The 72,089-nt window shown below is 37.0% G+C and overlaps 1 protein-coding gene across 1 annotated transcript; it reads left to right on the forward strand.

The window, feature by feature from the left end:
- The first annotated feature begins 3,165 nt into the window (after positions 1-3,165).
- LOC134844439 (GTP cyclohydrolase 1-like) lies at positions 3,166-19,259 on the forward strand. The gene is made up of 4 exons (XM_063861116.1): positions 3,166-3,497; positions 4,078-4,281; positions 5,585-5,806; positions 18,813-19,259. The coding sequence occupies exons 1-4, from the start codon at positions 3,458-3,460 to the stop codon at positions 19,100-19,102; spliced, it is 756 nt and encodes a 251-aa protein (XP_063717186.1). The 5' UTR covers positions 3,166-3,457; the 3' UTR covers positions 19,103-19,259.
- The last annotated feature ends 52,830 nt before the right edge of the window (positions 19,260-72,089 follow it).

Here is a 72,089-nt window from a genome sequence, read left to right on the forward strand (position 1 = left end):
GTAACCTGTATTTGGGCAGGATGCTCACTCGGTCCCTCAGTGACCGTCGGAGAGAGCAGCCGTAATTATAGTTTTTATGCTTCAATCTCAAATCACAGTTCAGTTATTGTCGGAGAAAATTCAAATTCGTTAACGTGTTCAGTTTTGAAACAATAGTATGTCTGCTATTAAAATGAACAGTTGTCTTTCACTGACATCCGAAAAAGTTTAATTATGTTCCAGGTAATAGCAAAAACCTGCTTTGTTTATCGTTCAAGAACTAGCGTTTGTTTTGTTTTTGTTCTAATGAATGCGTGGTAAATTTTGAATCTTTTTGCAGCAAAAATTATGTCCTAGAGTATTAGTATTCTTATTCTCTCGGTTTTTGTGAAATTAATTCGAGTGTTAGCATCCTAATTCTTGTTGGATTTGAACAGTTTCTCCGATACTTGATTCAAGGCGATATTAATTTGAATTGTTCGAAATCTGGCTAGTCTTTTTCAATCTTGCTTCGTCTGTCTTTGTCTACCAAGGCATGGGATTTAAGAGCGTGGTTGTTCGGTTCTAATTTTTATTCAAATTTTTAATTCAATCATTTATTATGATTTTTAAAGGATATTTTAAAAAATAAAATTGAATTCATAACTTTCTTGAGTTTTTATAGATTTTCTGCAAATTCTTTTCCTTGTAATAACTCTATGAATGTTTTTGATTCAATTTTTTTTTCTAAATTTGTTTCTGCATTTTTTCTAAGCTATACGGAAGTAATAAAAGCAGGTTTTGCTCAAATACTGCTGATGGGGTAGCAGTTAATTGGTTTGAAATTTTTTTTGTAGAGCTTAGTATATTTGAGATTTTTACCACGATTGTTGCATGATATTTTTTATTTTTGTCCCATTTTATCAGCGAGAATTTTTTTTGAATATTTGATTTTTGGTAAATGATTTTTCATAATAGTTCAGCAAAGTTTTCATTTGTCTCACATAAAAAGAAATGCATGGATTTTCTATTAATGAATCAAAATTTTGAGTTTTTGATTTTCAACGTTTCCAATTTATCAAACTGCATGTATCTGAAACCTTTTTTTTCTACTTTTTTCGGGTTAACAACTCGTTTAACAGAATCACTTGTACCTTGTTTCATAGTGAATTCAAATTTTAATGCGTCTCCAGCACTTAATCTGCAGGTGAAGAGTACGCCTGAGACTGCAAAATTTGTGGGTTCGAATCTGACCAGGAACTTTTTTTTTAAAACTGGACTGGAAAACATGTTCTCCAAACATGTCGGCCTATTGTTTGTCTGCTTTTGTTTTGTTGACTTAGTGTCCACAGCTTAGAATTGATTTATATACGTAAATATTAATGTAGTTATTTGTAAAGTTTTGAATTACTCCTGCAATTTGTAATTTAACTAGTCTTCACTTGGTATATTTTGCTGTTTTTGTTTTTTTTCGCTTAAACATTTAATCGACTAAAAAGATTTCGGCCTATATTTTATCGGCTCATGGACCTAATATGGAGTAGTTTCGAGGGAAGCATAAGTTTAAAACTTTTTTCAAGATCGAACAAAATGCTAAAATTTTTAGTAAACGTTTTTCATGACAACAATTATATTTTTGTTTCTACGAGAAATTATTCAACTTTTAGCGGTGCAGTTGCCGCTTGTTATTTTTTTTATTTACTTTTTTTGCTCGCCGTCGTTTGTGTTTCTGGACTTGTTTTCCACAAATATAACATGATTGCAGACAACATTTTGAATTTTGTAAGTTGTGGTTTTTTGAAGGTTTTTCAATTGTTTTGGATTTAGTGTGTGCTAGTTATAAATTCAAAATCAATCATGCATCCGTTGCATCTGGCTTTTAGGTAACACTCATGCTTGAGACAGCGAAGGCTTGCGGTTCAAATCCGGCCGGGGCCTGCAAACTTATAGTTTTGTATATTTTCGGACTATCGTCCGTCTGCTTATTTTTGACGGCTTTGTTACCAAACCCGATTTTCTGAAAATTCATCTTTCTTCTAAGTTGCTGTAACGCATGTGCTTGACTTCAAACCCCGGTATCTCGATTCCAGTCGGGACTTGTTTGTTTTGCAAACTGAAAATTTTCGGCTAATATAGATTTTGGTCTGTCTGCTTATTTTTGCCTGCTTAGTTCCCCCAGAAATTTTTTTTGAAAGTTCGACTTCTTTCTAGCATTCCGAAAGCTCCTTGTAAATTTTTTAAGGGTGCAGGTATTTTTGTTCCGGATCTTTTGGGCTTTTTTTGCGATTTTTATAAATTTTTATGACAAAAACGATTTTTGAAGGTTTGTTTTGATTTTTCTTTTGATTTTAATCACGGTCATTCGTTTTGTATCGCAAGTGGTGCGAAGCTGAGTTTTGCTTCTGTGTTTGATAACTCATTTGTTGTGTTTTTGATTTGTTATGTGATAACTATTCAAGAGTGTTTTTTTTAGCTGATGGAAAAAATGATGAGTCTTACACTAATGAAAAATCCCAAATAGAGAAACGAAGCAGATACACTGCGGCTTATGGACACCCGGCCACATTTTACGACAACTTCAGGCATTATTCGACCTATGAAGAGTTTCCTTCTGATGAAAAACAACTGTTTAATGAGAACGCGTGTCGCAGTTCTTCAGTTCAAGGCCCTGATGAGAATAGATCTACCCATCTTCCACGGTTGAATAAAGATACTGATAGTCAAGTTCTTGTCTATAGACAAGTGAGGTTCAAACAAACAATTGACAAGTTGGAGTCATTTTACAGCGATCCGCCTCCAGAAATTGACCCATTCGCTCATTTGTGCCTGCCTCCCAGGAGAAATAATTTAATGGTTACCAATTGAATTTGATGCATTTTAGAGACGTCTTCTCATATAGTTCGAAGCAAATTAATCTATCATTCATTTTCGTCGACTGTAACTTATATTGTCCAGAAGAAATTTCCCATTATGTAATTTAAAATTTTCATCTTGCAATTTTTGTGACGAGAACTTCTCAACTTCTCAGTATAAGAGATTACTTAGAAAGTTTGAAGGCCATTTAAATTGGTTATCACCTCTCCAGTTTACTACATCAGGCCATGCCACTAAGCATACCAGTCGCTTAATCGATAAGTGTCGGTTATTGAATTCAGCTCAGGTTAGGTTTGGTGATTAATCAGTCGGTTTCCTTATTCGGTTCGGTTCGGTTAACCGTCGATACATACTAACCGGGTGAAACAAGGAACAATTTCAATGGTCTTCGAAGTTTCTGGAGTGCTAGCCTCGGTAGCACATACTAAAATTGGAACGATATATAGATCAAATTATGCCTGCGTATTATACTGTTTTGTTAAGTTGAAAGTAATAAGCATGCGTTGTACTTAATCTCATCGTTGTTCTTTTAAATATTTTCTTATTCATAGGCGGTTGTTTTGTTCTTAATCAATCAGCAATCACCTGTTTCGACTTAATTCTCAGTGAACAGTTTCCGATCTCAATGGAGCATTCTGACCGGCAAGCATCATCTACGTCTAATGGTATGCTCATAATACAGCAAAACTTTCTGACGGACATAAACAATTAATCTAGCAAATTTCACGCATTGGTCAACTTCAGTTAATAATATGAACATATAACACTGGCAGGCGAAAACTGGGACGCATTTTCAAATGTAATTTCAATAAACAAGCAATCAATATAACTTTTTAAAATCCATTTTGCAGAAAGATTAAGGGTATTTATTTAACTTAATTTAACTTAAACTTTATATAACTTAAACTTTATATAACTAACTTTAGAATTTATTTCGGGTCTCGTCCGCAGTTATTGTGGATCTCGACAAAAGTGAATGTGAATTTAAGATGAAGTTATTGTTCCGACCGCAAAGTAATGGGAAGGATTTTCGTATTCGAGCATTTTAGTTTTAGAAACGTTCTCTACACAAAAGTAATGATACATTTTTTAGGGTTATTTAAAGATACAATTTTTGGGTTATTTTTTGCTTTGCTCTTTTTTTAATTTGAAAAGTTGAGCAAACTGGCATTGTTTGTATTTCGAGACGGTAAAAATTGTTGTTTTAAATGCTTGACAGTCGGAACTTATCGTTGTTTTCTTTAGACCAAAAACTGACAAACGGAGTCGCAAAGCTTAGCTTGACTGGCAGTTCAAAAAGCCATCAAAAGGGCAGTAGCCATCACCCGCCAACTAGAGTTCAGAGATCCCTGGAATTGGATCCAGAAACGGGGGATTTCGTGTTACCTCACGGAGAAAGATATGGCAATCTGGAAAAACTAACTGACACTTACCGTGATATTCTTACAGGTATGTGCAAATGTAAAAATTCTACCATCTGTTAATTGATGTCCGGCAATTTTGACGAAGCCACAGAAAAAATTTTCATGCCAAGACTTAATACTTCTATCAGTTGGGTTTATCTTCGTTATTTTCTCATGCGGAAAGAAAAATCTAAACAGATATGAAACGACGACTGAAATTGTTAAAAACTAATGAAAGACCAATGTGACATGATCAGATTTTGTCAAGGTATCTATGAGCATTAAGCTTTCAGTTCAAAAAATATTTGGTGGATGGTAGAGTTGGCTGAAAAATTAGCAAAAATTTATTTGCATTGCAAAGTTTTTTTTCTCCGTGAAATTAAATGACTTGGCTTGACGTAACCGTTGAAATTTGTGGTCGATGGTTTAATTTGAATTTACGTATCCAAATAAAAGGAAATAAATTATATGAAAGATATCGAAACTGCTCTGCAAACATGCATATATAATCAAAACGCTGAGCAGATCTAAAACTTTAAATTTTGCGGTTTTTTGGATTTTTATGGTCGTGATGATTTTTTTTCTTTTTTAATGAAAAGTTTTCTGATCCAGTATTCTCAAATTGACTTATTTTTATCAAAGAAGTTCAATCTTAAATGGTTCTAGAAACTCCTGTTTTAAGGCCATCTGTTTTTCTGTTCGAAATTCGAAAATTCAGATTGTTTAAAAAAGTTTTTTTCCTGTTTAATTGCGTAAATTGACTCCTTTTCAACTGCCTGTCTCTTCAGCGCTAGTATCTTCTTACTTCACCGGACGCTCGACGACTTTCGAAAATTGCGGTCGGTTTTTTTATCTATTTTTTTCTGGGATTATTTTAATTTCCCAAAAATTACCCAGTCAAATCTGATATTACCGGTTTTTTTGGGATCTCCTCTGCATGAGCTGCTATGCCTTAATTTTTGTAGAAAAAGAGTCATGGCTATTGAAAATTGTCCACATTTTGAAGTTTTGGCCGTTTTTTGGTATTAAGATATTAAGAGTTTAATCGAGAGAACTGTTTTGTGAATCATTGTTGCACAACTGCTATCATTCCAAATTTCTGATGAGAAAAAGTTATCGCCTTAGAAAATGTACATTTTTTGAAATTTAGACATTTTTTTACAGATTTCTGGCGAAAGTTACCATGCCAAATTTGTGACGAAGAGTTCAATCGATAGAACATGTGATGATCATTTTCTCTGCATAGCGGTTACGTCCATTTTTTATAGACCAGCATTGTTAAATTAAAAAAAGGTTCATATTTTGAAATGTTGACCTATTTTTGGAAATATTAGCAATCTATTTGGTAGGATTGGGCGAGAACCCAGATCGTGAGGGGCTGCTGGACACTCCGAAGAGGGCGGCAAAAGCATTGCTATACTTCACGAAGGGATACGAGGAGGATGCAGCTGACATCATGCGAAGTGCTCTCTTCAACGAGGACCACGACGACATGGTCATTGTCAAGGACATCAACATATTCTCCCTCTGTGAACATCACCTCGTCCCCTTCTTCGGAACATGCTCTATAGGTAAGTCATCTACAACAAAATCAAATGTAAGTGCTCCAAAACCCTTACATTTGACCTCAACTTTGTGGTGTATAAAACGTGGATAAAGTACTGTTAAATTTAACTTGTTAACCGATGTTTACTGAGGTTTATCGTAGCTGATAGCTTGTTACTGGTTTGCATACGAGAGTACATAACACTTAAGAAATCATTGATACAATTCTAGCTTCACCGATGGCCTTGACCACGCTTACATAATAATAATCTAATTATATAACATTAATAAATACGCTTACTGCAGTTGCAGTGACCGTTTATGTGTCACTCAAGGTTAGCTACTGCTAACGCAGTGCCACAAACTTAATGGATTTGAAAATTTCTTTCAAAACTGGCGGTTGTATCTCATACCACCCTAAAAGTTCTACGTGCATAAAATCATTACATTAGGTTCGCAGGCAGGGGTTAAAATGGGGATGTGTCAATTTGAAATAACACGTACATAAATTTGAATGGATCCTTTTGGTTTTCTTTAAAAGTTATTCTCCAATTTGCTCTCATAATTTTTGCTTGTTCGAACTTGCTCATATTTTTCATTATATCCCAATGCGATATCAGACATATATACAATTTTTCATGTGAAGGCATTACTTCAGACAGTCAAATTTTACCGCTTCTTATTGACAAACTGTTAAGTTACAATTCATTAGTTACTGCATTTTCGTAAGTTTTGCTTGTTCGAACTTGCTCATATTATTCTTTATATCTTAATTCGATACCAACCATATATACAATTTTTCATGTGAGGGCATTAGTTTAGATAATCAAATTTTAGCTCTTCTTTTTGATAAAAAAAACTGTCAAGTTCCAATTCATTAGTTGCTGCATGTTCGATGTCATCGAAATAATCAAATATCGATTGGTTTCTTGAGGGGGATTCATTATTAAACAAGACTGCTCGTACCAAGGCGAAGCCTTGAGTGTTCCGACTATCTTTTTAGGTTTATGGAGCAGTAATAACATAAAAAAATTAAATGTAAAAAATAAAAAAAAATTCTTCTAAAAATGGAAGTTTTTATGAAAATTATTCTCTCACACTCCATATAAAGTACAAAAAGATAGATTTGGCTCCTTGTAGCAAATCAATTATGGCAAATAAGCTTCTGTCAACCACCAACTTGGAACGATTTCTGATACGGATTAAATCTCCGCTTACGCGTTAATAGCGCGAAATATATCGCGCGTTTATTGTCCCAAATTGGCCAACATGGCAATCTTTAAACCCCAATAAGTTTACGAAAAATGATCACAGGTAAAATGTCTTATCAAATTTAAGCTCAGGACAACAATACCTTTTGTATGATAAAAAAAAGTTAGTCAGAAATGGCTAGTTAAAAAGTCGAAATTTGTCTGAAGAAAACCCCACCCGAGCACGAAACCCCGCCCCGTATCGAAAGTCGGACAATAAAGATGGGTAATTTTTATCTTAAGTTATACGTTTAATTCAACAGCATAATGAACTGTAAATCGATTCAAAACAGTCCCAAGTGGAAAATGTTCCAACTTTCGAGGAAAGGACAGAATATTTATTCTTGGGATGATTTGTTTAATTAGTTAAACATCGACTTTTTAACTGACAATTTACCTTCTGAAAGACTTTTTGTCTGGAGCTCAAATGTAAAAAAAAATTACCTTATCGTTTTTCGTTAAGCTTTAAAACGGGAATCGACTCAGTGGTCTTTGATTGGTTAAAAAATTAATTTGAAGTGTTTTTTTTATCGGACTTCTTGTTCGTTTTCATTTTTTTGACTGTTTTGTATTGGTCTGTTTTGTATGGGACTGCTTTGTGTATGTATTTCTTACCTGCATTTTATAAGCAAAAGATCATACTTTCACAAAACAAAAGACCATGTTTTCACTTGCAATTAGCAAGTGGAATCAAATCGGGCGCCAGATTTTAAAAAAAATAATGAACTAAAACACATGTTACTGGCGCTGATCACTTCTTTCTGAAGATCATTTTTTCTGTCATTATCTTGAACGTTTTTAAATACCAGCTAAAAAAGTCAAGTTTTAGTACTATGAAAAAAATTTGCAGTAAGTTTTGCAGTTTGATTGAAAATTAAAAACGAATTGTTTTTGTTTGTTAAAAAAATGGTTTTTATGTGGCGGCAAACTTGTGAAAAAGAAGATGAATTCTCTTTGTTTTTGCTTGGAGTGTTGGCGAAGGGGTGAGGTGTGAATATTTTTGTTTGTTTCTAAAGAAATCATTTTAGTCGTTGCGGACTTATATGATGGATCAGTAGCAACAAGAAGGTCAGGTCCTTCTTTATGACACAATTTGTAATTTCACTCCATTTTGAGTTGGGTTTAGGGTCCTAGCCCGGGCACTTTTTGGCTACGGGGTCCAAAGAAAGTGCATGAGCAGGGAAATTTATGAAGCCAAAAAGTGCCCGAAAAAGAAACAAGGTGTTATGTCATTATCTCAAAAGTGACACCAAAAAGTTTCATACAACTTGCCACTTTTTGGAACTTAAGGTTAACCCCAAAAATGACAAGGGTCTACTTTTTTGGAAAATAGCTGAAATTTGCCTGAAAACCCTTACTAAAATCCCGAAAATACCAAAAACCGCTAAAAAGGTTCTTACTTCATTGTGTAAACACAAAAAAAAATAGAATTTACCGAGAATTTTCAACAAGAAATTGACTAAAAGTTTAGTAATTGCGGACTTGTATGATGGATCAGTAGCAACAAGAAGGTCAGGTCCTTCTTTATGACACCATTTGTAATTTCACTCCACTTTGAGTTGGGTTTAGGGTCCTAGCCCTGTCACTTTTTGGCTACGGGGTCTGAAGAAAGTGCATCAATGGATGACATCTCCCCCTCCCCCACGGTTAGTCCTGCACTGAGCAGGCCGGGGGCTAATAAAAAAAAAAAAAAAAAAAAAAAAGAGTGCATGAGCAGGGAAATTTATGAAGCCAAAAAGTGACCGAAAAAGAAACCAGGTATTATGTCATTATCTCAAAAAGTGACACCAAAAAGTTTCATACCCCTTGTCACTTTTTGGAACTTAAGGTTAACACCAAAAGTGACAAGGGTCTACTTTTTTGGAAAATAGCTGAAATTTGTCTGAAAACACTTACTAAAATCCCGAAAAAACCAAAAACCACTAAAAAGGTTCTTACTTCAGTGAGTAAACACAAAAAAAAATAGAATTTACCGAGAGTTTTCAACAAGGAAATTGACTAAAAGTTAGAAAATAAAAGGAAAACAACTCAAAAACTGCCCAACCCCAAAAAAAGACCCCTGGCCCCAAAAATAACAAAATAACCAAAAAATCGATAATTAAATGAATTAAAACATAATGTTACGAGTTTAACCTTTCTCAAGATGGGAATTGACTAAAAGTTATAGTGAAAAACAAGAAATTGAGTATTTGACGCCCAACCCTAAAATTGGGGTGTAGAAAAAAGCCTGTTTTCTCAACTTTTTTTTTCGGAAATAAGCTGAAACTCGTCTGAAAACACATAGTAAGTTCAAAAAACACCAAAATTTGTCAAAATTACTTACATCCTTGAATAAACATAAAAACTACGGTTAATATCAATATCAACGATCAAAGTGACTAAAAATAAAAAAAGAGGGAAAATGAGCCCAACCCAAAAAAGCACCCCTAGCCACAAAGTCATCCAAAAAACAAAAAATTCGATAAGAAACCGAACTAAAACATAATGTTACGGTTAAACCTTCTTTCAAGAGGTGAACCGACTAAAAGTTTCAGTGAAAAACAAAAAAATGATATTTGAACCCCCAAACCTGAAATTGAAAAGAAAAAGACTGCTACCAAATTGTCACCACCACCAACAAAACAAAACAACCCCAAAATCAACCATAGCATCTCAAAACAACTGTGAGAGATACACCTAAGAGAATTTCACTTACTAGCAATGAAAGTTTTTTCAGCAGGGGTTTAATTTGTAAAGCGAAAAATTTAATTTTAAAAATTGATTTTTCAAACGTTTGAGAAATGTTTTCAAACTTCACATCACTTGATTGAGCCACGAACGGTTTTCAGCTGAAAAGTTGTCTAAAAGATTTCCAACTTTTATCAGGCACAAATTGTGTTTAGATTAAGTGGTTTAATAACCAGATCGATGCTGTCAGTGAAGTTTCATCTCCTTGATCAACATATTCGAAACTATCAGTGTTCTTTAGAAAAATAAAACTGGTAAGACCCAAATTTTTTAATCGAAGAATTTACATTCAGGGTTTGTTTTAGGCACTATAGAGAGTACATACACAATTTCATCAATTTGTTTCCAATGGTTGATGAGAAAAACAACCTTGATGCAAAAAAGCCATTAAACCAAAAACAATCCTCCGGCTCATTTTTGTATTTCTCACTTATAACAATCACATAATAGCAAAAATGCGTCGTTGAAAACCTCTTTGAAATTAGAAATCAGTGATCATCAGAACAACTTAGAGAAATGCATGTTTTCAGCATACCAAGTCCAAATTTCTAGCCAAAATTGATTTGACGAAATAATTTTTTTCTAAATGTAATCTCTCTTGACTTAGCCACTAACAGTTCTCCGGCCAAAAGACTTTGTGAGAGTTTTACAAAAAGGTATCAGACACATTAAATGTTCATTTATTGTGGTTTCATCGCTAGAAAAATGCTGTCAGAGAAGTTTCTTCTCATTGAACGATGTGTTCGAGAGTGTTAGTATTCACTCCAAAATTGAAGATCGTGAAATGAGCCAAAAAAAAGTTTGCACATTTTTAACCATTGAAGTTGTTTTATACAGTCTACGAGGAGTTCACACGCACAATTTTAGCTTCATAAGCCTAATGGATGATGAAAAATTCAAAATGGAGTAAAAAAATTCCTAACCTCGAAACAAAAAAAGTCAGCGCAACTACGATTTACCCATTTTTTAAAAGTTGCATTTCGATGAATCAGGAGTCGTTCGAAAGTACTTTATATTGATTAAACGTGGAAAATAACATGTAGTTTAAATGTCAAGCAGCTAACCAAAGGCTATACCCTCGTCAAAATTATTTTTTTTTGAAAATTTTCAATTTTCTTGTCAAGCTTCATCATAATTGCTTTAGCCACATTTAGTTTCCAGCCAAAGATGTTTCTGAGACTTTTCTAAAGTGCATTAGATTTATATGGGGATCGCTTTTAATATTTTAATAGGGTTGATTGTCAGAATAAATCTGTCAGTGAAGTTCACGCGGAAATTGAAGTTCACGCCAAGATTGTAAAAGGACTGAAAAATTTTTTAATTTTTTTTTACTCCTTGATGTTGTTTTATACAGTCTATGAGGAGTTCACATACACAATTTTAGCTTCATAATTCCAATAAATGATGAAAAAATCAAAATTGAATTAAAAAGCTCCAAAATTGAAAAAAAAAAGGGCTCATCTTCAATTTACTATTTTTAGAAGTTGCAATTTGATGAACAAGGAATCTTTGGAAAACTAATTTTATTAGTTAGACGTAGAAAATTAAAGAAAAAAATCCAGTTAAAACGATTTTTTACCTAATCAAAGGCTATATTTTTGCCAAATTTTTTTTTTTTTTTGAAAAATTTCAATTTTTTTTGACGAACTTCATCATACTTGCTTTAGCCACCCATAGTTTAAAGATAAAAGTTTATCTGGGACTTTTCTAATGTGTATTAGACACCTATGGGGATCGTTTTTTTATAGGTTTGATGATCAGAATAAATCTGTCAGTGAACTTTAATTTCTTTGAACGAAATGTTTGAGGGTATCAGCCAAAATTGAAGATTGTAAAGGACTGTTTGTAAAGGACAAAGATTGTAAAGATTGTAAAATTTCTTTTTATTCATTGATTATGTTTTATACAGTCCGGTAGGAGTTCACATACACATTTTTAGCTTCAAAATTCCAATAGATGATGAAAAAATCAAAATTGAATTAAAAAGCTCCAAAATTGAAAAGAAAATGGGCTCATCTTCAATTTACTATTTTTAAAAGTTGCATTCTGATGAACAAGGAATCTTCGGAAAACTAATTTTATTAGTTAGACGTGGAAAGTAAAAAAACATGCAGTTAAAACGTTTTTTAGCTAATCAAAGGCTATATCGCCAAAGTTCGTTTTTTTTTCGAAAAATTTCAATTTTCTTGTCAAACTTCATCATACTTGCTTTTAGCCAGCCATATTTTAAAGCTTAAAGTTTATCTGAGACTTTTCTAAATGTTTTTGACACCTATGGGGGTCGTTTTTATAGGTATGATGATCAGAATGAATCCGTCAGTGAAGTTTCATCTCATTGAACGGATGTTGGATTGTATCAGTTTTCACTACAAAATTGAAGCTCGTAAAATGAACCAAAAAATTTTTTTCATTGTTTCTTCAATAAGGTAGAATATACAACTCATGGAGAGTTCACATGAATATTTTCATCATTATATGTCAAATGGGTGATGAGAAAATCAAAAGTGAGCCGAAATGACCCCAGACCCAAAAATTTCACTTTGGCTCAATTTTGAATTTCTCAAGTTCTAGAAATCGCATTATAGCAAATAAGTGCTCGCTAGAAAGCTCTCTTTCCAATGAGTAGACGTGAGGCGTGTAAGATTAAAAAAACTCATCGTTGAAAACAATCTTAGCCTAAATACTAAACCTAAGTTTCATTTTCCCTGCCAATAAATTGACATCTCTAGGGCTAAAAACTAAAATTGTGAAAAGTAGGGCCTAGAGGTCTTTTTTATTTAGTAACTTATCTGTGAATTCTTTCGAAGCTGAATCACTTCGATCAAAGTCGGGTTGTCAGAGTAACCACACTTTATTGCAGATTTTTCATTTAGGGTTGGAAAGTTAGCCCTGAAATTTTTTTTTATAGTCCTGTCGCTTAATTGGGCTCGAGAAACCACCGGAACCACTGAGTTTTCAAAAACTGGCCTAGCAGAAAACTTACGATAGACTTAATTAGCCCTAAAGTTTTAAATACTTCTCAACTCAACAACTGATACTAATTCAGAAAGTACATGATCAGGGCTTTCGAAAAACATAAATAATGCCCAAAAACACCCTTTTTGATCCTTCTTTCCGCAAACCATAAAACGACTAAAAACTGACAGTTGCCTTGTCCCTAACTTTTATAGACAGTTTTTTTTTTTCAGTTTTTTTGTCCAATAGGGTATCTTAAAATGTGTCCTATTGCCAACAATCGAATCCCAAGTCTCTCAGACACCGGGAACCCTTTTGAGCTGATGCCTAAAAACCAGGGTCGGCACTTACCAGAAAGTGACACGGCTAAGTTTCTATCATGCATTCGTGTGCTTCTCGTTTTAGAGCTAGAGGTCTAGCCTTTTTCTTTGTCTTGCGTGTTTATTTCGCTCAGCTATTTGCTCGTCATTAGTATCACGAAATATCAATGCTTCCAGGCCATCTTTTGTTTATAGAAGATTTGATCCTCTGAAAGTATTTTTTTAATTAAATCGCCTTCTGGCGGACGGCATTTTAAACGTCAATTTTTTGTTTGACCATCAATGAATTGAGAAAGAAAAGTACTTATAAGTTGGGTCCAGGTAGTTGTATCAATGATTGTAGATCATGAAATCTTTCGAGAGCAGTTTTTATTCTTAATGATGTGATTAGGGATCTTTGTCTTTTGTCATAGCTAGTTTTAGGGTCTCAATTGGTGGGTTTTTGCCCTAGTTAAAAAATATTCTGACTGAACTCGAAATAATAAATTTAAAACGTTTATAACCAAATCATTTTTTAGAAACTTTGTAAAATTATAATTCTCTTTTTTGAGAGAAATGTTACTTGTTGGTCCGACTTTCGATACGAAAGTAACAGAATATTTGTGCTCGGGGTGGGTTTTTTTTCTTCAGACAAATTTCGACTTTTTAACTAGCCATTTTTGACGGATTTTTTTTCTTCATCATTCGAAAGGTATTGTTGTCCTGAGCTCAAATTTGAGAACATATTTCACCTGTGATCATTTTTCGTGAAGTTACGGGGGTTTAAAGATTGCCGTTTTGGCCAATTTGGGACAATTAACGCGCGATATATTTCGCGCTGTTAACGCGTAAGCGGAGAGTTAATCCGTCTTAGAAATCGTTCCAAATTGGTTAAAAGAAGCTACTGTGCCATAATTGGTTTGTTACAAGGAGCGAAATCTATCCTTTTGTACTTTGTATGGCGTGTGGGGGGAATGATTTTCATGAAAAAATTTCAATTCTTAGAAAAAAAAAATGATTTTGTTTTATTTCATTGAATTTTCTAATGTTTTTACTGCTTCATAAACTTTAAAAGGCAGTCGGAACATTCAGGGCTTCGCCCTGATACGAGCAGTCTTGTTGGATTTAAAAGTTTCTTCCAAAACTGGCGGTTGTATCTCATACCACCCAAAAAGTTCTACGTGCATAAAATCATTACATTAAGTTCGCAGGCAAGGGTTAAAATGGGGATGTGTCAATATGAAATTACACGTACATAAATTTGAATGGATCCTTTTGGTTTTCTTTAAAAGTTATTCTCTAATTTTCTCTCATAATTTTTTGCTTGTTCGAACTTGCTCATATTTTTCATTACATCTTTATTGTCCGACTTTCGATACGGGGTGGGGTTTCGTGCTCGGGTGGGATTTTTTCTTCAGACAAATTTCGACTTTTTAACCAGCCATTTTTGACGGAATTTTTTAATATCATTCAAAAAGTATTGTTGTCCCGAGCTTAAATTTGAAAAGATATTACACCTGTGATCTTTTTTCGTAAAGTTATTGGGGTTTAAAGATTGCCATTGGTCAATTTGGGACAATTAACGCGTAAGCGAGATTTAATCCGTCTTAGAAATCGTTCCAAATTGGTTGAAAGAAGCTTATTTGCCATAATTGATTTGTTACAATGAGGGAAATTTTTTTTTTTGTACTTTATTTGGCGTGTGGGGGGATAATTTCATAAAAAAAGTTTCTAATTTACGATTTTTTTTTCATTTTATCTTATTGCATTTAATTTTTTTATGTTACTACTGCTCCATAAACCTTAAAAGGCAGTCGGAACATTCAGGGCTTCGCCCTGATACGAGCAGTTTTGTTTGTTTTTATTTCTCTACTTCGAGGTTGTCAGTTGATATTTGTGTATTTTGGTAGAGTTTTTGCATTCTCTGTTTTAGGGACGTATGCTATTTTAGTTTGAGGCAATTTTTAGACAAGTGTTTTGCCTAACTGGTCGCACCAATTTATTCAACTAGCAAAAACGTAACTGTCAAAGCCAAACAAGATGTTTTTTAAAAAAAATTTATTTCAAATAGCAAAACAACAACTGAAGCATGAAACCAAGATAGCACCGGGAGTGAAAGAGTGCACCATATGGGAAATCTATCAGATAAAAAGGCCGGATGTTTGTTTTTTTCTACTCTCTGACTATGATCGTGAACTAAAGTTCCGCAAGTAGTTCCGCAAGAAGTTTGCATGTAGACTCGAGAAAGGGGGAAATTGAGAGTGTGTTTTAGTTAGTGTAGTGATATGCCTCAAAGTTCATCTTGGGTCAAAGTGAAAGCTGAGTTTGTTTGGTTTATATTGTCGATGTGCCATCAGACTCAATTTGAGAGTTGAATAGAAATGAATGAAAACTACTGATACTAATTTTTAAGAGTATTTGAAAAGATTTCCTCTCCCTATTTTGTTTTACAATATGTTGTAGCCACCATAGTATTAGCATCTGGCGAAACATCGTAACGCGGTGATATATTAAAATTATTCTGCTTTTTCAGCATGTTGGGAATGATAAGCATGTTTTGCTTTTCTGTTTGAATAACCATATTGTTTCGAAACCGTAATTAGTAGACCGTTTCGTTCGGATTGATGACTTTTTTCGGGTTAACAACTAATTTAACAAAATCATTTGTATTACTTGCTCAATCAGCTGACATGCTCGATTCCATGAAAATTCAAATTTAACTGTGTGGGTACTAGTTACTACAAGGTAGTTTCAGGGAGGACTTGAAGTTTTTAAAAATTCTTTTCTTACAAAATTAATTTTTTTTGGCTAAATTAGTGTCTGCTCAAAGATTCGTAAATTTTATCCAGTTGATAATTTGAAATTGAAATGTCTTGCTTGGCATGTTTGTCAAGAGTTTTGGTTTGAAGTTTTATGAAAATGTGTGGGATTGGTTTTTATTTTACTTTTTTGAGCTTTGCAAAATTTTCTCACTTTTTGCAAAAAATTTAGTTTTTTTTTCTTAAACTTTGTACCCGTGATTTTCAAAGAGGATACCCATAGAGAAATCGTTTACACCCTTGTGTGCCTGCAGACTCACCTGGTCTCTTTTTGCATTACAGCCTTCGAAAAAATCGGGGGGAATATTTAACCGTTACCTTTGATTTTTTTTCCTATTTCTCAAAAACCAACCTAACAAATCTGAGATTTTTATTTCACTGAATAGTGAGAATTTGAAAAGCGCCAATCCAGAAGCGGCTACGTCCAAAATTTTTTAACATGAAATTATGGCTCTCGGAATAATGAAGTTTTTGATTTTGTTGACTGTCTATTGAATCTTTTTGATTTTTTTGAAAACTAACTCACTAACCGAGGTTTTGGGTTCAATGGAAAGCTCTCCTGCATTAGCGGCCACTCACAATTTTTTAGATCAAAAGTTATCGTCCGCTGAAAAGTCGATTTTTTGATTTTTGAGCGTTTTTTTTCTCTCAATTTTATGAATTTTACCGTTATGAGATTTCGGTTTCAATATAAAGAACAAAAATTATGGCCGTCGGAAAAAATCAAAATTTTGATTTTTTGACCGTTTTTTGAATCTATTAGACTTTTCTCGAGAACAGCCCTGAAAAATTTTTTTTGTTCAATGCAACTTCAAGTTGGATGAATCTCTTCCGCATAAACGGCTAGGCCCAATTTTTTATAAGCTAAAAGCTATGGTTCTCAGAAATGTCATCTGATAAGCTGTCCGTTTTTTGTTTTTTTTTCTCGATAACTATCCTGCCAAACCTGATATAGGTTTAACCGACACCACAGATTGTTGAAAGCTTACCTTTACCTTTTTAATTTAATAAGCCCAGTTTCTTTTAGAAAAAAGTTATGGCCTTCAAACAAGTGAAAGTTATGAAATTTTGACAGTTTTTTTTATGTTTTTTTTTTTACTTTACTCGAAAATTACCTTGCCAATTCTCAGGTTTAGTGTTTATTCGAGAAACCTGATTCTGGGAATTTTCTCTATTTTACCGGTCACTACCTGTTTTTAGCAGAAAATTTTTGCAGATTCCGGAAAGTCAAGTTTTTGATTTTTGACCGTTTTTAGAAGCTTTTTGAAGTTTTTAAACTACCCTATCAATTCTGAGATGATAAGTTTAATCGAAATAAGCGGCTGCGCGAATTTTTCCTACAGAAGCGGCTGCTTCTGATTTTTTATAAGAGAAATGTTATATTTTTGGGAAAGTTCCAAAATCTAAGGAATTTTCACTCTTTTTTCTTATTTTAGGAGACAAACAACTAAGGTTTTAGGCAAAGTCCAATTTTTGAAATCACGCATTTCGCCCTGCACCGGTAGAACGATTTAAAAACATATCATACACGTACCTCGAGTTCTAGCTGGGCTCTAGATTTCCGTCATCGATACATAATGAAGTTTGGTTCTCCTTATTTTTTTTCATTACTTTTTTTCGATTTGTTTTTTTCTATGATTGTGTTGTATCGCAAAAGGTGCTAATCTCCGCTTCGCCTCTGTGTATTACACATTGTTTTGTGGCTACATCTTTTATAGCTGATGGCAGATGAAAATCAACTTGAAACAGTTAAAAAAACTGTTTCATTTTAATTTGTTTTTGTTCGAGAATTTTTGCGTGAAATCTTTGTTTTTATATTTTATCATATACTCTAGCTGTATTTGTGTCGCGGTGGCAATGGAATAATAGCAACAGGTTGTATTTGGTGAGGAAAAAAACTATCATCGAAGACGAGATTTTTTTTTCAATAATGTGCTAAATATGTTTGAAGCTTTTATCTAATCAGCTGCCTCTTATTGCGAATTTTTGAATGCTTCGATCTTAACTGGACTGTTTTATTTTTCAAGGTTGGAAAGTACTAGACGGAAAAACAAAATAATTGTTTTCGTGTTGTGTTTTGCGGCTAAAAATCTCTCTGCGAAAATGTTTTTCTGTTAGAATCTTCATTTTCAGCTTAATGTATCTGTCAGTAGTTAAGCATGTACTGACAAAGGTTTGCAAAGAGTGCCTTCAACTCGGCTTAAATGATTTAAGAGTAATGAACGTAGTGAAGACTTTTATATAGGTCTTGTTGGTTTTTTTTTCGGGAAAAAGTCTTAAAATATTATAATGCACTTTTGGAGCTCAATTGAATTTCATCTGCCGAAAGTGTCGTAAATAGCACTCTCCAAATGCGAACATGGAAATGTCGCGAAAAAATGTGAACGATTTCTATTTTCGAAAGTGGAATTTATTTTTAAGATTTCCCAGCGGAATAAAAACTTTACCTATTGATCCAGTTTTCTCAAGTTGGGTTAGTGTTATCAAAAAAGCGCCAGTCAGAAATCGTTCTACAAATTCAAAGAACTTAAAGGGCATCTGTTTTTTCTTTGAAATTCGAAAGTTGAGATAGTTTCAGCAAAGTCAGTGGTTTTTTTTATGTTTACCTACGTTCATTACTCTTTTCCAATCTTCGATTGGCTATGTTCAACTTCTTTTCTTTGAAATCAATTACTTTTCAAGTATTCAAAATAGTTTTTGGCTTTGTTGAACAACATATTAATTTTCGGCACTGTTGTGCTGCCCCAAATGATACTGCATATTTTTGAGATGGTATTCGTCTGGTGACTATTGGTTTCTTAGGTTAGGATGTTTCTTTACTGATATCAAATAAATAATAGGTTATGAGTTAGAGCGGTGGTCGGTACTTTTAATTGTCAAAATTGCAACTGTTTTCAAAAAATGCCTCTTTTTGAGCTCATAAGACTCATTAGTCTGTGTTCCAGATCTCCGAGCTCGTTAATTGTGTTATTTTTGTTCCAGGTTATCTTCCTAACAAGAAAGTGGTTGGCATTAGCAAGCTAGCGCGGGTAGTAGAGACCTACAGCAGGCGTCTTCAGGTACAGGAGAGACTGACCAAGCAAATAGCCCATGCAGTCACTGAGGCACTTGAACCGGCGGGGGTGGGGGTCATCATTAAGTGCAGTCACATGTGCATGGTGATGAGGGGGGTGGAGAAACCAGGCAGCTCTACAGTCACAAGTGTCATGCTGGGCGAATTCAGAGACAACCAAAAAACGAGGGAGGAGTTTTTAGCCCTCATAAAAAACTAGTCTGGGAGCTGCTGACGAATAGTTCCTGCTTTTATTTGACAGGACTGGCCAAATAACAAAATGCTTCTGATATTTTTTCCAAACGTAATTCATGGCGTGTTAATTATCGAAAATATCCATTATCAATTATGTATGAATATGAATTTGATATAATTCTTTTGATTCAGTCTATGAAACTGAAGTTGATATTTTAGAAAAATCACAAAGCACTAGCTCCGGGAAAGTTTGTCGTATATTGAAATGCGGTCTTTGAAAGAAACCATTAATCAATATCGTACATAGCAATGCTTAAAGTTTTTTTGATTTTCCAATTTCTGAAGGGATTCATCCATCTAAAATTACTGAACGGGTTTTCCACTTGACGCATGTTTAAGAAGTCCCTACCTTGACCTGTTAAAAAGCCAATATATTGCTAAATTTAAATGTATACTGAATTCGACGTTTTTACACTAGCCAGCTTGAGAGCGTAGTGTAAGAGTATGAGCCTTATTTTTTTCTCAACGTAACTCGCAAATGAAAGTGTTCATGAAAAGTTTTAATTTATTTGGTTGCTCTTCTGCTATAATCACAATCTGTTGCGATGGAAATTTCATAGCATTTGTTCTCTGCTTCATTTGTGGCTAGTGTTTGTTGATTATCAAGCGTCCTTGACTGTGTTGTTAGTGCGTGAGATTCTTAATCTGAAGGTCGCAGATCGAATCACATTCTTAGCCAAATTTGTACTAATTCGAGGCTTTTTTCCACCTTTTTATTGCCTTTTTTAGAGCTTCTTTGTGATCTTGCTAGTTTTTGCGAAGCGCAGCTCCGCATCTGTAAAATCTGTTGGAGCGCGAATGCTTTAACTCCACATTTTTCTAACTTGACAACGCAAACTTTCATGTTTTTTGTTTCATTGGTTGAGGAGGTGCTGTCAGGGTTTCCCCGTAGAGTTACGATTTTTGCATCCAACTTTGAGTACCCAAATATTTTCAGATTACGAGATATGACAACTTTTTTTGACTACTGAAAAAAAATTTCAGAAACTTAGATTTGAAAACCTCCAAAAATTTGAACGTCTTTACCTTATAGTGGGGGTTGGCAGTGTACTTTTAGGGGTAGCAAACTTCACCTCTAACGGTGATTGTTCACTTGTTTAGGAAACATGACATTTTTTCTGATTTTATTTTCAAAAACTTCCGAAAAAAATCATAACGTTTGAAATTACCACTCCTATATTTGGGTGCTGTTTCAAAAATCGTGCCTCTAGTTGTGACTGGTCAAATCCTGCCAGTTTCCGAGATATGAGGATTCTTATAGGTTTTGACGGCTTTTGTTTGCTTGCTTGTTTTGACCCTACAGGCGTGCAGTATGTTTGGCTACTGTTTATAAGTCGAGTTTTTTTTTCGTTTCGAAGTTGATGAAAGTAGGGCAGTGTTGTATGAAGGTCGTGATGATCTTCTTGTTTTTTAAAGAAAAATTTTTAATTTTTTTTTCGCGTTGAAATGTGATTTGATTTTTCACTGTTTCACTAATCATTGTTTTGAGTTCAGTTCATTTTCTTTGTAAAAGAATTGCAGACTCCGCCATGGAACAGCAAAAGTGTAAAGTTTGGGAAAACATGAATAATTTTTATTCTTTCGTAATTTTAAATGCGGGCTTCGCCATCGCTCTGTTTAAGATTTCAACATATTTTCTTGCATGTTTAACGAAAGAATTTGTCGCACGCTTAAACTATGTCAGGAATTGCAATTCTTTTTATTGTTCCAGTTTATGAATGCTTGACCAATTGTAAGGCCCAACTGTTGAGCTGTAACTATACCAGTGGGTATGGGGAATGAGGGCAAGGCAGAAGGTTAGTAGGGTAGTCCAAGGGGTCGTATTCAGTCATCCATCCTTCCATACATTCAGCCTGCGTTTCATTCATCCAGCCTGCCACCCATCCATTCGGCCTGCCACTCACTCATCCATCCATCTATTTTCTAACTATCTATACTTTTTATAACGGGTGTTTTAAATTATCCTTGTTTGAGAAATCACTATTTTGACATAATAATGCCAATATGTTGTGCAGCGTTCAAAAATTTTAAGTCGACATTTTAAAATGTGTTCAATTTGGTCTTTTTATCCCCACCAGCTATGGATTTCAATTTTCCACGAGCATCGTACATTTTCAACGTGCATAAAAATTTCACGATTTTCTCAGGGATTGTGAATTTGGCCCAAAAATTTGAATGATCAAATCCTTTTAGCTTACGAGATATGATAATTTCTTTGATTTTCCTTAGCTTCCAAATGGCTTACATATAAAATTGTAAAGAAAACTTGAATCTACGAGCCCCATGATGGGGCGCTGTCAAGGTTTATGCAGGGGTTGCGAGTTTTGCCTACAAATAGGACTGCTCAAATCGCTCCGGAATATGACGGTTTTTAGGTTTTCAAAAACTTTCAATTAACTTTTTATTTTGAAGAAATTTGGAAAAAATGGTTTTCTTTTACCGCTATTACGGGTTGCTTTCATATTACTGCTGCTGTGGCTTCCAAATATGACTTTCAAACAGTTTTGGCTTAAAAAATGTGACGTTTTTTCGTGATTTTTGAAAATTTAAGGCTCTATGGGGCGATGTTGAAGGACTTTCAAAGATACAAGTCAAATTTTTTTCTGTATGCGAGGTTTGACGTTTTTTCTCAGTTTTTTGAAAGACTCAAAAAAATCAAAACTTGAAATTTCAGTCCGCTGGTAAGATGATGTGACACTCACAGCTATTGCACAGCTTGCCTTTAATTGTGCGTGATCAATATTTTTTTCGATTTTTCTGAATATACAACGTTTTTCATGATTTAAATTTTTATTCGAATTTTTGGATATAACAAAATTTTAAACTATCAACCCTATCAACTCGCATGAATTAAAAATCTGGTCTCCTATAGTTCTTACCCATGCTATAAGCAAGGGTTTTGCAATCGGGTACTAGACTCGCTCGTGGACTCCTTCATCTCCTTGTCCTGGTTGTAAATCAAATCCTCTTCTTCTCTGTTGCAAAAAATAGGCATGTTATAAGTTTCTTAGTGTTTTAAATATTTCAGCTTTTCGAATGTTTATAAAGGCTTAGTGACCTCCTACTGAGCCGTTCAATTAAATAAATGGTTTTTATGTGCGTGTGTGTGTTTTGAGGTAGAGGTTAACCTGAAATTTTTTGTTTGTTTCAAACTTTGTTGGAAACTTTTTTTTCAGATTTTTAATCATTTTTTGGCTTAATATGTTTCGACATGTTTTACACCACCTCTGCGGTTTTTCGTTCCGCCATTTGCTAAGCAAAAAGTTTTCTGTGTGTGTGTGTTTTGAAGGAGCGGGAAAATTTAAAATTTTCTATTAGTTTCAACTTTTTTTGAAGCTTTTTTCAGCTTGAAAATTTTCTGCGCAGATATTTTTGGGCATTGTTACTGCTTGGTAAATTTTATTTCGATGCTAATTTTGTATTTTTTTGTCTCGGTATGTTTTTTCTCAAATGCATCTCTATACTTTTTGATAGATCCTTTTGCATGCATAATTATAAAATTTCGATATTTTTGTTTTTTGGTTGATGGTTTTTCGGCTTTATTTTTGTCGATTAAGCTCTCGCTTTAGTCTCCTAAATGTGTACACCTCCTTGCCTTCAGTACACAGTGCATATTTGAACTTGGTGGATAGTATATGGGCAGTACATGATTTTTATCAATTTAATTTAGTTGAATTATTTAGGTTTAATATCAGCTTATTGGCTGCCGGCTTTTGTTCCGTCGGCTTACATACATTTATCTTGTTTCCTACAATTTTCCAATTTTGTTTCTGAAATATACAGGACCCGTGCGCCTCATTTTTAAATTCGTAAATTCAACACCATTGGAACCTCTTAAAAATATTTCGTTTTTCTAGATCTTTTTTTTTCAAATGTAACATCTTTGGAAATCCTTTTTACTAGTTCTTGTGCACGGGCTGTTTTAACCCTGTGTTTGTTGTATTGCAAGTAGTACGAAGCTCAGTTTCGTCTCTGTGTTGAGATATGATTTTTGTACGTTTTTCAAAACATTTAGGAAATCTTATTTCAAGAAAGTTTCTCAAATTTCAAGTTCTCCACCCTAAGCTTGGTGATATCACGGTACTCCCAAAAGTTTTTTTCGTGACCTCCAAATCTAACTGGTGAAATCTATTTAGTTTCCCAGATGTGAAGTTTTTTCAGAAAACTGTCTGCTTGCATCAGGGCGAAGGCTTGATTATTCCGACTGCCACTTAATTGGATGCAGCCGGTTTTGATTGAAAAAGATTGTTTTCAATTTTCTGACATCGTTCTCATCGAAATTCTAAGTACAAAGTAACTGATTCTGCCGCTTCTATCAATTGTCCCAAATTGGCAATTTTCAAACCTTTTTAAAATTTTGCTGTAAGAAAAATGTCGGTTTCGTTTGAAGGCGTCATTTCAGTCAAAGAATGTTACTTTAAAAATAAAAAAAGCACACGAGCACAAATATTCGAGAATTTTCTTCGACTGACGCACCGAACAAGTTTCAAGGTAGACTTTTTGAGGGCGGGCAGTGGAAGTTTTTTGAAACTATGATGGGCCGACCTAAACTTTCTCAAAGCGGGAATTTGAAAGAATGACCTAACTGATTTTCCGAGATCTCGTAAATATTTTTCGCTTGTACTATCTTACAAAAATTTTCTGTGCCAAAGTCTTTATAGAACCTTTTTGCCAGGTTTTTGCTACGAGCATTCCTCGTAGAACTAGTGTACTTTCGCACATCAGAGATGTCGCTTGGAAAAATTTAGCCTTGCCCGACCACAAGTGAATGTAAATTGATTGCAAAAAGGGAGGGGACATCACTTTGAGTGGTCAGGAATTTGGAATCTGTAAGGATTCGTTACTAGATACTAATTTTACATATGCTTAACCAGTAGCGGATTTAGCGGGACAGGGGTTCAACCCTTACTCAGGGATTCGACCCCTGCCGACCCAATGTGCTTCTTCTTGTTCGTTTATGTAGAAACGTTACACTGTGATGTGCGAAATGGGGCTTAGGAAATGAGACGACAAGCAAATTAGACGACCAGAAAATAACAGAATTTAGAAGATAACTTGCGTGCAAATTGCGTGAAATTTGTTAACAGGCTTAAATTAACTTTTGGCTGAGTATACACTGGTTGTCCAGCCACAAATCAGGTTATTATAACCACAGTTGTACAATTTATGCCTTTCGAAAATGTAAAATCGTTTTTCGATTTAATGTTTCAAAATTAACTAACAATCAACATTTTGACCAGATCTGTGATCATGTACCTTTTTTGTTTTTGGGTAAATTCATTCTAAAGAAAAAGTTTTGTTGGCCCAGTTTTCATCCTCAAATTTGACAAAGAGTTATTATCGAAGGTCCGTTTTTTATAGTCATCTAAATTGCTTGTCGTCTCAATTCCTGGGCCCCGTGCAAAACATTAATTAGATCAACCTGTGGTTTCTTTGGTTTTGCGGTCCTAAAGGAAACAGATGCTCTCAGAAAAGAGACACGTAGATTTTCTGCCAAAAACATTATTTGAACGTATTTTTTTTATATTTCCGTGATACAGCCTGTATTAAAAAACAACTAGCTAAATTATAAAACAACATTTTTCAGGAAAGTGGCAGCTCACAAACTGGAAAGAAATATCAAGTTTTTCTTCTAAAAAATCGGAAACTTTTTTTTCATCTGAAAGACTAAAAAACTAATTAATCTTTAATTTTTCTGATAGTAAAATTGAATAAAGATAGCTAGTTGCTGTGCAGAAAGCACAGAATGTTTCGACCATTTTCATAAAAATTTACCAAAAAAGTATAGTTTTTTCATATTAGATATTAGTGTCGTTTTTAGGCTTGGTGTGAGAAAATGATCGGAACAAAAGCTTGAAATTTAACAAAATTTGACAAGCATAGTAAAATAGACAAATTTGTCAACAGTTTTTGTCGGTGCAAGACAAAAAAAACGAAAAAAATATGAAAAATTCTAAAAAATTAAAACTTTTTGACCGATTTCTTTCACAAATGGAGCTTTGCAAACTCTGCTTACGGCTTGAATGGAATTTTCACGCTTTTTTTTACCAAAAATTAGACCAAAAATTGAAAAAACGCACCCGCTTTTTCTCAACACTTGAGCAAATTGTTTTGAAATTTTTGGTGTTATTACAAATACTACTAAAAAAAGTTTTCAAATGACCTACCACTCGACGCAGACCACTGATCATTTTTGGTACCTGCTTTTGGGTGAAAAAAAAGAAAATAAATAGAGCCTACCCAAATATAAAGCTCCTCAACATTTCCAATTGCTGGAACGATTACTACTGATGACTAAACTCTTGTCTACAACTTTTCCTTGTAGTTTCACTATTGGTTACCTCAAATCTTATCAATGGATACGTGTATCTTTCTTTGTGAATTAAGTGTTTGTATTTTTGGAAATACGTTTATTTAAAGAATCACTGTCCACACTTGGAGTCAAGACTTTTCAAGTTTTGCCGCGTCCGAATCAGACTTTAAATCTCCAATAGCTTAACAAAATTTATTGACATGTGTTGCAAAAATTTGACCGGGTCCGAACGCAGAACAAAAATGCATAGCCGCAACCAGACCTTAAAGCTCCAAACAGTAAATATGAAATCGTGAGCTGTTCGCAAAAGTCGGGTCATACTAATGTTTGCTTTGGTAAGTCTGGGCTTAAAATATCATTCACAAATTTTTTTCAAACAAGAGTGTCTGCTGTTTCGAGGAAGTTTTTTTGACAATTCAAACATAATTTCCTGGAGTAATTTTTGAATTGATTGATAAAACACATTCCTTTCAATTGAAATTTAAAAAATTGTTAACAATTTTGGAGCGTTTGTAAACAAAATTTTGTTTGTTCTTTGAAGCATTTTCTTTCAGCTTCTGCTCTCTAGTTTTTGTCAAAACAAAAACGTCAATTTAGTTGCAGATTTTGAAATATGTTATTAAAATTTTTTTTTCGGTCTGTTCATCAAAAACAATGCTGTATAGTTTTTTTGCAACGGAGTTTTGAAAACTTTCCTAATAGCCCTTTTGGTCTCAATTTTATTTCGAGAATGCTCTTCAAGTTACGGGTGCGATTATGCTAGTACTGATGTAGATGAGACAGTGCACAGCAATTTTTATGAAAACAGCGTTTGTTTGTTTTCGTTTTTAGGCAGAAATGTGGTTAGTTTTTAGGCAGAAATTTCGTCTTTCCCTTGAAAAACGTGGATTCATAAATTAAATTTGCTCATTTTGCTATCGGCGTTTAATGAGAGTTTTGCGTGACTAATCACGACTGTGTCCTTCTTATCACTTCTGAGAGAGTTTCATTGTGACCTACCACTCGACCAAGTCCAATGATGGTTTTTGGTACCTGTTTTTGCTTGGAAAACAAAAGAAAAATAACTAAAGCTCTTCCGAATATAAAGCTCCTGCGAAATTTAATTTTCCTAACAATTACTTCTGATGACTAAACTCTTGGGTCATAACTTGTGCTCGTAGTTTCATCATATTTTACCTCTAAATCATATCAATTATACGTGGATCTTTCTATGTATAATAGGCTGTTGTACCTTCGGAATTACATTCTTGTTGATAAATCAGTGTCTAAATTTTAGGTGTAGACTTTTCAAGCTTTGCGGCGTCCGAAGCAGACTTTAATTTATAAATAAAATTAAGATGAAAATTTGAACTGGCTTGCATAAGTTTGGTCATTCAAAGTTCCCTTGGAAAAACTGGGCATAAAATGTCTTACACGCGTGCAAAAATGTAGGTATTGGTGTTAATTAGACTAAGTGGACAACAAGTTGAAGCAAACACCGTTTTGTTTTCTTTTCTAAGCAGAAATGTGGTTATTTATTAGGAAGAAAATTCGGACTTGCTTTTAGAAAACTGGATTCATAAAATAAAGTTGCTTATTTTGCTGGCGGCATTTAATGAGAGTTTAAGCGTGACTAACCATTACGTGTCCTCCTAATCACTACTGAAAGAGCTTTAATATGACGTACCACTCGAATTAGTCCAATGATGGTTTTTGGTACCTGTTTTTGCTTGGAAAACAAAAAATAATAACTAGAGCCCACCCGAAGATAAAGATCCTCCGAGTTTAAAATAGTCGGAGCAATTACTACTGATGACTAAACTCTTGGGTTACAATTTGTGCTCAAACTTTCGTTATAATTTTCCTCAAAACCATATCAATAGTTACGTGGATCTTTCTATGTATATTAGGAAGTTTGTGTCTTTGGAATTATATTCTTTTTAGATAATTAGTGCCCGCATTTTGAGTGTGGACTTTTCAGTTTTAGACGCGTCCAAACCAGACTTTAAATCTCCAAAGACTTAACAAAATGTGTCGACAAGTGTTGCAAACGTTTGGTCAAACCTAAGTTTGCTTGGGAAAACCTGGGCATAAATTATCATACATGGGTGCAAATATGTAGGTAATGGTGGTTAGTGAGACTTAGTGGACAGCAAGTTGAAGAAAACACCGTTTTGTTTTCTTTGTTAAGCGGAAACATGGTTTTTTATTAGGGAGAAAAATTCGACAACTTAAATTTTAATTTAATTTATGAAGAACCTGGATTCATAAATTAAATTTGCTCATTTTGCTAGCGGTGTTTAATGAGAGTTTTAGCGTGACTAATCACTACTGTGTCCTTCTAATCACTACTGAAAGAGCTTTACTATGACGTACCACTCGAAACAGTCCAATGATGATTTTTAGTACCTGTTTTTGCTTGGAAAACAAAAGAAAAATAACTAACGCCCACCCGAAGAAAAAATTTCTTCTAGTTTCCAGTTGTCGGAATAATTACTACTGATGATTAAACTCTTGGTTTTATCAAAAAAATCGATTGAAGATTTTCAGTTTTGGTATTCAAAAATTATGCTGCTTTCGAGTTCTTAAAAAACAATTAAATGTAATTTTTTCCAACAGATTTTGAAAATTTTGTTTCTATTCAATTTTGGATTCAAATGACACTTTTTTGCGAATGCTCTTCAATTTACGAGTGCGAACATGTAAATAATGGTGCTAGTGAGACTTAGTGGACAACAAGTTGATGAAAATTTCGTTTTACTTTCCTTTTTAAGCAGAAATGTGGTTATTTTATAGGGAGAAAATTCGTCTTTCCCTTGAAAAACCTGAGTTCAAAAATAAATCTGCTAATTTTGCTAGCGCCGATTAATGAGAGTTTTAACGTGACTAATCACTACTTATCCTTCTAATCACCAATGAAAGAGCTTTAATATGACGTGACTTACCACTCGAGCCAGTCCAATGATGATTTTTGGTACCTGTTTTTGCTTGGAAAACAAAAAACATAACTAAAGCCCACCCCAAGGTAAGGTTCCTCCAAGTTTTAATTTGTCGGAACAATTACTACTGATGACTAAACTCTTGGATTACAACTTGTGCTCGAAGTTTCACTATAATTTACCTCAAAACCATATCAATGGTTACGTGGATCTTTTTATGTTTATTAGGAAGTTCGTGACTTTGGAATTATATTCTTTTAAGATAATCAGTGCCCGCATTTTGATTCTAGACTTTTCAATTTTGCAGCGTCCTAACCAGACTTTCAAGCTCCAAAAACTTAATAAGTTTTGTCGACATGTGTTGCAAACATTTGGTCAAACCGAAGTTTGCTTGGGAAAACCTGGGCATAAAATATCATACATGGGTGCGAAAATGTAGGTAATGGTGGTTAGTGAGACTTAGTGGACAACAAGTTGAAGAAAACACCGTTTTGTTTTCTTTGTTAAGCGGAAACATGGTTTTTTATTAGGGAGAAAAATTCGACAACTTTAATTTTAATTTAATTTATGAAAAACCTGGATTCATAAATTAAATTTGCTCATTTTGCTAGCGGTGTATAATGAGAGTTTTAGCGTGACTAATCACTACTGTGTCCTTCTAATCACTACTGAAAGAGTTTTAATATGACGTACCACTCGAAATAGTCCAATGATGATTTTTAGTACCTGTTTTTGCTTGGAAAACAAAAGAAAAATAACTAACGCCCACCCGAAGAAAAAATTTCTCCTAGTTTCCAGTTGTCGGAACAATTACTACTGATGATTAAACTCTCGGTTTTATCAAAAAGATCATTTGAAAATTTTCAGTTTTGGTATTCAAAAATTATACTGATTGAAAATTTTGTTTCTATTCAATTTTGGACTCAAAGGACACTTTTTGCGAATGCCCTTCAATTTACGAGTGCGAACATGTAGATAATGGTGCTAGTGAGACTTAGTGGACAACAAGTTGATGAAAATTTTGTTTTATTTTCCTTTTTAAGCAGAAATGTGGTTATTTTATAGGGAGAAAATTCGTCTTTCCCTCGAAAAACCTAGATTCAAAAATAAATCTGATAATTTTGCTAGCGGCGATTAATGAGAGTCTTAACGTGACTAATCACTTTTTTATCCTTCTAATCACTAATGAAAGAGCCCTAATATGACATGACTTACCACTCGAGCCAGTCCAATGATGATTTTTGGTACCTGTTTTTGCATGGAAAACAAAAAAAAATAACTAAAGCCCACCCCAAGGTAAGGTTCCTCCAAATTTTAATTTGTCGGAACAATTACTACTGTTGACTAAACTCTTGGATTACAACTTGTGCTCGAAGTTTCACTATAATTTACCTCAAAACCATATCAATGGTTATGTGGATCTTTTTATGTTTATTAGGAAGTTCGTGACTTTGGAATTATATTCTTTTAAGATAATCAGTGCCCGCAATTTGATTCTAGACTTTTCAATTTTGCAGCGTCCTAACCAGACTTTCAATCTCCAAAAAATTAATAAGTTTTGTCTACATGTGTTGCAAACATTTGGTCAAACCGAAGTTTGCTTGGGAAAACCTGGGCATAAAATATCATACATAGGTGCGAAAATGTAGGTAATGATGAAAGTGAGACTTAGTGGACAACAAGTTGAGGAAAACAACGTTTTGTTTTTCTTTTTAAGTAGAAATGTGGTTATTTAATTAGGGGAAGCTTCGACTTTTCCTATAGAAAACTGGATTCACAAAAAAATTGCTTTTTTTGCTAGCAGCGATTAATGACAGTTTTACTAGGACTAATCTCTACTCTATCCTTCTAGTCACTACTGAAAGAGCTTTAAAATGACGTCCCACTCGAGGCAGTTCAATTATGATTTTACTTGGAAAACAAAAGACAAATAACTAAAGCCCACCCCAAGGTAAAGTTCTTCCAAATTTTAATTTGTCGGAACAATTACTACTGATGATTAGACTCTTGTGTTACAACTTGTGCTCGTAGCTTCACAATATTTTACCTCTAAATCATTTCAATGGATACATGTGTTTTTCTATGTATAATAGACTGTTGTACCTTCGGAATTACTTTCTTATCAAATTCTTATTTTTTTGGTCTGTAGTTCATCCTTGAAAAACCTGGATTCATAAATTAAATTTGCTTATTTTGCTGGCGACATTTAATGAGAGTCTTAGCATGACTAATCACTACGTATCCTCCTAATTACTACTGAAAGAGCTTCAATATGACGTACCACTCGAAACAGTCCAATGATGGTTCTTGGTACCTGTTTTTGCTTGGAAAACAAAAGAAAAATAACCAAAGCCCACCCGAAGATAAAAATCCTCCAAGTTTAAACTTGTCGGAACAATTTTTACTGATGACTAAACTCTTGGATTACAACTTGTGCTCGAAGTTTCACTATGATTTATCTCAAAACCATATCAATAGTTACGTGGATCTTTCTATGTATATTAGGAAGTTTGTGTCTTTGAAATTCTATTCTTTTTAGATAATCAGTGCCCGCATTTTGAGTTTGGACTTTTCAGTTTTAGACGCGTCCAAACTAGAATTTAAATCTCCAAAGACTTAACAATTTGGCCGGGTCCGAACGCAGAACAAAAATGCATAGCCGCAACTAGACCTTAAAGCTCCAAACAGTAAAGATAAAATCGTGAGCTGTTCGCAAAAGTCGGGTCATACTAATGTTTGCTTTGGTAAGTCTGGGCTTAAAATATAATTCACAATTTTTTTCAAACAAGAGTGTCTGCTGTTTTGAGGAAGTTTTTTTTGACAATTCAAACATAGTTTGCTGGAGTAATTTTTGAATTGATTGATAAAACACATTTCTTTCAATTGAAATTTAAAAAATTGTTAACAATTTTGGAGCGTTTGTAAACAAATTTTTGTTTGTTCTTTGAAGCATTTTCTTTCAGTTTCTGTTCTCTAGTTTTTGTCAAAACAAAAAAGTCAATTTAGTTGCAGATTTTGAAATTTGTTATTGAAAAAAATTTTCGGTCTGTAGTTCATCAAAAACAATGCTGTATAGTTTTTTTGCAACAGAGTTTTGAAAACTTTCTTACTAGCCTTTTTGGTCTCATAGGAAACTTATTTCGAGAAAGCTCTTCAAGTTACGGGTGCGATTATGCTAGTACTGATGTAGATGAGACAGTGCACAGCAATTTTTATGAAAACAGCGTTTGTTTGTTTTCGTCTTTAGGCAAAAATGTGGTTGGTTTTTAGGCAGAAGTCTTTCCCTTGAAAAACCTGGATTCATAAATTAAATTTGCTCATTTTGCTATCGGCGTTTAATGAAAGTTTTTGCGTGACTAATCACGACTGTGTCCTTCTTATTACTTCTGAGAGAGTTTCATTGTGACCTACCACTCGACCCAGTCCAATGATTGTTTTTGGTACCTGTTTTTGCTTGGAAAACAAAAGAAAAATAACTAAAGCTCTTCCGAATATAAAGCTCCTGCGAATTTAATTTTCCTAAGAAGTACTACTGATGTTTAAACTCTTGGGTCACAACTTGTGCTCGTAGTTTCATTATAATTTACCTCTAAATCATATCAACTTTGAATGACCAAACTTATGCAAGCCAGTTCAAATGTTTAAGTTCCCTTGGGAAAACCTGGGCATAAAATCCGTTTTGTTTTCTTTTCTAAGCAGAAATGTGGTTATTTATTAGGAAGAAAAATCGGCCTTGCTGTTAGAAAACTGGAATCATAAAATAAAGTTGCTTATTTTGCTGGCGGCATTTAATGAGAGTTTTAGCGTGACTAACCATTACGTGTCCTCCTAATCACTACTGAAAGAGCTTTAATATGACGTACCACTCGAAACAGTCCAATGATTGTTTTTTTTACCTGTTTTTGCTTGGAAAACAAAAAAAATAACTAGAGCCCACCCGAAGATAAATATCCTCCGAGTTTAAAATGGTCGGAACAATTACCACTGATGACTAAACTCTTGCATTACAACTTGTGCTCGAAATTTCACTATAATTTACCTCAAAACCATATCAATGCTTACGTGGATCTTTTTATTTTTATTAGGAAGTTCGTGACTTTGGAATTATTTTTTTTAGATAATCAGTGCCCGCATTTTGATTCTAGACTTTTCAATTTTTGCAACGTCCTAACCAGACTTTCAATCTCCAAAAACTTAACAAGTTTTGTCGACATGTGTTGTAAAAATTTGGTCAAACCGAAGTTTGCTTGGGAAAACCTTGGCATAAAATATCATACATGGGTGCGAAAATGTAGGTAATGATGTAAGTGAGACTTAGTGGACAAAAATTTGAAAAATAAAACACCTTTTGTTTTTCTTTTTAAGTAGAAATGTGGTTATTTATTTAGGGGGAAACTTCGCATTTTCCTTTAGACAACTGGATTCACAAAATAAAGTTGCTTTTTTTGCTAGCAGCGATTAATGGTAGTTTTAGTAGGACTAATCACTACTGTATCCTTCTAGTCACTACTGAAAGAGCTTTAATATGACGTCCCACTCGAGCCAGTCCAATGATGTTTTTTGTTACCTGTTTTTGCTTGGTAATCGTCTTTATCTTTAGAAAACTGGATTCACAAAATTAAATTGCTTTTTTTTGCTTTGCATTGATTAATGAGAGTATTAGCGTGACTAATCACTACTGTAACCTTCTAATCACTACTGAAAGAACTTGAATATGCCGGCCGTACCACTCGAGCCAGTCCAATGATGATTTTTGGTACCTTCTTTTTGGCTTGGAAAACAAAAGAAAAATAACTAAAGCCCACCCCAAGGTAAAGTTACTCCAAGTTTTAATTTGTCAGAACAATTACTACTGATGACTAGACTCTTGTGTTACAACATGTGCTCGTAGTTTCATAATATTTTACTTCTAAACCATATCAATGGTTACGTGGATCTTTCTATGTATATTAGGAACTTTGTGTCTTCGGAATTATCTTCTTTTTAGATAATCATTTTGAGTCTAGCCTTTTCAGTTTTTGACGCGTCCAAACGTGGACAAAAACTTAACAAATTTTGTCGACATGTGTTGCAAACATTTGGTCAAACCGAAGTTTGCTTGGGAAAACCTGGGCATAAAATAACATACATGGGTGCGAAAATGTAGATAATGATGTAAGTGAGACTTAGTGGACAACAATTTGAAGAAAACAGCGTTTTGTTTTTCTTTTTAAGTAGAAATGTGGTTATTTATTTAGGGGAAACTTCGCCTCTTCCTTTAGAAAAATGGATTCTCAAAATAAAATTGCTTTTTTTGCTAGCAGCGGTTAATGAGAATTTTAGTAGGACTAATCACTACTGTATCCGTCTAGTCACTACTGAAAGAGCTTTAATATGACATCCCTTTCGAGCCAGTCCAATGGTGATTTTTGGTACCTGTTTTTGCTTGGAAAACAAAAGAAAAATAACTAAAGCCCACCCCAAGGTAAAGTTGTACCAAATTTTAATTTGTCGGAACAATTACTACTGATGACTAGACTCTTGTGTTACAACTTGTGCTCGTAGCTTCACAATATTGTACCTCTAAATCGTATCAATGGATACATGGATCTTTCTATGTATAATAGGCTGTTGTACCTTGGGAATTACTTTCGTAATAAATAATCAGTGTCTAAATTTCAGGTGTTGACTTTTCAAGTTTTGCGGCGTCCGAACCAAACTTTAATTTTCAAATGAAAGAAGATAAATTTTTGAACTGACTTGCATAAGTTTGGTCATTCAAAGATCCCTTGGGAAAATCTAGTCATAAATCATCTCATACAGATGCGAAAATGTAGGTAATGGTGTTATTGAGACTTAGTGGACAACAAGTTAAAGAAAACACCATTTTATTTTCTTTTCTCAGCAGAAACGCGGTGATTTGTTATGGAGAAAATTTGTCTTTTCCTATAGAAATTTTGTTTAACAAAATAAAATTGTTTTTTTTGCTAGCAGCGATTAATGGGAGTTTTAGCGTGACTAATCACTACTGTATCCTTCTATTCACTACTGAAAGAACTTGAATATGACGTACCACTCGAGCCAATCCAATGATGATTTTTGGTACCTTTTTTACTTGGAAAACAAAAGAAAAATAACTAAAGCCCACCCATGGTAAAGTTCTTCCAAATTTTAATTTGTCGGAACAATTACTACTGATGACTAGACTCTTGTGTTACAACTTGTGCTCGTAGCTTCACAATATTTTACCTCTTAATCAAATCAATGGATACATGGATCTTTTTATGTATAATAGGCTGTTGTACCTTCGGAATTACTTTCTTATTAAATAATCAGTGTCTAAATTTTAGGTGTAGACCTTTCGATTTTTGCGGCATCCGAACGAGATTTTAATTTTCAAATGAAAGAAGATAAAATTTTGAACTGGCTTGCATAAGTTTGATCATTCAAAGATCCCTTGGGAAAACCTAGGCATAAAACATCTCACACGGTGCGAAAATGTAGGTAATGGTATTATTGAGACTTGGTTGACAACAAGTTAAAGAAAACACCATTTCGTTTTTTTCTAAGCAGAAACGTTGTTATTTATTAGCAGCAATTAATGAGAGTTTTAGCATGACTAATCACTACTGTAACCTTCTAATCACTACTGAAAGAGCTTCAATATGACGTACCACTCGAAACAGTCCAATGATGGTTCTTGGTACCTGTTTTTGCATGGAAAACAAAAGAAAAATAACTAAAGCCCACCCGAAGATAAAAATCCTCCAAGTTTGAAATTGTCGGAACAATTTTTACTGATGACTAAACTCTTGGATTACAACTTGTGCTCGAAGTTTCACTATAATTTACCTCTAAACCATATCAATAGTTACGTGGATCTTTGTATGTATATTAGGAACTTTGTGTCTTCGGAATTATCTTAATTATCTTCTTTTTAGGTAATAATTTTGAGTCTAGCCTTTTCAGGTTTTGACGCGTCCATACCAGACTTTAGATCTCCAAAACTTAACAAATTTTGTCGACATGTGTTGCAAAAGTTTGGTCAAACCGAAAAATTGCTTGAGAAAACCTGGGCATAAAACATCGTACACCGGTGCAAAAATGTAGGTAATGGTGTAAGTGAGACTTAGTGGACAACAAACTGAAGAAAACACCGTTTTGTTTTCTTTTTAGGCAGAAACGTGGTTTTTAGTAGCGAGAAAATTCGTATTTTACTTGAAAAAACTGGATTCATAAATTAAAATTGCTTATTTTGCTAGCGGCGTTTAATGAGAGTCTTAGCGTGACTAATCACTACTGTTTCCTTCTAATCACTACTGAAAGAGCTTTAAAATGACGTACCATTCGAAACAGTCCAGTGATGATTTTTGGTACCTGTTTTTGACTGAAAAACAAAAGAAAAATAACTAAAGCCCACCCGAAGATAAAAATCCTCCAAGTTTGAAATTGTCGGAACAATTTTTACTGATGACTAAACTCTTGGATTACAACTTGTGCTCGAAGTTTCACTATAATTTACCTCTAAACCATATCAATAGTTACGTGGATCTTTCTATGTATATTAGGAACTTTGTGTCTTCGGAATTATCTTAATTATCTTCTTTTTAGGTAATAATTTTGAGTCTAGCCTTTTCAGGTTTTGACGCGTCCATACCAGACTTTAAATCTCCAAAAACTTAACAAATTTTGTCGACATGTGTTGCAAAAGTTTGGTCAAACCGAAAAATTGCTTGAGAAAACCTGGGCATAAAACATCGTACACCGGTGCAAAAATGTAGGTAATGGTGTAAGTGAGACTTAGTGGACATTAAACTGAAGAAAACACCGTTTTGTTTTCTTTTTAGGCAGAAACGTGGTTTTTAGTAGCGAGAAAATTCGTATTTTACTTGAAAAAACTGGATTCATAAATTAAAATTGCTTATTTTGCTAGCGGCGTTTAATGAGAGTCTTAGCGTGACTAATCACTACTGTTTCCTTCTAATCACTACTGAAAGAGCTTTAAAATGACGTACCATTCGAAACAGTCCAGTGATGATTTTTGGTACCTGTTTTTGACTGAAAAACAAAAGAAAAATAACTAAAGCCCACCCGAAGATAAAAATCCTCCAAGTTTGAAATTGTCGGAACAATTTTTACTGATGACTAAACTCTTGGATTACAACTTGTGCTCGAAGTTTCACTATAATTTACCTCTAAACCATATCAATAGTTACGTGGATCTTTCTATGTATATTAGGAACTTTGTGTCTTCGGAATTATCTTAATTATCTTCTTTTTAGGTAATAATTTTGAGTCTAGCCTTTTCAGGTTTTGACGCGTCCATACCAGACTTTAAATCTCCAAAAACTTAACAAATTTTGTCGACATGTGTTGCAAAAGTTTGGTCAAACCGAAAAATTGCTTGAAAAAACCTGGGCATAAAACATCGTACACCGGTGCAAAAATGTAGGTAATGGTGTAAGTGAGACTTAGTGGACAACAAACTGAAGAAAACACCGTTTTGTTTTCTTTTTAGGCAGAAACGTGGTTTTTAGTAGCGAGAAAATTCGTATTTTACTTGAAAAAACTGGATTCATAAATTAAAATTGTTTATTTTGCTAGCGGCGTTTAATGAGAGTCTTAGCGTGACTAATCACTACTGTTTCCTTCTAATCACTACTGAAAGAGCTTTAAAATGACGTACCATTCGAAACAGTCCAGTGATGATTTTTGGTACCTGTTTTTGACTGAAAAACAAAAGAAAAATAACTAAAGCCCACCCGAAGATAAAAATCCTCCAAGTTTGAAATTGTCGGAACAATTTTTACTGATGACTAAACTCTTGGATTACAACTTGTGCTCGAAGTTTCACTATAATTTACCTCTAAACCATATCAATAGTTACGTGGATTTTTCTATGTATATTAGGAACTTTGTGTCTTCGGAATTATCTCAATTATCTTCTTTTTAGGTAATAATTTTGAGTCTAGCCTTTTCAGGTTTTGACGCGTCCATACCAGACTTTAGATCTCCAAAACTTAACAAATTTTGTCGACATGTGTTGCAAAAGTTTGGTCAAACCGAAAAATTGCTTGAGAAAACCTGGGCATAAAACATCGTACACCGGTGCAAAAATGTAGGTAATGGTGTAAGTGAGACTTAGTGGACAACAAACTGAAGAAAACACCGTTTTGTTTTCTTTTTAGGCAGAAACGTGGTTTTTAGTAGCGAGAAAATTCGTATTTTACTTGAAAAAACTGGATTCATAAATCAAAATTGCTTATTTTGCTAGCGGCGTTTAATGAGAGTCTTAGCGTGACTAATCACTACTGTTTCCTTCTAATCACTACTGAAAGAGCTTTAAAATGACGTACCATTCGAAACAGTCCAGTGATGATTTTTGGTACCTGTTTTTGACTGAAAAACAAAAGAAAAATAGATAAAGCCCACCCGAAGATAAAAATCCTCCAAGTTTGAAATTGTCGGAACAATTTTTACTGATGACTAAACTCTTGGATTACAACTTGTGCTCGAAGTTTCACTATAATTTACCTCTAAACCATATCAATAGTTACGTGGATCTTTCTATGTATATTAGGAACTTTGTGTCTTCGGAATTATCTTAATTATCCTCTTTTTAGGTAATAATTTTGAGTCTAGCCTTTTCAGGTTTTGACGCGTCCATACCAGACTTTAAATCTCCAAAAACGTAACAAATTTTGTCGACATGTGTTGCAAAAGTTTGGTCAAACCGAAAAATTGCTTGAGAAAACCTGGGCATAAAACATCGTACACCGGTGCAAAAATGTAGGTAATGGTGTAAGTGAGACTTAGTGGACAACAAACTGAAGAAAACACCGTTTTGTTTTCTTTTTAGGCAGAAACGTGGTTTTTAGTAGCGAGAAAATTCGTATTTTACTTGAAAAAACTGGATTCATAAATTAAAATTGCTTATTTTGCTAGCGGCGTTTGATGAGAGTCTTAGCGTGACTAATCACTACTGTTTCCTTCTAATCACTACTGAAAGAGCTTTAAAATGACGTACCATTCGAAACAGTCCAGTGATGATTTTTGGTACCTGTTTTTGACTGAAAAACAAAAGAAAAATAACTAAAGCCCACTCGAAGATAAAGTTCCTCCAAGTTTCATATTGTCGTAACAGTTATTACTGATGATTAAACTTTGGGTTACAACTTTTGCTCGTAGTTTCACTATATTTTACCTCAAAATCATTTAAATGGATATGTGGATATTTCTATGTATAACAGGCTGTTTGTGTTATTGGAAAAACATACTTATGAGATAATCAGTCCCCGCATTTTGAGTTTAGACTTTTCGATTTTTGGCGCGTCCAAACCAGATTTTAAACCTCCAAAAACTTAACAAAATTCGAAGACACGTGTTGCAAAATTTTAGTCTAACCGAAGTTTGCTTTGGAAAAACTGGGCATAAATTATTGTTCAGCTTTTAAATTATTGTTCAGCTTTTATAAAAAAAAAATCATGTGAAGATTTTCAGATTTGGCATTCAAAAACTATTTTGCTCTGGAGTTCATCAAAAACAATTCAAATAAATTTTTCGAACAGAGTTTTGAAAATTTTGTTTCTATGCAATTTTGGATTCAAGGAACACTCTTTTTGCGAATGCTCTTCAATTGAGGAGTGCGAACATGTAGATAATGTGCTAGTGAGACTTAGTGGACACCAAGTTGATAAAAAATTTGTTTTGTTTTCCTTTTTAAGCAGAAAAGTGGTTATTTATTTTGGAGAAAATTCGTCTTTACCTCAAAAAACCTGGATCAAAAATAAATCTGCTAATTTTGCTAGCGGCGATTAATGAGAGTTTTAGCGTGACTAGTCACTACTGTGTCCCTCTAATCACTACTGAAAGATTTTTAATATGACGTACCAATCGAGCCAGCCCAATGATGATTTTTGGTACCTGTTTTTGCTTGGAAAACAAAAGAAAAAATAATTAAAGCCCACCCCAAGGTAAAGTTCCTACAACTTTTAATTGTCGGAACAAAAACTACTGATGACTAGACTCTTGTATTACAACTTGTGCTCGTAGTTTCACAATATTTTACCTCTAAACCATATCAATGATTACGTGGATCTTTCTATGTATGTTAGGATTTTTGTGTCTTCGGAATTATCTTCTTTTTAGTTTGCTTCGGAAAGTCTTGGGATAAATTATCGTTCACAGTTTTTATCAAAAAAAAAATTTTTTGAAAATTTTGAATTTTTGTAATCAAACCACTTTTTCGCTCTGAAGTTCGTCAGAAACAATTCTGCATAATTTTTCCAACAGAGTTTTGAAAATTATATTCATATGCAATTTTGGACACAAGGAAAACTTTTTTCGCCTTTTTTCGCAAATGCTCATCAAGTTACGATTGCGAACATGTAGGTAATGGTGCTAGTCAGAATAAGGGGACAAAGAATTGGTGAAAACACCGTTTGGTTTTTTTAAAGTAGAAATGTGGTTATTTATTACCTAAGTTTTTGATGAGTCTTTAAGTCTATAAGTCTGCCTTAAGTCTGATGAGTCTTTACCTAAGTCTTTAAGTCTGCTTTGGTAAATCTAGGCATAAAATATCATTCACAATTTTGAATGTTTTTCGAGAGTTTGAAAACCAATTTTCGGTAATAAATTGTGTATGTTTTTAGAGCGATTGAAAACAAATTTTCGGTTGTTCTTTGAAGCAATTTTTTTCAGTTTTTGCTCTCTAGGTTTTGTCAACACAAAATAGTGCAATTTAAATGAAGATTTTCAGTTTTGGCATTCAAAAATTATTTTGCTCTGAAGTTCATCAAAATCAAATCTGTATACTTTTGAGTTTTGAAAATTTTCTTTCATACAATTTTGGACTCGTGATTGCTCTTCAAGTTACGGTTGGGATTAAGTATGTTTTGGTGTTTGTGAGACAGTGGGCAACAAGTTGATAAAACTAGCGTTTTGTTTTAGTTTTTAGGCAGAAATGTGGTTTTTTAGGGAGAACGTTTGTTTTTTTATTGAAAAACCTGGGTTCAGAAAAAAAAATTGATAATTTTGCTAGCGGTCTTTTATTAGAATTTTTGCGTGACTAATCACTACTTTGTCGTTCTAATCAAGACTGAAAGAGCTTTTTCATGACCTACCACTCGACCCAGTCCATTGATGGTTTTTGGTACCCGCTGCTGCTCGGAAAAAACCAAGTGTAGCCAACTATAAAGTTCCTCCAAGTTTTGAATTGTCGGAACAATTGCTACTGATGATCAAACACTTGGTTTAAAACTTGGGCTCGTAGTTTCACTATTATTAACCTCAAAATTTTATCAATGGATACATGGACCTTTCTATATATATTAGGTTGTTTGTGTCTTTGGAAATACATTCTTATTAGATAATCAGTGCCCGTATTTTGAGTTTAGACTTTTCGATTTTTGCCGCATCCAAACCAGACTTTTGATCTCCAAAAACCTAACAAAAATTGTTGACTTTTGTTGCAAACATTTGATCAAACCGAAGTTTGCTTCGGAAAGTCTTGGCATAAACTATCGTTCACAGTTTTTATCAAAAAAACTTATTTGAATGTTTTGAATTTTTGTAATCAAAACACTATTTCGCTCTGAAGTTAGTCAGAATCATTTCTGCATAATGTTTTCCAACAGAGTTTTGAAAATTATATTCATATGCAATTTTGGACACAAGGAAAACTTTTTTCGCCTTTTTTCGCGAATGCTCATCAAGTTACGATTGCAAAAATGTAGGTAATGGTGCTAGTCAGAATAAGGGGACAAAAGTTGGTGAAAACACCGTTTGGTTTTTTAAAGTAGAAATGTGGTTATTTATTAAGGGGAAACTTCGCCTTTTCCTTGAGAAAACTGGATTAAAAAAATGAATTTGCTTAATTTGCTAGCGGGGTTTAATGAGAATTGTAGCGTGACTAATCACTACTGTGTCCTTCTAATCACTACTGAAAGAGTTTTAATATGACGTACCACTCGAACCTGTCCGAACCCAAAACAAAATTGCATAGACGCAAATAGACTTTAAAGTTCCAAAAACTAAAGATAAAATCTATAAATTTCGTCCAAGTTTTGAATCGTCGGAACAATTGCTACTGATGACCAAACTCTTGGTTTACAACTTGTGCTCTTCGTTTCACTATTTTTAACCTCAAAATTTTATCAATGGATACGTGGATCTTTTTATGTACATTAGGTTGTTTGTATCTTTGGAAATACCTTCTTATTAGATAATCATTTTCCGCATTTATAAGTCTAGATTTTTCACGTCTTGCCGCGTCCGAACACTGATTAAAATTGCATAGCTGCAACCAGACTCTAAAGCTCCAAAAATTAAAGACAAAATTGTAAATTGTTCTGCAAAAGTCATGTCATACCAAATTTTCCTTTGGTAAATATGGGCACAAAATATCATTCACAAGTTTTATCTAACAAAAGTGTCTGTTGTTTTTGAAGATATTTTTTGAAAAACAAAAAACATGTTTTCGTGGAGTAATTTTTGACATGATTGATAAAACTTGTTCCTTTCAATTGAAATCAAAAAAATTGTTAACAATTTTGGAGCGTTTGTAAACAAATTTTTGGTTGTTCTTCGAACCATTTTCTTTCATATTTGCTCTTTAGTTTTTTGTCAAAACAAGACAGTTCAAATTAATTGCAGATTTTCAAAATTGCTATTCAAAAAATTGTTTCGCTCTGTAGTTCATCAAAAACATTTCTGTATAAGTTTAATTCAATAGAGTTTTGAAAGCTTTCTTTCTATGCATTTTTGGATTCAAGGAAAACTTATTTCGTGAATGCTCTTTAAGTTGCGGGTGCGGTTATGTAAGTACTGGTGCTAGTGAGACATTGTACAACAAATTTATGAAAAAAGCGTTGTGTTTTCGTTTTTAGGCAGAAATGTGGTTAGTTTTTAAGGAGAACTTTTGTCTTTCGCTTGAAAAACCCATATTCATAAAATAAGTTTGCTAATTTTGCTACCGGCGTTTAATGAGAGCTTTTCCGTGACTTAACACTACTGTGTCCTTCTTATCACTACTGAGAGAGCTTTATTATAACCTACCACTCGACCCAGTCCATTGATGATTTTTGGTACCTGTTTTTGCTGGGAAAACAAAAGAAAAAAATTTTGGACTCGAGAAAAAAGTTTTTCTTAAATGCTTTTTAAGGTACGGGTGCGAACTTGTAGATGTTGGTGTTAGTGAGATTTGAAGGACAACAAATTGAATAACACAGTAGTTTGTTTTCGGTTTCAGACAGAAATGGAGTTGATTTTTTTGAATAAAAAATCGTTTCCTTGAAAAACTTTAGTTCAAAAAAAAAATTGCCATATTTGCTAGCGGTGTTTAATGAGTGTTTTCACGTAACTAATCACTACTGTGTCGTTCTATTCACTGCTGAAAGAGTTTTATTATGACCTACTTCTCAACCCACTCCAATGTTGATTTCTGCTACCTGCTTTTGCTGGCAAAACCAAAAAATTGAAGCTCATCCAAAAAAAAGCTCCTGCAAATTTTAATTTGTCCGAACAATTACTACTGATGACTAAACCCTCGGGTTACAACTTGTGCTCGTAGTTTCACTATATATTGCCTCAAAACAAATCAATGGATACGTGGATTTTTCTATTTTTAATAAGCTGTTTGTACCACTGGAAATACATTCTTATCAAACAGTAATCAGTGTCCACATTTTAAGTCTAGACTTTTCAAGATTTGCCGCGTCCGAACCAGACTTCAAATTTCATAAATTTTGGTGTAAAATCTTGAACTGGCTTGCACAAGTTTGGTCGTACCAAAGTTTGCTTTGCAAAATCTGAGCATGGTATGAAAAACAAAAAGGTATTGGTGTTAGTGAGACTTAGTGGAAAACAAGTTGATGAAAACATCTTTTTTTTTTCGTTTTCAAGAAGAAAAAATCTGGTATAGAGTTATTATTTGAAAATTTGATTCCATGTAATTGTTTGGCTGATATAGCTGGAAATTGCTGTTTTTGCAAACGATTGATCTTTAGATAAATTGAATGGCCCAGTTTTCTGATTGTAAATTTTTTTGCTCGTTTTTGCTTGGATGTTGTAAAAGTTTTTAAAATAATTGATGTTAAATGTGTTTTGATAGATTTGGAAAATGTTTTATAAATTAAACTAATTATTTAGCATTCACTTTAGCACTAGAGCGTGGCTTTGGTGAAAGATTCAAGAATCAGTTTTTTTACTGTAAATTTTTTTTAATTTATGCGAAAAAAAACTTTGCAATTAATACTGTCGCTAAATCGGTTACAAATTGTTAATTTTTCAAATTAAGTTCTGGGTGTAAGTCAAACAAGATACGATTTTTTGGTGTGTACATAAAAGCTCAAACTTACTATATCTTTAAAGTTGTTATAAATGCGAAAAAAATTTTACTCAAGGTTTTTCATGTAGATTTTGCTATTATTTTTGACCAATGACATTTGAATTCGTTATTTGCTTTTTTAATTACATTTGCTAGATTTAACTGTTTCATGATTCAAAGCACCCAAAAAATTGATTTCAAAACAAATGCCAATGTAAACCGAAGTTAATAATGAAAACAAATCCCCTGCCGTCACGAAAAGTTCATTCGCCGCTGTCTCTATTTTTTGATAGATGGGCTTCCCTTTAAATTTAATGGCATCATCTCGCTTTAATAATTTCCCGAATGGTAGAACTTTATCAGTTTTTTTTCAATTGACAGCGGCGTGTGTCACACCGTTCCTTGGATTGGTATATCCAACGCTGAAGAATGAGTTTATCAGAAAAGAAAAAAAAATAGAAAAAACGTTGGTTTTTCAACCTCTTATCGAACAACAAATTTCTATTAAAAGCTGCGAAGCTTTGTCTTGAAAATTAATTTGATTTTTCAGAAGAATTTTTTTTTTCGATTTTTTCAATTTTAAGTGGTCATCAAATTTAAATGTTCAACTGTATAGATAATTCCTAATTCCGAACAGAAAACAAAATTATTTGGCACTTTTATGCTTATGAGGGAGAAAACATTCTTTTTTGTAGTTTTGCATTGAGACAGTCAAAATTCTAATAAAGCGCTATTCTATGTTAGTCCATTTTTGGCTAAATTTTTGTGAAAATCGAGTGCAAAGGATAAATATTACCTGGGGCTGAAACAACTATAATTGATAGCTGTAACGCACTGAGTGAACTGAAGGGGCTTCGTTTGTTGTCTATGCGCGCAAAAGTTGGTTATATAGTTATTGTGATGTAATAATCTGTTTTTTAGAAACTTTTATCTGATATATTTTATAGGTTACAGAAAGGTCTTGTCTCAATACATCTGAAAAAAATTGTTTTCAGCCAATTTTTGAATCTGAGTTTCCAAAATCAATCGCATCTCCACAATCATCAGGTTTACATAGAGAGTAAACTTAAATCAGTTAGTTTCAATCTATTATTTTATTGATAGTAAGCCCTGCTGTCGGTAAGAATCAAATCTCAAGGTTGAATCAGCACTTTCATTGGTAACTTCCTTGCTGCTTCTCGTGTTTTCTTTATCATCCCTTGAATTGACCGACATGTTCATGGCGTTCTTTTTATGAAATCCCGCGAACTGTAAAACTATCAAAGAAGTGTTATTAAAATATTTTTAGTATATCAATAAAGTAAAAATCTGTTCGAAAATGAACCTTTTGTTTCTAAAAACCGAAACAGTTTTTGCTCAGGCTATTTGATTCTAAGTAATTATTTTCTATGAAAATGTTCTTTGTTTAGTAGGAATTGTTAATGCTTTGTAATTGTTGACATCAGGTCTCATGGTGTAATGGTTAGCACTTTGGACTTTGAATACAAAAGTCCGAGTTCAAGTTTCGGTGAGACCTCAATCTGCAGCAGAGTAACGTGCAGTCTGAATGTAATTTGTCAGCGGCTCATGATAAATCTTGATTCCTTTTTTACATCTAAATGATTGTAGATTTTCTACGATTTTGGACTCTAGTGAAACTTTTGTTTTGCGAATGCTATTCAAGTTAAGGATGTGAACATAAAAGTATTGTTGTCAGTGAGACTTAGTGGACAACAAGTTGATGAAAACAGCGTTTTGTTTTTTTTGTTTTTAGGCAGAAATAGAAATGTGGTTATTTTTTTGGAAGAATAAACGTGTTTTCCTTGAAAAACCTGCATTCATAAGGAAAATTTGCTTTAACAGCGTTTTTTGACAGTTTTTGCGTGATGTAGATCAATAAATAATATTGTTTTGATGACAAGTGTTCAAATGTTGTGCTGAGGTTTGAGCTACTGACTTGATATTTTTCACAGGATTTGAGCAACTAAGTTGACGTACTCTACTGGATCAATTTTTTTCATGCGATGTAAGTTTTTGAAAAACAATATAGCATGTTTTTATACTTTTTTCTAGTTCTTCTTTTGGTAGTTTAACCCTTTCGTGTTTGCAAGTTATTTCAAGAAAAAATCTGGTAAAAAATTATTTGTTGAAGATTTGATTCCATGTAATTGTTTGGCTGACATAGCTGAAAATTGCTGTTTTTGCAAACGAGTTTTCTATGGATAAATTGAATGGCCCAGTTTTCGTTTTGTACATTTTTTTGCTCGTTTTTGCTTGGATGCTGTGAAAGTTTTTAATATAATTGATCTTAAACAGTGTTTTGATAGATTTGGAAAAAGTTTTCTAAATTAAACTAACTTTCTAGAATTCATTTTATCATTAGAGCGTGGTATTGATGAAAGATGCAAGACTCAGTTTTTTCTTTCTGTAAAAATTTTATTATTAAAAACTCTGCGAATAAAAAACTATGAAAAAGCTGTGCAATTAATTGGTTAAAGTTGTTATTGTAATTGGTTAAATTAAGTTCTAGGTGTAAGTCAAACAAGATACGATTTTTTGGTGTGTACTTAAAAGCTTAAATTTACTATCCTTCCAATGTTGTTAAAATGCGAAAAAAAAAATTACTCAAGGTTTTTCATGTAGGTTTTGCTTTTGTTTTTGAGGAGTTTTTTAGTTTGGCCGATGACATTTGAATTCATTATTTGATTTTTTATTTAGATTTGCTAGATTTAATTGTTTCATGGTTCAAAGTACCCAACAAAACTGACTTCAAAACTAATGTCAATTGTAAACTGAAGTAAAATAAAGAAAACAAATCCCCTACCGCCACGAAAAGTTCATTCGCCGCTGTCTCTATTTTTTGATAGATGGGCTTCCCTTTAAATTTAATGGCATCATCTCGCTTTAATAATTTCCCGAATGGTAGAACTTTATCAGTTTTTTTTTCAATTGACAGCGGCATGTGTCACACCGGTCCTTGGATTGGTATATCCACCGCAGAATCATGAGTCTATCTGAAAAGAACAAATTGGAAAAAATTGGCGAGGCTTTGTTTTGAAAATTAGTTTGATATTTCAGAAAAAGAAGTTGCTTTTTTGATTGTTCAATTTTAAATGTTCAATTGTATAGATAATTCCTAATTCCGAACAGTAACCAAAAATAATTGGAACTTTAATGCTTATGAGAGAGAAAACAGGTTTTTCTGTAGTTTTCTGTTAACAAAAACTTTGTTTGCATTGAGACAGTCAAAAATCTTATAAAGCGCCATTCTATGTTAGTCCAATTTCGGCTAAATTTTTGTGAAAATCGAGAGCAAAGGATAAATATTACCTAGGGTTAAAACAACTATAATTAATAGATGTAACGCACTGAATGAACTGGAGCGGCTTCGTTTGTTGTCTATGCGCGCAAAAGATGGTTATTTATTGTGATGTAGTAATCTGTTTTGTTGAGACTTTTATCTTATATATCTTAGAGGTTACAAGAAAGTTTTGCGCCATGGATGCGCTATGGACGCAACGTTTTATTTTTTAACGATTGATTGTTTAGAAAGGCTAGTATCAGAACACTTATGAATCATTCAGAGCAACCATCGAGTTGTGTTTAAGAAATGAAATTTTCCTAGAATTTTTGATCGTTTTAAAGTCTAGAATATTCTAGGATATTTTCTCAAAAAATTTCCGAAACTCTATAAACAAGATGGACCAGATTTAACTTCAATGCTAGACAGTACCTGATTATTTCAAAACTTTCACTCTGAAACTAAACACATCACCCTTTATACTTAGCAAAACTTTTAACAATCCAGTTCGCGCCATTAAGTTATCTGGAATAATTTTCTAAGAAAAACTGATTTTTTTGCGAACTGGACTAGTCCGAAATACAAATTTAGTTCAAAGTTTCCTAGCTTGAAATACTGCTTTAAGAAAATTTCGATGTTTCGCAAACCGATTTGCTCTATGAAATTGTTTGAATGGCTTCAAAGAAAAAAATCTTTTCGCTATCCAATTTGCTCGAATCAGTTAACTTGCTCTGTGATTTTCACTAATAATGAGCCCAACCGTTGGCCAGAATCAACTCATGACGATGAATCTGCTCTTAATCTCTTGGCTTCATTACCGCATCTCCCATATTCATTTTCCTTCGATTATACTGACGTGTTTAACTAATTGTTTAACTGAAAAATCATTTCTTAAACTATTAATTTCCTTGCCGCGTTTGACATATTTAAAATCCCTTGATTATACTGACGTGTTCAATAAAATGTTTCAAAGCTTAAAATCAGTTTTCCACAACGAGTTTTAGTTTTTTTCAAAAATTGAAATCTGTGCCATAATCTTGAGTTTTCTCGAAATGAACTCTGGGTTTTTTGGTTACAAAACAGGAAAAATTTTTCCTTGGGCTATTTTTGATATGAATTAATTCTCTTCTATGAAACGATCCCTTATACAGTAGGAATTCTTACTGCTTTGGTAGTTTTTAGTAACAGGTCTCATGGTTTAATGATTCGCACTATGGACTCAGAATCCGAAGATGCGAGTTCAAATCTCGGTGATAACTAAAAAGAGATTTCTGAGGTATCAACGTGTTTTTGTCGGCTCTTCTTGAAACATAGTTTTTCTTAATACAGCTGAAAAAAAAATGTTTCTAGACAACTTTTGAAGCTGAGGTTCCAAAATCAATTACATCTCCACGCTCATGCGGCTTATGATAAATCGTGATTCCTTTTGTACATCAAAATGATCATTGTCTAAGATATGTGGTTTTACATCAGTTTTTTTGCTCAGTGGGTTTTTGTGATAAAAGCCCTGCTGTAGTCCATAATCATTTCTTGACGATGAATCAGCTCTTAAACTATTGGTTTCCATGCCGCATCTCTCATATTCATTATCCTTCGATTATACTGACGTGTTTAACTAAATGTTCCAAACTATAGAATCAATTCTTAAACTATTGGCTACATTGCCGCGTCTGACATATTCAAAATCCCTCGATTTTACCGACGTGTTTAACTAAATGTTTTAAACTATAAAATCAGTTTTCCACGATGAGATTTAGTTTATCTCAAAAATTAAAATCTGTGCCATAATCTCGAGTTTTTTTCGAACTGAACTCTAGGCTTTTAGGTTCTACAAAAGGAACAGTTTTTGCGTAGGCTTTTTGATTTTATGTAAATGTCTGGAATTTAACTGTAGGAAGTGTTACTGCTGTGGTAACTATTACCACCAAATCTTATGGTGTATTGGTAAGCACATTGGACTCTGAATACAAAAATCAGCTTTCAAATTTCGGTGAGACGAGAAAAAATTGCAATATGATTTTGTCGGCAGTTCTAGAAACATCATAACTTTTTTCCAAGCATCTAAATAAAAAGATTTTATAGACGACTATTGAACCTGAGTCTTCTGAAATCGATTACATCTCCGCGCTCATTAGATTTTCAAAAATAATAATAAACTTAAATTTTTTTTGTTTTATGATTTTTTTCGTTAGTAAGCCCCACTGTCGATAAGAATCAACTCGTGGCAATGAATCAGCTGTTTGAATTTAGGCTTCCCTGCCGACTCTCCTATAATCATGTTCACTTGATCAAACTGACGTGTTCAATTAAACATTTTATCAGTACTTGTAAATTGTATAATGGAAACTAGATTTTTTATTGAGAGATTTAGTAATTCTAAGAAAAATTTTCGCAAAAATCTAGGTTTTTTCATTTTCAGTTTCGGACATTTGAGCGATTTTTTCTAATTAATTTGATTTTAAATAAAGCTTTGCTTCTGTAATACCTGAATCAGCACACGATTAAACTGTATTCGTAATAAAATTTGGCGACTCTTCATGACAATTGTGATTCTCTTTAGTGCATCTTCCTTGTTTAACTCAACTTAAATTATCTTATTTTATCTTCCTTTATTTTAAAATAAAAGAAAGTTCTAAAACGCTATGGACGCAACATGTCAATTTTTTTATCGACCACAACGTTGAAAAAGGCTTAGATCATATTATTTAATCATAATGCCGAGCTACGATCAAGCTCAATGAATAAGAGGGACGTAGGTGAACGTTTTGAACAAATTTTGAGTCTTTTTAAAGTCTTCAAACAAGTTCTCCCGAATCAAGAACTCAATTCAAGATCAATGTTAGACAGTACTTGCCCAAACTTTTTCTACATGTTACGTTGGCAGATTCATTTTATTCTGATTAAACTCAACTAAAATCAGCAACCTCTATGCTAAGAAAAATTATTTTTTAGCAAAGCAACTCGCACTATAACAAAAGTTGGAATTTTTCAAAGTTTCATAGCTATAGCTAGAATAGCTTGATTAGAAAAATTAATTTGTTCTTGAAACTAGTCAGTCTGCAAACTAAGTTAAAATGTTTCATAGTTTCATTGCTCGACTAGCTTGCTTAGAAAAACTTGATCTTTGCGACTAAATTCGCTCTATGAAAGAACTTTTCAAACTGTTTCAAAGGTTCAGTACTTGATTAGTTTTCTTAATAAGAAACTAGTCCGTATTATAAGAAACTAGATAACTTAAGAGCCCAAGAAACAGTCCGATTGGACTCTGAAACTCACGTTGTTCAGATCCAAATTAAATCATTCGCCGCACTGCGTAAAAACAAATCTTCAATTGGAATTGAAAACAGATCTGATTTAAAACGTGTAAGTTATCTATATCAATGTCTTACGGATCAGAAAAAGTTTAACCAATGCAAAAAAAATACCGATTAGTAATGGCATTAAACAAATAATTTTTTATAATCAATGGTCAACTGCTTTTCTACAAAAATCAGTTTTTCACGTCGCTTTAAATAATGGAACTCATTGCCAGTAAAATTAAGAAAATTCGACAACCTTTCATCAACGTTTAGGAAAAAAAGTAAAAAGTTCTACACTAAAATTTTTCAATCTAACTCAAAATGTACGCACACAAATACATGGCGTGAGTTGCGTTTTCATTCTAAGATTTTGTAACAGTCGTCCGCTAAAGTCACATGTGAGAAAGAGGCCCTCAAACTATTGGCTCCAGGGTCAGGGACACTAACTCTTGTGCTTTTGTACCTCATTCTGTCGGGGACAATTCGCTTATCTCAAGACATAGGACTACAAAATCGTGTTACAGCTTAAACGCCACTGCCAAACTACCCCCAGTAACAGTCGGCCGCTTATGTCACATATGAGGCTAGGAAGAATAGGCCCTATAACCCTTGGCTCAAGGGTTAGGGACACTAACTCTTCTGCTTTTGCACCTCATTCTGTCGGAGCCAATTCGGTTCGCTTAAGACATGGGACTACAAAATCGTGTTACATTTTAAGGGCCTTTACCAAAATCCTCCCTCCGCCCACTCTAAAAATAAGAACGTCCCCATGGCTAGGTCTCTAAATACCTAACACTCTCGCAATAACTCTCGGCGTTCTCTATCAGGACAGCTCTACTCGAATTGATTGTTTTTATTAGACAAATTGCGAACAGCAATTTGTCTCCAGAATTTTTTTCTGTCCACTTTCCCGCAATCATATTTTGAGTCTTCTGATTTCATTGACTTCTCATTTCTGTTGGTGCAATTTATTTGAGCATGACATGACCCAATAAAATTTTTCAAAAATAAACGTTTCCTCCAAAACTAAGAAAAACTTCAGAATATGACCGACTGGCACATTCGTGAATGTAACCAGTTTATATTACCGATGTTTTAAAGATTGAGTTTTATTTTTTTGTTTATTTTTATTCTTTTTATGTTAATAGGTCTTAATCTGATGTTTTGTTCCCGCAGTAATCTCATCACTGTTTAGTTATTTGTATAGTTAATTTTACTCTATACTATTTAAGCAACCTATCTGAAATTTAGACCTAATCTCTATCACATTTTACAGTTTTGATCCTAAGACTTTTATACAGTAATTGAAGTCTTCTTTCTTCTTCTTCTATATCAACTTGAAAGTGCTTGACTTTTTCAGGAGGGTAAACTCTGTTGTTTTTGCTATGAGATTCTTTTTGTTCAATAATTGACCTTTATTGGGAACTGCTGAGTTTTTTGGGATATTCTTCCGAGACCAAACAACCATTAAGTTACCTTGATTGCTTCAAGTTGACCGTAGGGGACAAAACCGACATAATTTTATCAGAAAAAATCGTGTTCAATTACTAAAGATCAATTTTTTTTTTACTAGTTTTTGATTTTTTAGAGTAATCAGAAGGTCAAAAGTATCATAGTATTCAAGGTTACAGTCAGGAAACCCTTCATTGCATTATCCATTCAAAAGCATCGGAAATTTCTAGATGAAGAAAAAATAATGATAAAAAGGAGATGATTAGTGTTTATCTGTGTAAACTTAAACCCGATACGGGTTACGTTTCTTGAATAAGAACACGCAACTCGACACGAGAAAGTACTTATTAAAATAAATTGTGTTACGAATGAAGAGTTTCGTCGAAAATAGTTTTGTCATCTTTCGTGCCAAGTAAGCAAATGGCATTAGCAATCTGTATTGCCAGAGAGATTCTCTGCTTCAGAAAATTACCTGCCCTGGGTTCCTCGGTACACGTGGACAAGTTCTTACAAAGCTTATTTATAAAAAATCTCAGTTCTGTGGCAAGCGGCACCCTGAACTTCAAAAGCAATTGGTTGAAAAAAAAATTCATCATGTTATGAAAGATACAAAATAGTGTCTGATGGTGGTTTCTGATAGTTTACTATATTTTTTTCGAAATGTAAAATAAATTTACTAAGTTTAGATTTGCATAATCAACATGTACATCAAATACATCATATTTATCGAAAACAACTCATTGAGTTAGTAACCTAATTGATGACTCAAAACACTAGTTGTAAATTCTTAAGAGCTCGTCTAGATAAATTCTGAACTGTGTTTGTACATTTTTTGTTCAACCGGATACGGGTTATCCTGATCGGCAAACAGTTTTTTGTTCTTTCTTCGACTTATGCTTTAAATATATTTTAGTATCGGATACAGATCATCCTGATACGCTTGAGATATCTACTTTCTACTTCTTGGCAATTTTTGTTCAATTAACATTACTTTTACCGGATACCGGGTATCCTGGTCTCTTGCTGAAGTCTGATACGTCTTCGGTAGTTTGTATCAAAAGAGCGATTTGTATTTCGTATCTTCCATACTTCCCATTAAACAAATCTTTGCAAATTGCTTTTCCATGACGGCGATGATTTTGAGTAAGCACCACATTTAACCGCAACAACATACTTAAGCTTTGCAAGGTTTGCTGATACAAAAATGTCATGCCAATTGTTAATCTGTAATATGTTTGTTGAATTTTGTAGCGAGGGACAACAGAAAATTAGATGTTAGAATGTTTCGCATTCTAAATTACAAAAGAATCATTTGGGTTCATTCCCAAGAATTAAAAACAACCAAGAATTTTTTTCGCGATCTTTAAAAACAGTGTACGCGAATTTATGAAGAAAGTTTTTCCCACACACCAAGCATTGAATTTTTCCAGACTTTGCCTGTAAATTTGATTAATTTTTCTTCTGAACAGCGATATCGATTTGCAGCAAAATTAAAGCGGGAAACCTCAGCTCGATAAAGTCTACAGTTTGGTAAGCAGAAATAAAAAACATTTTGCATTTTTGTCTGCAGTGTTATAATTAATCGGCTGTTTGCAACAATTAAAAGTGTTGCAAAATCACTCGAATTTATTTCAACTGCGATATTCGTATTTCTCAGCAATTGTTTTGATCTGACCCACGGAAGAAAAGAAATCGATAGTTTTAAGATTGAAAAGGATGGGTTGTAGGCATGGTAAGCCTACTCCACCATCTAAAATTGGGTGATTTAAAACTTCTTTCCTTGTATTGGCAGATTTATTGGCAGATTCATTTTAGTCTAAACAAACTCAATTAAACAACGTCTGTGCTTAGAAAAATCGTTTTTTAGCAAACCAGTTCGCGCTATGACGAAAGTTGGAATATTTCAAAGTTTCATAGATATAGCTAGAATAGCTTGATTAGAAAAAGTAATTTGTTCTTGAACTTATTCAGTCTGCAAACTAAGTTGAAATGTTTCATAGTTTCATTGCTTGATCAGCTTGCTTAGAAGAACTTGAGCTTTGCTACTACTAAAGTTGCTCTATGAAAGAACTTTTCAAACTGTTTCAAAGGTTCAGTACTTGATTAGTTTTCTTAATATGAAACTAGTCCGTACTATAAGAAACTAGATAACTTAAGAGCCCAAGAAACAGTCCGATTGGACTCTGAAACTCACGTTGTTCAGATCCAAATTAAATCATTCGCCGCACTGCGTAAAAACAAATCTTCAATTGGAATTGAAAACAGATCTGATTTAAAACGTGTAAGTTATCTATATCAATGTCTTACGGATCAGAAAAAATTTTACAAATGTAACAGTCGCCTACTTAAGTCACATATGAGGTTAAAGAAAAATAGGCCCTATAACCATTGGTTCATGAGTTAGGGACACTATCTCTTGTGCTTTTCTACCTCGAACGGTCGGAGCTATTTGGTTCACTTGCGACTTGAGACTAAAACCCTCGTTACAGCGTAAAGGCCACTACTAAAATACCCCCACTCTAGAAAATAAGAACGTCCCCATACTTAGGTCTCAAGATACCCAAAATACGCGAACGCCGTTAAAATTAGCGTCGGAACAGTCCGTACAGTTACTTTTTATTAGAGTTGGATTAACTACATTAACTAGCGACTCAAGCATAAATGGAATTAAATATAACTTGAGAAGTTTTGAATTAATGAGTTTTAGCTTGAAAATCAAGTTTTTGAGGCTGGACCATTGGGACACCCCGGTTGTCCAACTTTCCACCGAAGGTTCACTCTGGTCCAATTCTAATTAATATCTTCTTCTTTCGCAATCGTTCTGGTTCCTAATTCAGGGTAAGACAGCTCTACTCTAGTGTGATACTATAGCTGGAAATTGCGAATAGCAATTTCCCGCTGCTTTTTGACTACTTTCCCGCGATGTAGTTCGATTGTTCTGATCTTATTTTTCTGAGATTTTTAGTTGTCACAAGAAAGTTGAGCATGACATGCCCAATTCGAAATTTTGAAAAATTCCATTTCATCCCAAAATCATGTTTCTCGCGTTTTTCAAGATCAAACTTTCAAATATGACAGACTGGCACTTACTCTCCGAACTCAAGATTGATGTCCTCATCGCGTGTTGTCGTCTGCCAGTGAATACCCAGAATGTTGAGTGTTGCTCAAGATACAGTGCCAGTGGTCATTCACAGAAGTTTGCAGCAGATTTAATTTTATCGACGCCGCAGAATTCACAACCATGCAAAATTGTCACACTATCGCTAAACAGAAATCAAAATCTGCATACACCTGCACCTTAAATTTCCGCTTTGCAAGCTAATGATTAAAAATTCTTTTGTCTTATCCAATCAGAAAATTGTCATGCAGCATTTTGATTTATATAATAGATATAGCAAATTAATAACAATATTTCATTTCGTTGAAAATTTTTTTTCGTGACCTCAGATTTCATCCGAGTTCGCACTCGAGCCCCTTTGCTTCCCTCTCAAGACTCAAAAATCCCTCACTGAGCTCCCTGCTCATTTCGTGTTCCTTGCCTTTGAGGTGCTAGGCCCTGATGCGTTTGACACCGTAATCTGCCTTAGCAGCGCTTCCTCATCATCGGAGCTGATTGCGATCTCTTCCCACGCTTTTAGTTGTTCGTAGGATCGCAACCACTCCTCCTGCTCTTGCAACCTCTTTGCCTGGTTTGGCAAACCCTTCACTTTCAATTCCCTGTTCAGGCAAAAGGAGTTGTGAAGACTCAGGCTCACATTATTCGCTAAGTCCTCTTCCAATATTGATTCTCTCGCCTTGGTATTATCTCGAGACACCCTACCAACTCTCTTCCAACCCGTCTTAATCGCATCTCGGTGGGTCAGCAAAGGTCTGATGAAGGCTTCCGGTCCTATCTCCGCCAGGAAGTGCCGATATTTTTTCTGATGTTTCTTCATATGATCCTTTGTCACCGCATATAACCAAGATGTCAATGTCGCTCGAAACCACGGGAAAAATCTTATGCGGCTCCATACGTTCCTGACCTCCATCGGTATAGCGAACACTTTGCTTGCAGTCTCAAACAAATCAAGTCTCCTGCTACAGTCAATAGCGTGTATCGACTGCGCTGTCGGTGTCTTCGAATCCGGATATTTCGTCACGTTGTCTTCGATCCATCGCAACGCTAACAATGTACTCACCACCAGGAGGGTCACCTTCTGTCGGTGATCACGTAACCCGATCGGCCGAAATTTTTCCACGTCCCATACCAAGCAGAGGTTTGAGTGTTCCGGGTACCACACCGTCTGTGCCAAATAATGGCATGGGCATTCCCCATGCGTGATATCGATGCTCCGGAGGTTGCGTTCTCCCGTAGTTTCCAGTAGAGGTTCCAATTCCATCATCTTCTCATGTGTCATATCATTCTCCTCCTTGGCTGGGGCACTGCTCATCGGCTTCCCGATTGTGTTCTGCCTCTCAAAGTCACTCGTCTTTTCACCTTCCAAACTCAAGAGTTCTTCTCTCCAGATTTCACTCAAGTCATCTCTTTGTTCCCTTGGTACAGTTCCCAGGATGTTCCTCAACAGCCTGTGTGAGTGGTGCGACATTCGAGCCAGTCGTACGCACTTGGGTACCGAGAAGGCTTTGTCTATCAGTATCCTCTGGCTGGATACCTCTACCATCGCCATGTGTAATGGATAGTGGCTTCCACATAGGTTGGCCATGACTGATTCCACCAAGAACTTCGCATTTACTGGCAGACTATAGGCCTCGCTCACGGGAAATCCCATTTCCGCCTCAAGCCCAAGCTTCCACCCTCTGATGTGCTTCTGAGTTATTTGCAATACTCCAGGCCATGATTCCACGCTCAGCGCTGTCACCAAATGGTGCTCAGACTCCAGCATCTCCAGAGACTGTAAGCTGCACATCCTCGAGAAGAACCCCAACGCCGTTGCTATATTCACAATAGTGTTCGTGTAACACTCAGCCACTATCTGCACTTCACTTTTCTCTCTTTCTGTTACGTCGCCAAACCAAGTGACTAGATCTTCTCTCTGGAAGGACTGCACTCTGACACATGTTCGTCCATCACAAGTGTGCTCTCCGCCTCCACACGTCAAGTCAAGACAACTACTGGGTTCCAACTTCTTTACTGATCCCAGCTTACTCATCGCCTTACCCGACTCTTTACTCTGAGGCAGGATCAGCTTGTGTATTACATTCAGAGTTCCCAAGTCTTCATCCTTCGTCGGTGCCAGTCTCACTCGCTCCGTGACCTCTTCAATCAAGCTTGCGTGGGGATGTGGGCACCTGGACGGTCTCAGCAACTTCCAAACCGTTCCTAAATTAGTAATCAGCATGCCATTCCCATTCCCCATTTTCAATTCTACTCTCTTCTTCGAGCGCGGTACGCTAATCACCTTTGGCATCCTCTCAAGTATCAGGCCTAGGCTTGGTTTTGGTCGTTCCACTGAATCAATCTCGATTACCTTACCTGTCCAAAACTTTAACAGCTCCGTCACTTCGCGATTCCTGTGAGCGCTCCCTGCCTCTGAATTCATGAAAGGGTTGTACGCTATCCCCATTACTCCAGATACTTATTGGTATTCTCCCCGTTTGTTGGGTTTCGAGTAATCTTCAGCCGGGGCCAAGTTACGATGTACGTCATGTCCATCTTCGAATTTCTTGTTGTAGAATCTTCGTATTTCGTCAAGGTTCCCATCATTCTCTAGAGATTGCCTGGAGTCATCTTCCTTTTCGATCCCCGTACTCTGGTACACGTTCAGTTTGACCGTGGAGACTCTCATCTCCATAATTTTGCTCGCCATGGCCTTCTGAAGACACACTTGGACGGTAGTGTTGGTCATCACTGACATTATCCACCTCAAGAAACAAGTGGCATCTTTTCTTCTCGCTAGACTCAAACCGGAATTATCTCTGGCGATATGCTGTACCAGCATCTGATAAACCTCTAGGCTCTTGTTGCCCAGCTTCAACTTATCGTTTGAGGTCAATACTTCTAATTCTATTCCCACTAGGCTCCATGCGAACGTCAGCTGCCCCGCTGTTCTAACGAAAAGATTTGCTATCAATGGCAACGCGGACGAGGGTGTTCTCATCGCCTCTTCGAAAAAACCCCGCAGCAAGTTCTGCCAAGTTCGTTTCAGCTGGCTTCCCAACTCTAACTTGCTAATCTCGGCTTTTGTTGGGTAGCCCAATTGCGAAGCTTGCGGGACACTCCACGATCGAGCTTTCTCAGGCAGTCCTCCGGTCCCTTCCTTGTCTCCAGAGCCACCCACCAAGGTCGAACCGTATTCCTCGTCGCATTCTTCTCAAGAGGATCGCTTGCGACTTGTTTCCCAATAGCCTGATGCTCGCTCGAGATCCATTCTTTGCCAACATCCACTTCCCACGTTTGTCCATTTGTCGAACCCCTTTCCGTGCTCGCCTTCTGAGGTCTGAAGTTTTCTTCCGTCGCCAGACTCGTCGAGACCTCTATCTCTTTCACCACCTCAGCCAGCCTCCTTGGTTCGGAACTGCCCTTGTAGGCCGTTGTCTTCCACCGCGCTAGAAACCTGGGAGCCGTCTCCCTCAGATTCTTCTTAGAGACCGCATCCGCTGAGGGGCTATTCAACTCTTCTACCTTCCTTTTCCTCTTTCGAGACCTCACACTTGGGGGCGTCGTCACTACCATCACTGATTCGACCTCTCTATCCCGGTCCAGCCCATCCGACTCTTGCCTCCCCCTTCTCGAGCCTTAAGGATTTTAATGTCTTTAATCATATTACTAGTCTTAACCTTATCCTCCCTTTCAACCTTAAACATTTTATCGTCAGTTTTTGTTTCAGAGTAGAGATGTCTTTACGTTCATCATTTTTGGTCTTCTGTTCCGTTTCCCTCAGCTTGATCATCTTGCTCAACAACTCCTTTCTCGCCTTTTCGTCCAGTCCTGTGCCCATCAAAACTGGTTCCCCGAACTTCACCACCGTGTCCCATAACTCTTCTTTGAAACTCTCCAGTGTAGCTTCGGTTCCCGCTTTCTGGTTAAACTCACTCAAGACTTCTCGCCACGCCTTCTCGTCCAAAGTATTCAAGAACATCCATTTATTGCCTTTGAAGGCATTCTTCTTACTTTCTTTGGCACTCAAGAGGATCATTCCCATGTTGGAGGTTGCGCTGGTCAAGGGTAGTTCTAGGTCTTTCCGAGGGGATTCCAGGGGTGGCGTGGCCGTGTTTGCCCAATCGTCCCCGCTCAAGTCCTGCAATAACTAATGCGTGGTAAAGTCCCTTTCAGTTGGAGCCTGGTCTGGTGTGTTTTCCACCTCAATTTCTTCCCCCGCTTCCCTGAGAGTCTCATCCATACTCTCTCTTTCCTCTGACTCAGTGCGTCGCTCGAGTGCGTCTTTGAACCTATCCTCAACAGGGTTGCCTCTTTTGTCTCCAGGGATGCCTACTGACAAAGGTGAGGTGGTTGCCAGGTCCGGCTTTTTATATTCGCTGAGGGCTACGTACAAGGAGCCCGCTGCATCCAGCTCTTTCTCTTCTTGTTTCATCTGTAGTTGCTCCAGTCCTTGGGGCGCCCGGTATTTCCTCGTGGCTAACTTCATCTCGTCTTTTAGAGCGATATGTCCCTCTACCACGATCATTCTCCCATCGTCCCAAACCGGCAGCATGTTCTCCAGATCCGCTTGATCGAGCTTTCTCAAGATATCACGAACCTCGAACTTTGGAAGCATTGAACCTCTCATCTTCTTTGCTTGCGTCGTCCATGAGTTTATCTTGATCTCACACGTGTGGAAATGAACTGCTGCTGAGTATACGATAAACAGGGGATCCCAACCATCGGTGAACTCCTTCTGCTGCTTCTTCACCGCGGCTCTTGCGTACAGGGATGTGACCACCAGTGGGCTATTCATCCCCAAGGTCATTCTCCTGACCATCGGGAACTCGGGGACGGTGGTGGGCAGAATTTCTCTCTCTAGTATCATTTCTAACTCCCTCTTCACCAGCTCGAAACTCGCTTTCCACGCCGGAATTCTCAAGATCTCTCGTTTGTCTGCCGTCAAAGGATTCAAGTTCCAGAACTTGGGGTAAGTTTCAATGGGACCTTCACGTTTCGCCCCCATTCTGCATTGCAATTGTTCCCGGAAATTGAACACTACTAACTCAGGATCCTTGGCTTTCCCGAAGAGCACAGTGTTGCTCATTCGTGCCCTCAACACCAATTCAACGCCGTTCCGTCTAGTATACTTATCAGGCTCACGTGCACCACTGAGTTGCGGTATGCCGCCACGAGCGGACCCGGAAAAGGCATACGTCATCGCCGGCCCATAGATGCAGGTTACGACCTCGCCAAGCCCCCTGATCACTCCCAACGGATCAGATCTCATGGCGAAACACAGGTCAGTCAATAGAGGGATGCCATTATTCGCCTCCTTCCATTCTTCTCTCGTCTTGGGGTTCCTCTCTTCGCCAGTCAGGTATCGATTTTGCAGCAAAAGATACTCCACCAGCAACGTCTTCAGTCTGGCGGTGCACTTGCACGAGTAGGTTTCTGTGCTCGGGTGAGTTTTCCCCATCGACAGGGGTTCCCCATATTTCATCAACCGATGAAACGCCACCAGTTCCCCGTGAGTTAAGAGTACTAGTGTCAGGTACCCATCAGTTCGAAGTGTCTCCACACCTCTGCTGAACATGTACGCCGGACCCATGTTGAACAAATACCTGGGATAAACCAAGTACAGAGCCAGCAAGAGATTTATGGGCATGTTCAGCAGCTCTTGCACAAATGCCTCAAAAATGGTATCCTTCGCAAAGAACACCCTGGCCATGTACCCTTTCTCCCAACAAGGAATCAAGAATCTCAAGATCTCGTGATTCTTCCTCGTCTTCAGCTCGTCCTTCGCATGCTCCCTCCGGAATCCTCCAATGGTGACTTCGTTTGCCGCTGTGACGAATCTTCCCACCGTCATCCCCGTGGTTTCTGCCACTTCCAGCTGCCCCTCAAGAAATTCCCACACCTGCCTGATGAGTGGTGGAGCATTGTTTTGCGTCTTGTCCGTGGAGTTCTCAAGCCTTGGGGTCAGGAACGGCCACCGGCCTCTTTCCTGCGTCAGACAGTACCCCATTGATTCCAATTGTTTTTCGGCCGCAGCCACGTTCTTTCTTTTATTGCTCGGTCCCCTCGCTTTGCTGGTGGAGCTCGTGATCGTCAAGTCCATACCTCGGAACCATAGGCTGGCTGTCAGATGACTTATTATCTGGTGATTATCCCTTATATCCGGATTGAGCTTTAACTGTCGAGCGAGATTCGAAATATCGAGTAAGAGGACCTCTTCCAATACAATGAGATTGTCTGCTAACTCGTAGAACCCCCGCAAAGCATGAGACACGTCCGCCCATGCCGCTGCCAACTCCGACTTAAGAAGTCTCAAGTTTGTCGGCTCCAGTTCACGATTGGGGGCTGCCATCAACACCCGCACCGCGTTCCCTTCCGCTATGGGGATCAAGATTGCGTATACGCAGAGCAGGCGGCATGCTCGCATACCCTGGGGACGTTGTGAACGCCACCTTTGTCTTGGATCCGAATCGAGAAGTCACATTTTCTTGCACCTCATTTATCGCAGCAAACAATGTCTGGACCGCCTCCCAGATCTTCTTGGGCTCTGGTGCGTCACCTTTCAGATGCTCCAGAAGTCCCGCCGCATACAAGTGGTCATTCATTCTTGCAAATAGCAGCAGCTCAGGCTCGCAAAGCATTTCTGGCTGAATCGCCACCACTAGAGTCAGCATTTAGTTCAACTCCGCACCGGGCAGCAAATACACTAAGGTTTCCGGCCAAAACAGCTTCGGAGACGTCCCCTCGAAATCTGAGCCCGCTACGATGATTACTCTTGCGGCTCCTGGATCCGAGCGATCATACACTGCCAATATCTTTGCCAACCGTGAGTTTCCACAGGGTTCTCCATACCTTGGGTCTTCTGCTAGTTTTGAGCCCTCGTAGACGACATCTGAGAGCCCCATGTCTTTCGGCTCCAGCAGCTTGTCCACCACTCTCAACTGCGCAGGAGTTGCCACCCTCATTCTGGCTATACTTCTTCTATGCTTGGGGGGCTCCACTATGAGCTCTGGACTCCCCAACAGCTTGAGCAGCCTATAGTTGATCGGTCCCATTATCGATTTCAGCGGAATGCCAGTCAGATCTGCCGTCTCCATCATCCTCGCTCTTGAGAAGTGCGCCTCGTGGGCCTTTAACCAATCCACACAATGGTGCCGACTCAAGTCCTCATGCGACACATCCTTAAGTCCCAGGACCTTCGCCAATTCCTCCCTGCACTCTAGGTTTTCCATATCCAGTTCTTTTATTCTCTCTAGATATCGGGCCCGGCTCGCCTCAGCCGGCCTCTCCACTCTCTTATTTTCCACCACCACAACCGAGGATACCACCGAACTTTGGGGCGTGGATGACTCTGCCTTTTCGGCCGCATCGGTGTGGACCCCGGTTGTCCGGTCCGGCTGCTCCTTGAGCTGTCTCTCGAGTCGACTCTCGCTCTCAAGCGACTGGGTCCAGTGGCAAAGAAAGGGGGCATAGGGGGTGGACCGAAGTAGAACTGGTCCGTTTCCAGCCAGGTCCGACTCTGGCGCATTTATGTGTCTCTGGAAGACACCATTCAGCCACTCCAAGCCCTTGGGCCTGTCAAAGTGAAAGCCATCCGATGAAGCATCAAATGGGAAAGATCGCTCCATCAGGTCTGCCACGTCCAATAGTCTAACGGGGAGTACGCTCCTCTGTTGTATTTGTCTAATTATCTCATTGATGTTGCGCACCTTCTCATTCATCTCCATTGCGTGCTGGTCACTCTTCATGTTGTATGGGATAGTGCAAATCGTGAGTATCACGGGATCCAGATAAATCCTCAACTCCTCAAGAGTGCAACTCATTTTCTCATGCAGTCTCATGATCTTTCTTGTTTGCCCTCTGGACACGTCATTGGCTCCCATCATCAGAGTGACCGTTTACATCTTTACCATGTGCATGTCCAACATCTCTAATGACGCCAACATCTGAGGTGTTGCGGCTCCAGACAAGCTCAAGACTCCCACATGCCAATTGACTGGATCCGGGTCAATACTCGTATCAGGCTGTCCCTATGATTAAGTGGACCGCACCTTCTGGTATTCTCGGCTGTGCAAAATATTCGGCCCAAGACTCATCATGGAAGCAATCCCTTCTCGCCCGTTGTACCGTGGTCCAATCTATGCGGTTGTGCATGTGATACCTACCATCTGTGTTCTTCTTAAAGCTCGCGATTATGACAATTCTGAGTGGGTGATCCCTCCAGGTGGAAGGTCGCTCCTGTCGTGTCGAATCATCACGGCTTCTCAACTGTAACCTTTCTTGCAGTTCCTTAAGACGCGATGAACTCCCACTGATTTGGCTACTATCAGGTGTTGAACTCGGGGTATATCCCGGAAATGTGACCTCCATCATTGGCCTAATCGGTTGTGCCTCTAAACCGCGCACGGAGGACACCGGCTCGGGTGGTATCCACACTTCCAATCCCTCGTTCATGTGTTTTTGAGCTGCTCGGTCCGCTCGCCTTCAGCTGCTCACAGTTCGCCTCGTTTTCGCTTCGCGTACCTTCTGCTCTTGTTGGTACTCTGCCCTAATCATGCTGAGATCACGCCTCACTTGATACCTCTCAAGGATCGCCTGGTCTCTTTCCAGATTCGCCTGGTCCCTCTCGAGTTTCGCACCATCCCGGTCAAGATTCGCTTTGTCTCTCTTCATCAGTGCTCTTTCCAGTTCCCTCTTCAAGTTGCTGAGGTCCGGGTATACTTCCTCCGTCTGCTGGGACCGTATCATAGACAGGGGCCTGCTCGTGGATTGGGCTGCGGATCCTACCGGCGGTCTGTTAGGGAGTGGGAACTCTCCCGCACCATATTCTGTAGTGTTGTTCAATCCGGGATTCCTTGCCAGGTCGAATCCCCTTACGCCTCCATCTACTTTCCAGGATAGCCACCTAGTTTGCTCCTGGTTGGATATCCCTTCCGTGGTTTAGCCGACCGTCAACACTGCTTCCGTCGCTTACTCCCTACATTCACCCTGCGCTTCTAGCTGTATGATGGCATTCAACATCACCGCCAACCTCTCATCGACTTGGGTGTAATCGAGATCCCTCAAGCGCTTATACAGTTCGTCGAGTGTGGGTTTCTTAAGCGCTGCTATCATAGACTTCTAGAAACGATCCGCCATCGTCGTTTTCTTCAATTTGATCTTGCGTATTAACCGACTTGAGAATACCGGACCAGTTGGACTTGAGAATACCGTACCAGTTAGACTTGAGAATACCGTACTAGTTAGACTTGAGAATACCGTACTAGTTAGACTTGAGAAAGTCGTCTGAGACCGCTGATGGAGTGCTTGTTCTAGATATCTTTCTCTTTGTTGAGTGAGTGTAGCTTGGGTGTCGGTTCAATTTTACAAATCAATCTGAAAAAAAAACCCATTTTTTAGACCAAGTTGTTCTATTCCTAACAAACGCCCCCTCCCCCTCATTATTGTGTTTAAAACGTTATCCCATCATCTATTTTACTAAAATAAATCAATTAAAAATTTTAAGAGCATGCAGATTCATTTCAGGTTTTAGCACCGTTGACTCCTTAAAATTCAATTGTCATGCCAATTGCGTTAAAATCCATCTACCTGCTTTGCGCCCCTTTGTACCTAGCTTAAGACCCCCTCTGTACCTAACTTGAGACCCCCCTGTACCTAACTTGAGACCTCTTCTGTACCTAACTTGAGACATCTTCTGTACCTAACTTGAGACCTCCTCGTCCGCCCGAAACTCAGGTGATACTCAAGTAGTACTTCTTGTGTAGCTGTACCGTTATCTCCGCTTCTGCAAAGACCACGTGTAGAATAGCGTATAATTCCCTTGGGTTCAATTTGCCTCTGTTTGTGTCATAGACCGGCATTGAGACCTCAATTATTCCTCTTTCGACCATGAAGTCTCTCAGCCTCGTCAGTGCCAACATCACGTGCTCAGGATCTATCGTGTTCCTTTCATTGATCCTCGTTACCAAAAAGCACAGATATTTATCCGGAACTTGTGAAACTGATGGGGGAAGCGCAGTCATTCCTCCCAACACCGGTCTCTGCCTGAATAGAAACTCCACGTTCTGATATTCTCTCTTGAAATCTCTATTTCTCAGCCTCTAGTCTCGATTTGAAGTTCATGTCCGCCGTTAAGCCGATCGCGCTTGTCCTATCTGACAAAATGAAGTCACTGTCCGTGATCAGGATGTTCTCTGAATATTCATTGGGTAAATCAAATTTTTTTTTGAAATTCCGTCCTATGGCAAGCTCAGCCTCTTCCACATCAAGTTTCAGCCCGTTGGTCGCTCTCACTTCTCTGAGTTTCTTTATCATCAAATTTTCGGTGTGGGTAAGTCCTACCCCCACTCCCCGGACAAAAATAATTATCGACGTCCTCGTCGATGATGCTGGGTCCAAATTATCTGGCGGTATCTCGAGCGGCTTGTCGGTTGCTGACCAACCGAAGAGGGGATCTTTCATTTTCACGTGTTTTCCGCTGACACGTCGACCTGCTGAATGCTTTGTTATTCATCTCCTTCGCTCTTGAGATCGCGCATCCATTCCAGTATCCTCAAGTTTGTGTTTTCCCTCCATTCTAACTCGCTCTGCTCCAGATCTGTTTCCTGTCCTGGTGTGGAGTAGTCTTCTTGCGGGTAGTGTTCGCTGTCGTTGATGATTTGCCATTCATCGTCGGCTAACAATTCGCCCACACTCAGTAACTCTTCGCTTAACTCGTCAGGCTATATCTTGTCAAACAATAAGTCATCCCCGTACCTGTTATATCTCATACCTGTCCGTTTTCGATTGCCACTCTTTGTTCCTACTGGTCTCGGCAAAACTGGTTCCGTCCACTTTGGCACCTCGTTCTGCTCTGGATCATTCCAGTCCTCTTCCGCGAAGGATTCAGCATCTGAGTTTGCATATATCTTGTCATTGTCATCCATGCTCACGTCCTCGTTGCCATCATTCTTTTCTGTGGTGCCTTTTTCGTTCACTTCGCATGCTGGCTCTACCAAAAGGTACTCTAGTCCCTCCATATTCTGCGGTACGCACCAGTCTTCCGGAGATGGAGCATGAGGTTTCAGATTTTTATAGCGCGCTGCTCGTCCCGTATTCAAGCAGAAGAAACGTCCCTGCTGGTGTACTTCCGTTATCATGAAAGGTCCACGCCATTTCTTAAGTATTTTCTTCGTCCCTTTGGGAGGTATGATGTTCAGGAACACCCAGACGACTTGGCCCACTGCATACGGTTTCGCTTGACGTATCCCCTCATCGTATTTTTTCTGCTGCCTCATTTGTGCTTGCGCCGTGTTTCTCCTGCAGAGCTCGTTTAGTTCCTGTTGTCTCTTGACCGCTTCTTTTACATAAGCTTGAGGCGACGTCTTTTTCCACTCGTATTCTGGGTAAAATTATAGGCATTGCTCTCTCCTGCCCGTTAACATCATGAAGGGACTAATTCCTGTTATCGAGTGTTGCGTGCTGTTGTATGCCCCTACCACTTGGGCAGATATTTATCCCAGTCTGTCAGTCTGTGGGTCTTTCACCTGTAGCCAGACAAGCTTTCACCAATCTTTCGCAAGCCTTTCTTAATCCCGGCCAATCAAACCTGTGTAGTATTCTCTGTTGCACCTTGTCTATCCCCTGGTGCCCTATTTGATCATGCGATCTGAATAACACTTCAGTCTGGTACAACTGTGGTAGTATGATGAGGTTATGCTTGTGTAGTATCTTCTCATCCTTTCTCCTGCATGCTACCACCCTATCAGCTGTGTGATAGAGTAAATCTTTTCCCTCCTTGTAGAACTGGCTCAAGATCTTGTAGCTGTCTTCTTCCAGATCCCCTTTCTCTTTGGCTCCCGTCCGGATCCATTTGGAGAGGTTGCTTGTCATTTTGTCATTCTTTTGGGCTCGTATCAGATCCTACAGCCGATATCTTGCCTTGACGTGCTCCTTCAGTGCCATTATCTGACCATTCATTTCTCCGGGACTGTGGATGTCGTCCTTCAGCTTGACGCAAACTATCCTCCTCAAGACCTTCCTGTCATCTTTTGGCATCAAGTTTGTTCTGACATTTGAGAACATTTGGACAATTTTTCTTCTTCAGCACCCTCACAATTTTCGACTTGAGCATTATCTCCATCGGCATCCCTTGGGTTCTTTACAAGATTGTTTTCTCTGTACGCTCCTTTGGTAATTCGGGATGATCTTCTATAGGTTTAGCCAGATTTGTCGAGCCATCTTGTGAGTGGAAGACTATCATACGTTTCCTTATCCATGAAGGAGAAGCCATCTTTGATTTCTGGCCTGTCTGCCTCCCTCTGTTCCTGTCTCTCGTAGAACTCCGTCTTTTTACTCAAGCTATCGGCATTTTGATGTTTGTCTCTCGTCCTATGCTCAATTATCATGTCTTATCCATCTAGGCGAACTAGCCATCTCCCAATGTAGCTCTGATCCATCGAGTATGGTTTCAACCAGCTGAGTGCCCTGTTGTCGACTCGTAACTTGAACGGCTCGCTACCTAGGTATGCCCTGTATTTTCTGACAGGGGTAACCACCGCGAACATTTCTGCTTTAGGCGCCCCGTAATTCATCTCCGTATCACTCCCGTATGCTATCGGTCTCAAGATTGTCTTCCCGTTCCATTCCTGCTCTTGATGTAGAATGCCAGAAATCGCTACTACCGACGCATCCGTGTCCAGCACGTACATTCCTTTTTCCGTTGGCATCCATAGCACCGGTGCTTCATACAACGCCTTCTTTAATCTCTGGAATGACTCCTCTGCTGCATTGTTCCACGTGAATTTCTTGTCTTTGTGCCTCATTAGTTGTTGCATCGGGTACATTTTGTCCGCATAGCCCTTAATGAATTCACTATAATAGTTCGCAAAACCCAAGAAGCTCATCAGTTGATGTTCCGTTTTCGGTGATTTCCAGGTCAGAACCGCTTCTACTGCATCTGGGTCTGGTCTGATGCCAGGTCTATCAACCATCCTCCCCAGGTATTTAATCCTTGAGTATTTCGCACTTTGATGGCTTGCATTTTAGTCCCGATCTCTTCATGCAGGCGAACACTTCGTCTAGTCGTTCGATGTGGTCTTCTAGTGTTGGTGTCGCTATTACCACGTCGTCCACACAGCACATTATCAGGTTGCTGTTTTCCTTCGTTACACATATCAATGCGTGTGCCATCAATCGTTGAAACGTAGCCGGGCATCCTTTTCTATTGAAACAGCCCCAGCTCGCAGGCACACCCTGTTTTGTCCTTGTCCTGCTTCCTCAGTGGAACCTGCCAAAAACCTCCTCAGTGGAACCTGCTTCCTCAGTGAAACCTGCCCCTAACTTTGAGAGGCTCTCATCAATTCTAGGTATGGGATAGGCATCCTTCACCGTGACGAAGTTCAAATATCGAAAGTCACAACAAAACATTAATTGGTCGCATTTCTTCTTAGCCATCACTACTCCACACGCCCACGGTGATTTGGATGGTTCTACCATATGATACTCTAGTAAGGTTTCCCCTCCCTGTGCCGTACCGCTGACTCTTCAAGCTCTATTTCATGTTCAACAAAATTACAACATCCAATGTCTGCCTTATGTTTCGAAAAAAAAGTCCTCATTCCGCTCTAGTACGTCCTTGATGGCTTCGAGCTGTTCGTCCGGTAAATTTCCCCTCAAGTGCTCTATTTATGGTAAAACCGGTTTATCCATTTGTATTTCCTCTAGTGTGGGTCTTTCCGAGAAATTCGAACAGCTCGAAAGTCCATCGTCTGTCTCTGACTTAAGTGATTTCACAAGACCTGTTGTATCTTTTATTTTCTTTAATGTTCTCAAGATACAAATCTTGTCCCTATGATTGGGACAATCAAGAACTTCATTTTCGTTTACATTTTTGGTCATTTCATGTCGAGTTTTCACGGGTAAAGCTTATCCCAGTTTCCTTCCCCACTGGATCGTGATGGGTATATCAAGAGTAATCAACAAGACACTGACGCAGTGGCCGCTCTTGGTTATCGAAAAGCATCTTTCCAAAACAGCAGCACTTTGACTATTTGGATTTGGTACTATGCATACTTGCTGTCACTTAGTTCATTGTAATTTTTCATCCGCAAGCTTACAATTGCCGCTTCGTTTGCTTTCAGCCTCACCCTCCTACTCAAGAATACCGGTGCTTTATTCTCATTTGTCATTATTAAATTTACCGGTTTAATTACGTACTTCCTTTCTGGGTTTCGAATCCTGAACATGGCATTGTTTAGATCAATTGTTACATCGAAATTTCTGATGAAGTCTCTGCCTAAAATGAATTGGTCAGACTCATTTAGGTTTTCCACCACAAGAAAGCTCATGCACTGGTTGCGTTCCCCCAAGTTTTGGGCTATAATTGGTGTCCTGCCTAGTACCCGCAGCGCCCCTTTGTTTGCAGCTGACAGCCGTATTCTCGAGTCTATCAAATCACCTTTGTCAAAGCCCATCCGTTCCCAAGTTTCGATTGGTATGACGCTCATGACTGCTCCCGTATCAAGTAACCCACGTAACTGAGTCTTTTTGCCACTTATGTCTAGCACGTGCCCTGTCACATCTGCCTCTGTCCCGATGTGCATCGCATCTTCTTCAAGCATGGCGCAGTGTCCAATCGATCTCACTTTCAACTCTTCTTTCCCTACGTAGATTTGCCCAATTAGGTCTTCGTCACATGTTATCATTGTCTTGGTATAGATGTTTATTCCATCTATATTTAGCATCACCTCGTGTGGACCATAAGCTTCAGTATACCTGTTATCAACACGTACCGACTTGCTGCCCCCTCTCGTGAGTAGTGCTCTCAACGCTCTAGAAGTTGTTTGTAGACTTATTGTACTCAAGTAATCTGCGTACACATCAATGTGCATTATCGTCTGATCGCTCGGTTTACTCAGGTTTTTCGTTACTTCATGGCCACCCACTGTGATTATCGACATTATCCTGGCTCCAATTTTTGTTATGCCGAATGGTTTTCCTGTCACCATTTTTAGAGTGTTACAATTTAGACTCCTTGTTGCTCCCATCTCGACCTCTGGCACTGGCACCGGCCTACACAAGGTCTCATTCAACTTCTGCCTTTCGATCTCCTGCTTCAGTCTTTGCTCGATCTCTTTCGTCGCTAGGTTCTGTTTCACTTTGTTGATAGCCTCCGCAGCTGCTTTCTCATAGTTTATTTCTAGAGAGTTCTTGGCCTCAGTTTCTACGATATTTTTGACATGCGTTACAGCCTTCACCGTTTTTGTCCTTAATTCTGCACTCGGTGCCTCCGAGTTTTTGTGTCAAATTAAGCTTGCCTGTTCTTCGTGTTCTGTACCGCAGCCAGTGCTAGCTTGTGTATGGGGTGGTTTTGGTTCTTCACTGCTTCACTCATGTTCCTCCGTCTGGCTATTATTGGTGTCCTGCCTAGTACCCGCAGCGCCCCTTTGTTTGCAGCTGACAGCCGTATTCTCAAGTCTATCAAATCGTCTTTGTTGAAGCTTATTTGCTCCCAAGTTTCGATTGGTATAACGCTCAAGACCGCTCCCGTGTCTAGTAACCCACGCAACTGAGTCTTCTTGCCGCTTATGTCAAGCACGTGTGCTGATACGTCTGCTTCCGTTCCGATATGCATTGCATCTTCTTCCAACATGGCGCAGTGTCCAATCGATCTCATTTTCAGTTCTTCTCTGCCCACGTAGATCTTTCCGTCTAGGTCTTCGTCACATGTTATCATAGTCTTCGTGTAGATGTTTATTCCATCTATGTTTAACATTACCTCATGTGGACCATAGGCCTCTGTGTATCTATTTTCGACGCAGACTGACTTGCTGCCGCCCCTCGTGAGTAAAGCTCTTAAGGCTCTAGAAGTTGTTTGTAGATTTATTGTACTCAAGTAATCTGCGTACACATCAATGTGCATTATCGTCTGATCACTCGGTTTACGCAGGTTTTTCGTTACTTCATGGCCACCCACTGTGATTATCGACATTATCGTGGCTCCAATTTTTGTTATGACGAATGGTTTTCCTGTCACCAATTTTAGATTGTTACAATTTCCACTCCTTGTCGCTCCCATCTCGGCCTCTGGCATTGGCACCGGCCTACACAATGTCTTATTCAACTTCTGCCTTTCGATCTCCTGCTTCAGTCTTTGCTCGATCTCTTTCGTCGCTAGGTCCTGTCTCACTCTGTTGATAGCCTCCGCAGCTGCTTTCTCATAGTTTGTTTCTAGAAAATTCTTGGCCTCAGTTTCTATGATATTTTTGACACGCATTGCAGCTTCACCGTTTTTGTCGTTAATTCTGCACTCGGTGCCTCCGAGTTTTTCGTGTCGAATTCAGCTTGCCTGTTCCACGTGTTCTGTGCCGCAGCCAGTGCTAGCTTGTATTTAGGGTGATTTTGGCTCTTCACTGCTTCTCAAAACAACGGGCAATCCATCCTGAAGTGGCCTTCTTGATTGCAGAAGAAGCACATTGCACCTATTTTGATGATCAAGCCTTTATAGAACTCATGTTCCTTCGTCTGGCTCATATCTTTTTCATCCGGCGCATATCCCAGACTCTTTATGCCTTGCTTGTACGTCGTGAAATCCGCCACCTGATGATCTGCTCATCCGCAATTTGCGCATGACCTACGTTTGTCCATATCATTTCTAGGCTTGTACCACGTCAACCTCTGTGGTTGACTTCCTCCCTGCATGTTTCTTTTTTCTGAGTAGGGATACTTCTTCGGTTTCCTTAACATGTACTCCCTTGACTTTTGTCTCAACTCCTGTAGAGTTGGTGCATTATCTTTCGAAAGTGTATAGTACGTTGCCAGCAATGTTCTCAAGTCGTCATTCTTTACCCCATCGATAAACTTCGAGGCGATGCTGAAATTCCTTCTTTTTGTTGATTCCTTGGGATCGCTCCTTCTCCTAAAGCTCACAAGATCAACCAGGAATCGATCGATTGATTCACCGTCCCTTTGTTTTCCTTTTTCAAATCTCATCATAGCTTGGTGGCCCTTCATTCCTGATCCGAATCGGTTCAGCGATATCTCGAAGATCTTGTCCGCAGTATCACGTTTCTCTTCCTTCTTTGCAACTACACATTTCAACACTCTGCCCGCCCTCTAGGTTGCTCAAGATTGCCGTGCAGGCCTGCCTTTCGTCATTCAAGTTGTCTTGTTCCAAGTGTAACCTCATGATTTCTACCCATGTGTCGATGCATCCATCTGAGTCGTTTTTGAATTCCTTTGGTTTATTGAAGGTTTTCCTGGATTTGCCACCTCCTCTTTTACTCGAGTCTGTATACCTTGAAGCAAACG

This window comes from Symsagittifera roscoffensis, chromosome 4 (assembly GCF_963678635.1).
Source record: "Symsagittifera roscoffensis chromosome 4, txSymRosc1.1, whole genome shotgun sequence".
NCBI lineage: Eukaryota > Metazoa > Xenacoelomorpha > Acoela > Convolutidae > Symsagittifera > Symsagittifera roscoffensis.

What these genes read in the sequence shown, in the direction of transcription:
- LOC134844439 (XM_063861116.1), top strand. Translation starts at nt 3,458, where the DNA reads ATGGAGCATTCTGACCGGCAAGCATCATCTACGTCTAATG. An exon ending in AGCATCATCTACGTCTAATG is followed by an intron (nt 3,498 to 4,077) that starts GTATGCTCATAA and finishes TGTTTTCTTTAG; the next exon opens with ACCAAAAACTGACAAACGGA. An exon ending in CTTCGGAACATGCTCTATAG is followed by an intron (nt 5,807 to 18,812) that starts GTAAGTCATCTA and finishes TTTTTGTTCCAG; the next exon opens with GTTATCTTCCTAACAAGAAA.